General features: G+C 36.5%; 1 protein-coding gene and 1 long non-coding RNA gene across 2 annotated transcripts; one reads left to right on the top strand and one right to left on the bottom strand.

The window, feature by feature from the left end:
- The first annotated feature begins 17,089 nt into the window (after positions 1 to 17,089).
- LOC149777504 (Na(+)/citrate cotransporter-like) lies at positions 17,090 to 64,197 on the top strand. Its single transcript, XM_089942082.1, has 14 exons — positions 17,090 to 17,345; positions 35,709 to 35,858; positions 36,234 to 36,349; positions 37,500 to 37,657; positions 44,054 to 44,114; positions 46,243 to 46,422; positions 48,119 to 48,238; positions 49,333 to 49,419; positions 50,506 to 50,610; positions 50,965 to 51,044; positions 53,074 to 53,189; positions 61,564 to 61,725; positions 62,807 to 62,944; positions 63,346 to 64,197. The coding sequence occupies exons 1-14, from the start codon at positions 17,247 to 17,249 to the stop codon at positions 63,517 to 63,519; spliced, it is 1,746 nt and encodes a 581-aa protein (XP_089798208.1). The 5' UTR covers positions 17,090 to 17,246; the 3' UTR covers positions 63,520 to 64,197.
- Positions 35,691 to 41,755, bottom strand: LOC149777505 (uncharacterized). The gene is made up of 3 exons (XR_016416183.1): positions 41,611 to 41,755; positions 37,459 to 37,605; positions 35,691 to 35,826 (listed from the first exon to the last, which is right to left on the bottom strand). It is a non-coding gene; the product is annotated as an uncharacterized LOC149777505 (long non-coding RNA).
- Positions 64,198 to 72,089: the final 7,892 nt, after the last annotated feature.

Here is a 72,089-nt window from a genome sequence, read left to right as displayed (position 1 = left end):
AGGATTATGCAGGAGGCTACGCTTTGTGGGCTTTCGATTTCACTCCAGACCAAGGCAGCGCCGAGGGACATTTCCACCCTATAAAATCCGGCCAGATTCGTGTGGAAATTCAGTTTAAAGACCGAGACCCTGATGAAACGGTGAACGTCATCCTGTATGCAGAATTCGATAATACCATAGAAATCAACAGTTTGAGAGAAGTCATCCTAGATTACTAGAAACCATGGAAGACTGTTATCCCTCTTTACCTAGTGGAGAAACTTTTAGTGTTGGATTATTGTTAAAAAATGTTAGAGTTGTTGTTGTTTAGTGTGAAGTGATTTTTGAATAAAAAATGTTGTGTTTTGAAAAAATTGTTTGATGTTATATTGTTGGATTATTGTTAAAAATGTTAGAGTTGTTGTTTAGTGTTAAGTGATTTTTGAATAAAAAATGTTGTGTTTTGAAAAAAATGCCTTTGTCTTTTGTTTAGCTATAAGAATGTTGGATTGATGCTCTTTCATTTCTTACTATCCCTCTCATGACACTCACTAAACGTTGCGACTCAAAAACCGTGTGGGGGATGTTTTCCTTCACGTCCGCGCTTTGACTTTAAGAACCGGGTTGTTTCCAGTCTAACCATCCATTGTCGACTCATCCTCCTACGAAGATGTGCTCCAAACTAGCTAAGCTCAACGAAGCCTACGTGAATTTGCATAGGGTCAGACACAGTCTGATACCGAAGCCAGAAGAAACAGAGAATGTGAGAATGTTAAAAATCACTGAAGACCTGATAGAAGAGCTCTTCAGAGAAGAAATGAACAGGGAAAAAGAAGAATGGACAGAGAAGTACAGACTTCAGAGACAGCAGCAACAACAACAACAGCAGCAGCAACCTGAAGCTGACAGACGCTTTGTCGATTGGCGTATCGACACCAAAGAGTTCTTCTTCTCTTTTCGAAGAAGCAGACCTATCGCCAGAAAGTCTATCCTCAGAGGACATCGCATTCTTAGAAACTAAAAAAGAATGCCATAGCAAACAAAAAAACAGCCCTTTTCAGGGCTACCCAATACTCTAGAAAAGAAATAGCAATCCATTTGCCAATGTGTGTAGGTAGAGTAGTGTGAAAATAAACACTAACTCTTTTTTAAAAAAATGTGAGGGTATGTGTTTGTGTGTTTGTGTTTGTAAGTGGTTAAGTAAGTTGGTATGGATAGTAGATTAAAATGATGTCTTTTTTTGGTGTTTGAGGTGTAAATTTGGGGTTAGATTGGATTGCTTTGCGTATGTGGATAGTCTATTGAAGTGATTTATAAAAAAATTTAAAATAGTGATGGGTAGCATAAAAAAGTGAGTGAGTGTTTCTTTTAGGTCCGCGCGTTGTTGTTTTTTTTGGTTATGATCTAGATAAGATCAATTTTATGTTTTTAGGGGATGTTTTCCATCACGTCCGCGCTTTCACTATAAATTGAAACTCGCTGGGCAGTCTAGCTACCCTTGTTGATTGATCAACACAAGAATGAATAGCAGAATAAGCAAACTTCTTGAACTCCAGATACATCTGGAATATGTCAGGCGCCTGTTAAATGAACTGGCCGCGGAGGCTATAGTAGAAGAGGAAAGAATGAAGAACGAAGAGGAGGAGAGAAGACAGAGGGAAGAGGAGGAAAAGATACTAGAAGAGAGGATGTCGTACAATATTCCCGAGACAGAGGATTGGGGTGTTGAAGCGAATCATCCTCCCTCTGCGCTCCCCAGAAGAAAGGTGAAAGGAGACTGGGGAAGAAGATGCGTGTGTGGCGCCAGGCCAGGAAGGTGCAACCATTAGATAGGTGCATCTGGAGTTCAAAAAAAAAAACAGCCCTTTTAAGGGCTACCCAATACTCTAGAAAAGAAATAACTATCGATTTGCCAATGTGTGTGTGTGTGTGTGTGTGTGTGTGTGTGTGTGTGTGTGTGTGTAGGTAGAGTAGTGTGATTATAAACACTAACTCTTTTTTCATAGTGCGAGGGTATGTGTTTGTGTGTTTGTGTTTGTAACTGCTCACGTAAGTTTGTGTGAATGGTAGATTATGGGTTTCTTTATTGTTTCTTAGCGTATGTGAAGAGTATAGTTTGGGCTTTGTAAGCGCTCACGTACGATTGTGTGGATAGTAGATTATGGATTTTGTTTATTGTTTCTTAGCGTATGTGAAGAGTATAGTTTGGGTTTTGTAAGCGCTCACGTACGATTGTGTGGATAGTAGATTATGGATTTTGTTTATTGTTTCTTAGCGTATGTGGAGAGTATAGTTTGGGTTTTGTAAGCGCTCACGTACGATTGTGTGGATAGTAGATTATGCATTTTGTTTTAATGATTTGCGTGTGTAAATAGTAGATTTGGGGTTTGTTTATTGTTGCTTCACTTATGTGGATAGTATATTATATGAAATGAGAAAAGTAGGGATGTTTTCTTTCACGTCTGCACGATGTTAGGTCATGATCTAGGTAATATCAATTTTATGTTTTAAGGGGGATGTTTTCCATCACGTCCGCGCTTTCACTATAAGAACCCACAGTATTCGTCGTTCAAACCATTCTACAAAGAAGATGGCTTCGAACCAAATTGACAAGATGCAAACATTGCAAGACGTTTTAGACAATTTAGGAATGATGGAGCAGATGTTAATAAGACTCGTTGAAGACCACTATTCCTATAGTCCCCATCGTGTAAAGATGGAAATTAATAGCTTGAGAAAGGTAAAAGACAATATAACTTGTGTCATGAAAGAGATAAAGGAGGAGAAGGAGGATGAAGAGGAAAGGATAAGGATGAGAGCATGGAATGAAAAAATTGAAAAAGAAGAAGAAAATGAAAAGAGGAAGAAAGAAGAGGAGGAAGAGAAGAAGAAAGACGAGGAGTAGAAAAAAAAAGAAAGAAAAGAAGAGAAAGAGTGTTGGAGATAAAATAAGAAGTTGGTGGAGAAAAAGAAGAAATTAGAAGCAGAAGAAGAAGAAAACCCAAAGGCCCTTTTCAGGGCCAGCCATATTTCTCGAAAAGAGATAGCCTTTCCATTGCCTACCCATTTTTAATTTAAATTTAAATTTAAATTTAAAAAAACTTTAAAAAAAAAAAAAAATCCCATATTCAATTCCCCTTGTCCCTAGACAAACCCAAACTCTATTCCCATGTTCAATTCCCCTTGTCCCTAGACAAGCCCAAACTCTATGTTAAATTCCCATTGTCCCTAGAGTGACCCACGATTTTTCTCCATGTTAAATTTCCATTGTCCCTAGAGTGGCCCAGGGGTGTTTTTAATGCTAAGTCCCATTGTCCCTAGGGTGGCCCCATTTACTACTAACTTCTGTACTTTTGGATCTCCCAAATTAGACTTTTTTGCTCCAAATTTAATATGACATGTGATTAAAACAGATCTGTTGTAGACTGGTTGCAATTTTTCTCACAGTTCTAGTTTTACAAGGCCTTCGACACTGTTAGCAGAGAGGGCCTGTGGAAGATTATGGCCAAGTACGTATGCCCAAGGAAATTTATCACCACGGTGCAGCAATTCCACGACGGAATGGAAGCTAGAGTCCAAAACAATGGTGAGACATTAGATCCCTTTCCTGTCTCAAACGGAGTGAAGCAGGGCTGTGTACTGGCGCCAACACATTTCAGTCTCATGTTCTCAGCCATGATCACTGATTCCTTCAGAGATGATGACGTGGGAATCAGCATCAGATACCGAACTGGTGACAAACCGTTTAACCTCAGGAGGCTCCAAACGAAAACTAAGGTCACAACAGACATCATCAAAGACTTTCTATTTGCTGATGACTGCGCCTCAACGCTGGCTCTGAAGCTGACATGCAAAGCACCGTCGACAAGTTCTCTGATGCTTGCACAAATTTCGGCCTTACCATCAACACAAAGAAGACTAAACAAATGTATCAGCCAGCCCCAGGAAAACCGTATGCTGAGCCAACAATCACAGTCAATGGTTACAAACTGTGCGCATTGAATAGGGTCACCTATCTTGGCAGCAATCTGTCCCAGAATGTCATAATTGGTGACGAAGTTAATGCCAGGATTGCAAAGGCCGGTGTTGCATTCTGCAGATTGCACGCCAAGGTCTGGAACAGAAGAGGCATTAGTCTTCAGACAAAGTTGAAGGTGTACAGAGCGATAGTACTCCCTGTGTTTTTGTGAGCCTGCGAAACCTGGACAGTGTATCAGCACCATGCAAAGAAGTTGAACCACTTCCACACTACCTGCCTCAGACGAATCCTCAACATCAAGTGGCAAGACAGGATCCCGGAAACTGAGATCCTTGCGTAAGCAAGCCTTCCCATTATCTTCACCATCTTGATGCAATCACAGTTGCAATGGGCAGGCCATGTAACTCGCATGCCAGACCACCGGCTTCCACAAAAGCTCTTTTATTGCTGGCTTGAACAAGGAAAACACAACAAAGGAGGTCAGAGACAACGATACAAGACGTCTGAAGACATCATTGAAGAACTTTGGCATTAGCTAAGACACGTCTGAATAGACTACCCAGGGCAGGGTCGTGTGGCGCTCTTCCATCACTAAAGGTGCTGCAGCTTTCGAGGTCAACAGTACAGCCACGGCAGAACAACAGGGGCAGATCAGGAAATCCCGAGCCAGTAACCCCGCTATCAGCGTTGCTACCATCCCATGTCCACAATGCCACAAAACATTCAGGGCGCACATCGGTCCCATCGGCCACCTCCGCACCCAGGGCCCTGAGTGGCCGAGTGGTATAAAGCGCTCTCAGTTACGGATCAATGCCATCTCACCTCTGTCTGCGTGGGTTCGAGTCTCGGATTCGGCCAATGTGGGTATGTGAGAAAGCTTGCCAGTAGCTTCTCGTGGGTCGGTGGTTCTTTCTGGGGTTTTCCAGGGTTCTTCCTCCACGATTACTACTTGGCCGCCATGTATAGCCTATCGTGTGCTGAAAAATGGCGTTAAACCCTAGAACAACAACAAGCTACAAACACACAGACCATTTGTTCTCGATAAAACACTGGATGACTAAAGTGGTCTTCATCGATTTGATGGACGAACTACTAATTTTACAAAACGTGACTGGTTCTGGAAACATATAAAGCCTGATACCGAAATATTTTCATAATATCATGGTGTCAAAATAAATGTTTCATCGTTTCTTTCCTCCTATTGGAGAAAGACAAAGATTAAGAAAATATTGTCAGTCTATATGCTGTTGTTAATTCCAAACAGAAGCCACCATAGTTTTGTTTCCAAAGTATTTGCGGAATCCAATTTCTAATGTACCCAAGTCACAAATCGCACAAACTCTATCTTCTGGAATATTTATGTTTATGAAAACGTTTACTGATGTCTTGATAACATGACTTTATTATTATTATTATTATTATTATTATTATTATTATTATTATTATTATTATTATTATTATAACTACTGCTACTACTACCACTACTACTACTACTATTATTATTATTATTATTATTATTATTATTATTATTATTATTATTAATTACTATTATTATTATTATTATTATTATTATTATTATTATTATTATTATTAATTACTACTACTACTACTACTATTATTATTATTATTATTATTATTATTATTATTATTATTATTATTTCTGGTTTTGTTTTAAGGAAATATTAATAATATTAAAATAATAACAATATTAAAGATGAAAATCTTTTTTTTCCCGCTATTTTCTCCATTAAAAGTACCTAATTCGTTTTAAGTCCTTCGTGTGAATAGGATAAAATTCGCGACGCTGCGTGGGACGTACTTTGGGCCATCTATCACTGTGCAACACAACTAAATTCATTTTTGTTATCTCCCCTACTTTGTCATGAAGCACCGTATGTAATGCACATCCAGTGCTTCAAGAACGTTTGATTAAATTTACATATTAACAATAATTGTACCTGTAATTAAGTATCATTGTTATAATTGTACCTGTAATTAAGTATCACTGTTATAATTGTACCTGTAATTAAGTATCACTGTTATAATTGTACCTGTAATTAAGTATCATTGTTATAATTGTACCTGTAATTAAGTATCATTGTTATAATTGTACCTGTAATTAAGTATCACTGTTATAATTGTACCTGTAATTAAGTATCACTGTTATAATTGTACCTGTAATTAAGTATCACTGTTATAATTGTACCTGTAATTAAGTATCACTGTTATAATTGTACCTGTAATTAAGTATCACTGTTATAATTGTACCTGTAATTAAGTATCATTGTTATAATTGTACCTGTAATTAAGTATCACTGTTATAATTGTACCTGTAATTAAGTATCATTGTTATAACTGTACCTGTAATTAAGTATCACTGTTATAATTGTACCTGTAATTAAGTATCATTGTTATAATTGTACCTGTAATTAAGTATCATTGTTATAATTGTACCTGTAATTAAGTATCATTGTTATAATTGTACCTGTAATTAAGTATCACTGTTATAATTGTACCTGTAATTAAGTATCACTGTTATAATTGTACCTGTAATTAAGTATCATTGTTATAATTGTACCTGTAATTAAGTATCACTGTTATAATTGTACCTGTAATTAAGTATCACTGTTATAATTGTACCTGTAATTAAGTATCACTGTTATAATTGTACCTGTAATTAAGTATCACTGTTATAATTGTACCTGTAATTAAGTGTCATTGTTATAATTGTACCTGTAATTAAGTATCATTGTTATAATTGTACCATTAATTAAGTATCACTGTTATAATTGTACCTGTAATTAAGTATCATTGTTATAATTGTACCATTAATTAAGTATCACTGTTATAATTGTACCTGTAATTAAGTATCATTGTTATAATTGTACCATTAATTAAGTATCACTGTTATAAGTGTACCTGTAATTAAGTATCATTGTTATAATTGTACCATTAATTAAGTATCACTGTTATAAGTGTACCTGTAATTAAGTATCACTGTTATAATTGTACCTGTAATCAAGTATCATTGTTATAATTGTACCTGTAATTAAGTATCACTGTTATAATTGTACCTGTAATTAAGTATCATTGTTATAATTGTACCTGTAATTAAGTATCACTGTTATAATTGTACCTGTAATTAAGTATCATTGTTATAATTGTACCTGTAATTAAGTATCACTGTTATAATTGTACCTGTAATTAAGTATCATTGTTATAATTGTACCTGTAATTAAGTATCATTGTTATAATTGTACCTGTAATTAAGTATCACTGTTATAATTGTACCATTAATTGAGTATCACTGTTATAATTGTACCTGTAATTAAGTATCATTGTTATAATTGTACCTGTAATTAAGTATCACTGTTATCATTGTACCTGTAATTAAGTATCACTGTTATAATTGTACCTGTAATTAAGTATCATTGTTATGATTGTACCTGTAATTAAGTATCACTGTTATAATTGTACCTGTAATTAAGTATCATTGTTATAATTGTACCTGTAATTAAGTATCATTGTTATAATTGTACCTGTAATTAAGTATCACTGTTATAATTGTACCTGTAATTAAGTATCATTGTTATAATTGTACCTGTAATTAAGTATCACTGTTATAATTGTACCTGTAATTAAGTATCATTGTTATAATTGTACCTGTAATTAAGTATCATTGTTATAATTGTACCTGTAATTAAGTATCACTGTTATAATTGTACCATTAATTGAGTATCACTGTTATAATTGTACCTGTAATTAAGTATCATTGTTATAATTGTACCTGTAATTAAGTATCACTGTTATAATTGTACCTGTAATTAAGTATCACTGTTATAATTGTACCTGTAATTAAGTATCATTGTTATAATTGTACCTGTAATTAAGTATCACTGTTATAATTGTACCTGTAATTAAGTATCATTGTTATAATTGTACCTGTAATTAAGTATCATTGTTATAATTGTACCTGTAATTAAGTATCATTGTTATAATTGTACCTGTAATTAAGTATCACTGTTATAATTGTACCTGTAATTAAGTATCATTGTTGAAAAAATGTCGGTAATTTTTCCCAAATTGACTGAATCAGCTGCAGTTTTGACTGATCTGCAAATTTCGCGAAAACCTTGCAAACATAATCCCACATAATTCAGTTTATTTTTTGGTTAGACTTTTGCCATGAATTCCAAACCAAACGTTTGTAATGTCCTCTCTTAACTGTATTCCGGGTTCCTTCAACGTCTTCCTATTTTTAGTACCTCGATTGACCATAAGCCTCGTGAGTCGACAAATCATTGGTCTGTTTGTATAATTATCAAATCTACACGGCTTATTTACTATAGTAACACACTGTGGTCCGATATTGATGTTTAGTTTACTTCTACAAAACGATAGGAACTCATTCCTATTCTATTCATGAGTGTTATCACTGCTCGTGTCATTTCTCCCGTACATTATAATATTTTCGTTCGTGATATACTGATCCTAGGTCATCTAATCTCGTCTTCGTTGAAACATTCAAAATACCTATGCCTTCATTTTTCTTCCTGATGATGTTATGTCTCTAGCTTATCAACTCTTTCCTAAATAATTATTTGCCATAAACATTTCGCCACCTATTTTTTTTCAAATCATATCGAGGATTCCCAATATTTTAAAAACATGTTCTGTTGGAATTCCACTTTCATCCTTTCAATATAATCCCTTAATTCCATCCTGAGTGACCTATTCTTTTCGCTTTTGGTCTATATATTTTTCTGATGCCACTTTCTCCAGAGCTATGAAAACAACATCCAATTTTGTATCTATCATCTCCTTCATGCCCGGCCCTAGGACATGGCGAACGAGACAACCGCATTGGGCCCCGATCTTTCAGAAAATCGACTCCTCAGTGCAAATTCCTTTGCTTGGGGTCCCGCTCATTGCTTTTGCTGCCTTGGGCCCCGCACATCCCAGGGCTTGGCTTAATTTCCATTCTTGTAGGAACTTGCTTCGTTATCAAGCATAGACTAATCCGAGTCTGGGTTGGTGTTTGCGGAGTAAGGGTTGCGGTAGACAGAGACATTGCTCTCTATGACGTTGATTTTTGGCGACACTGTACTTCCGGTGCATGTTGAATATTTTTCTTTACTTCCATAAAATTATTGAATGAACCTTTAGCAGATATTGTTTTCTTGTATGTAAATTCTCTACTTTGCCTATGAAAATATTGATATATAAGCATCCGCTGTTAGTTTTACATGTATGCTGCGCAGTAATGTTACAACAATGGTTTAACCCAATCCTGACACATGGTCCTGTTCAAATTCAAATAAAAAATATAATAAGCAATATTTGTCGAAGACAATTAAAAAACATAGAAAAACATGTCACACAATAATACAAAACAATGAGCGTAATTTGCACAACTTTACACGACTGCACGTTTCAATGAAGTGTTGTCTGAAAACTTAAAATGTCGCACCATTTTGGTTTGAACGTGAATAACAAAATGGCAACCTAGTTAGTTGTGATGTCCTTGAAAGGAGCAAAAGCGCCATTTATTTTCAGATTAGAAAGTGGTGTAACGGTAAAAGTTATCCGGATAGCTCGTGCCCCTTTCTATTCATGAGAATGTGAGAGTGACAGCAAGAAACCTTTTCCACATGCATATCACTCTTATTTGGTGCGTACTTATCTAATAGCCCATGGACAAAGAAAGATATATCAGGTTGGGGCTGGGACGTGTAATTGTATTATATATAAATATACCTGTACTAAAATGTTGGAAATATATAGAAAAATTAAACCAACATAACACATAAACTACGCCTGTAATTTTTGACATTCACTTAATGAGTCCGTCAATTATTTTAAAATCATTTTTGATGCATTAGGAAAAATGGTCTTGTATATCTTATATAATGATTTTGTTTTGAAAAGCTACCTTGAATTCCATTTATTCTGGTATTATATATATATATATATATATATATATATATATATATATATATATATATATATATATATATATACTGTTAGACTCTATTGATTCCACATTTAGTAACTTGTATTGTCTACTCTGACGAAATTCGTTGATCAATTTCAATAAGTTAGTGTACTCTGGCTTATCTCAAGTTCATTTCTCGAGCACACATGCGCAGTCATTTAGATCAACTGTCTGCGTTAGACAGCGTGTTGTTTCCCTAATAACACGCATACAGATATTTAATTCGCTGTACATGAAATTACTAATAGGTATGCCAACAACGACTTCCCAAAATCAAACAATTAATCACGAAAATCTAAGAAATCCTTAAAATGACGCATACTTTTAATTTATTAAATTGCCTTTTGTTATTTACGGACGTGACGGAACAGCATTCAAATATGTATTGCGAAGTTTACATTGATGCAAATAAAAGATCGAAAATTAAAAAGTATGACGATAAAATGAGTGGCGGTCTCATCATGAACGGAAACCGAGAACAATGAATGCAAGAGTCCATCGATGATGTTGATGTTGCAAAGAAACAGTATGTAGATGGTAAAGCCGCCTCTCAGGAACGACCTGATTTAATTTTTTTTTTATTTGAAAACCTGCCTAGAATGGACCTCTGCTAAATAGTACAATACTGGCTTACGCTGGGAACCTTATGTTGGGGTCGTGGCCATCAACGCTAAATTAGCACGCTAAATTTAGGGGCATCCAGATGGTTTGGTGGACCTTGCTCAGATACGACCAGCACTGGCCTCAGGAATATACGATGTGGGGTCTGCAATAACTCCAATGTTGTTACGGATGATTTTGGTCTGACAATTGATGCTAATATAATTTGATATCATATCTTTATTAAGTGCGCGTCCACCAACATGGGGTCTATTATTACTCAATTACTTGGGAGGAAGGGTGAGGGTGATACAATGATTAGATATTGAGGACGAAGGGATATTAACCGTCCGTGATATTTGCATTGAAGACTAATTTTGTTGTTGTTGTAGGGTTTAACGCCATTTTTCAGCACACGATAGGCTATACATGGAGGCCAGTATTAATGGTGGAGGAAGAACCCGGGAAAACCCCAGAAAAAACCACCGACCCACGAGAAGCAACTGGCAAGCTTTCTCACATACCAACACTGGCTGAATCCGAGACTAGAACCCACACAGACAGAGGTGAGATGGCAGTGATCCATAACGGAGATCACTTTAGACCACTGGGCCACTCGGGGCCCCCTTGAATACTAATAACCTCGTACATCTGGGCGATAACTGAGCAGCAGTAGAATGATGTGTTTGGTCAGTTTGCATGGCATGCTAACATTGACGGCAATTTTGTTCTACTGGTCTGTGAATATATGCATGAGAACATGATTAACAGACGGGCATTCAAATATAAAATCTTGCCGTGTATCTAATAGAACTCGAGACCAACCTGATGTATCAGTATCCACGAGAGGCCACATTGGCATCATTGCATTAGCAAGCGAAAAACGCACAATCGTCAGCTACACTGTCTGACGAGAAACTTCCGAAAATTGCTTCAACAAGTTGAATTCAGGGACAAATTCTCTCTCTACGATGCAATATTTCTGGAACTATATTGAACCAGCACTGCCTCGACTGGCGAAAGAGCAATCCAAACTGATATTTACAAACGAGGCAATTGTCCGTGTAACAGTTCTCCACAAACACGACACATATCGTTGACGACGTTAAATAGGGGCGTAATCAATGTAGCTGTAGACAGACCTAAAAGCGTGCGAACAATCACCTGAGATATAAACATTCACAAGGAAGATATATTCTATAATTGCATGGCAGTTTTACCAGTAAAGAAACATATTTGGATGGAAGTGAGTGTAGGTGTTGCACGCGGCCTTGGTGTATATGGGCAAGATATGAAAAGATTCCAACCACTCCATGCACTAGCGCTAAGGTAGAACGTGATATGCCCGCATAAACCTTGATGGAAAACGCGTTTGCGATTTTGCGGGACCCGTGTTCGCGCCCATTGGGATTCACTCGCGCTTCACTCGCGCATGACATGGAGACAACGTCATGGGGTATAGAATATATGGACTCATCAGTAAGTGCGCTCTAGATATGCCACTTTGAATATAGAAGAAAAGAGTCTAATGCGGACTATGATAAGTTTCCTTTAGTCACGAATCATACATGCAGAAAGAAAGCAATCTATTACTTACCAGTGTGGATTGGCAAAATCATAAGGAAAGTTTACAATAACGAACATGCACAACGTATTGTAAACATTTACACAGCTAAAACATGCATCAAAATATGTTGTATATTCATGCAGACTTGTGCGTGAGGGTTACAAATGAACATACATATTTGTTTTATTGGCAGTTGATTGAATGCTATTTTTAATGTTTTAGCAATTAAGGTAATGCTATGAGAATAATGCTTGTACCTAGAATCTATTTTAATGTTGTCAGGGTACTCTGTGCTCATTTTGGAGTCATAAGGCCAAGATGCACGGTAGAAGTGGAAACCTAAACATCAGTTTCATGCACTGTAAATTGTCTTAACTGAAAGAAACATCGGAAATGGAAACACAGGATTAGAAGGTGTCATACATAGATCTTCTTTACAACTTTCGGGGGACTCACTCAGATGACTCAAAATTAAGCATAGGACTCACGGTACTAATAGTAAACCTATAAAAACACCATAATACCCACACTTCAATAGCTTTTAATTTTTAAACACACATGATGCAATGTATTTCTCGTAGTATAGACTCATTCTTGAGACAAGCTTTAGTGTGGAGGAAAACCATATGAACCCCGGCAGTTATTTTTGTATCTGCATGTACACAAGTTTTCCAATGTAAAATCTGTAAAAGACTGAATATGCATCAATATAATATCATCTCTGTTTTTCAGTTACATAACGGTAAAGCCGTCAAATGGTCACTTAACTAAAGTTTCGCTTTCGGTTAACAACCAGTCATGGCCCTCCAAACCCGTATATACTATATCGAATGCTCATCCATTTATAGGATGCTTCCCGTTTTCCATCTAATTAATATTATACGTCCATTACTGATAAAGGTCTATTTTAGAAATCATGACTATCGCCGTATTCACCACGATGATGGGTGGGTAAAATCATCGTCTCTGTATGGATTCGACGCCTCAGTTGCCGGATAATAGTGCACTGATTCAGCGCACGTGAATATACGGAGTTGAGCGTCAAAAGAGAGTGATTTTATACGACTTACGTGGTTTGGAATATGTGCATCACATAATTGTTCGTCATGGCAATGCCATACAGATCGCCATGCCGATGCTATGGCTCGTTATGGCAATGCTATAAAGTTCATCATATCAATGCTATACGTTCGTCATGCTATACAGTTCGTCAGGGCAATGATATACAGTTCGTCATGCTAAACAGTCCATCATAACAATACTATACAGTTCATCATGACAATGCTATAGAGTTCATCATGGCAATAAAATACATTTTGTCATGTCAATGCTTTACTGTTCCTCATGGCAATACTATACAATTCGTCATTCAGTACATTTCGTCATGACGATACTATACAGTTCGTCATGGCAATGCTACACAGTTCGTCTTTGCAATTCAAAACAGTTCGTCATGCTATACAGTTCTTCGTGCAATGCTATACAGTTCGTCATTAAAATGCTATACAGTTCTTCATGGCTATGCCATGCACAGTTCGTTACGGTAATGTTAAACAGTTCGTCATAGCAATGCTACGCAGTTGTTCATGGCAACGTTATACAATACGGCAGGGCAATGCTATAGAGTTCGCTATGCCAATGATATACAGTTTGTTATGGCAATATTATCCAGTCAGTAATGGCATTACTACACAGTTTGTCATAGCAATGCTATACAGTTCGTCATAGCAATACTATATAGTTCGTCATTGCAATAATATGCAGTTTGCCATGGATATGCTGTACAGATTGTCATTGCAATACCATACAGTTTATCATGGCAAAGCTATACAGTTTGTCATGCCAATGTTATACAATTCGTCATGGCAATACAATACAGTTCGTCATATTAATAATATACAGTTCGTCATGCTATACAGTTCGACATAGCAATACTATACAGTTCGTCATGCTATAACTTCGTGATGCAAATGCAATACAGTTTAACATTGTAGTACTGTACAGATCGTCATGGCAATACTCTACAGTTCGTCTTGGCAATGCTATACAATTCATGTTATATAGTTCGGCATAACAATCAATACTATACAGTTCGACATGCTACAGAGTTCGCCATAGCCATAATATTCAGTTCGTCATGGCAATACTATATCATTCGTCATACTATACAGTTCGTCATGCTATACGGTTGGTCATGGCAATACTCTATAGTTTGGCATGCTATTCAGTTCGTCATGACAATACTAGACAATTAGTCATTGCAATGCTGTGCAGTTTGTGTTCCTATACAGTTCGTTAAATTAATACTATACTGTTCGTAATGATATACTGTTCGTTATGGCAATACTATATAAGTCATCATGGCTACGACATACATTTAGTAAAGGTAATGCAATACAATTCTTCATGGCAATGCTATGCAGTTATTCATGGCAATGCTATACAAGTGGTCAAGGCAATGCTGTACAGTTCGCCATGCCATTGCTGAACAGTTCGTCATGGCCATACTATACAGTTCGTCATAGCAATATTATGCAATTTTTTTACAGATCGACATAACAAACTACACACTTTGTTATTGCAATACTGTATCATTCGTTATACTGTACAGTTCGTCATGGAAATACTATATAGTTCGACATGCTGTTCAGTTTGTCATGGCAATACTAGACAGTTCGTCATGTCAATGCTGTGCAGTTTGTCATGCTATCCAGTTCGTTATAACAGCACTATACAGTACAGTTTGTCATATCAATACTATATAATTCATCTTGGCTATGTTATACAGTTCATCAGGGTAATGTTATAAAGTTCGTCATGGCAATGCTATGCAGTTATTCATGGCAATGCTATACTAGTCAATAAGGAAATGCAGTACAGTTCGCCATGCCAATGCTGTAAAGTTCGTCATGGCGATGCTATACAGTTCGCCATAGCAATACTATACAATTCGTCAAGGCATTACTATACAGTTCGTAATATCAATACCTTTCAATTCGTCATGGCCACTATGCAGTTCGTCATGGAATACTATACAGTTCGTCATGCTATACAGGTCATCATAGCAACGCTATACAGTTCGTCATGGCAATACTTTACAGTTCGTCATGGCAGTACGATACAGTTCGTAACTGCAATACTATGCAGTTCGTCATGGCAATGCTATACAGATCGTCATGGCAATACTATATAGTTCATCATGACAGTTCTATACATTTCGTCATGGCAATGCTACACATTTTGTCATGGCAATGCTATATAGCTCGTCATGGCAATTCTGTATAGTTCGTCACGGCAATACTATACAGTTCGTCAAAGCAATACTAGAGAGTTCGTCATGGTAACACTATACAGTTCGTCCTAGAAATGCTATGCAGTCGTCAAGGCCTTGCTATACATTTTGTCATGGCAATACTATATAGTTCGTCACGGCAATACTATACAGTTCGTCAAAGCAATACTAGACAGTTCGTCATGGTAACACTATACAGTTCGTCCTAGAAATGCTATGCAGTCATCAAGGCCTTGCTATACATTTTGTCATGGCAATACTATATAGTTCGTCATGGCAATACTACACATTTTGTCATGGCAATACTATATAGTTCGTCATGGCAATGCTACACATTTTGTCATGGCAATGCTATACATTTTGTCATGGCAATGCTATATAGCTCGTCATGGCAATTCTGTATAGTTCGTCACGGCAATACTATACAGTTCGTCAAAGCAATACTAGACAGTTCGTCATGGTAACACTATACAGTTCGTCCTAGAAATGCTATGCAGTCGTCAAGGCCTTGCTATACATTTTGTCATGGCAATACTATATAGTTCGTCATGGCAATACTACACAGCTCGCAGATTGAGAAGCATATAATTAACAGTTTTCTTTGCATCATCCTAAATAACCTTTAACTAAATTCTATTAAACGGTCCTGATTTTATTTTAACATATGTACCATAAAGTAGCAATTTAGTTTTGTACAACATTTTAAAGTGACAATATGGGAATCTCTGACATTATTTTTCTACATGTTGATAACAATGCCACGGCCTGAGTGGCATTGGAGGGATCGAATTCTCCTCTGTGTGGTGGGGGAAGGGGGCTTTCTTGATGGTTTCATTCCCCTGCCGCCTCTTTTTCCAAGTGATCCCACCCCGTGGCTGCATGAGTTAATAGACAGATGAATTCATGTCGGTAAGGACAGGGACACAGATTGTTACTCGTAATTAACAGACTGTTCAATAGGTTAAACTTAGCCATTTATCAGCATCCCAAATGAAATTGAAAACAGCAGATTGCCTTGATCAACATATTTTCTACAATACAAATCAAGGGATGTTACAGACGTGTTGTGTGACGACTTGAAAACTTTTATTTAAACTTAACTGATAACAGTTTGATTTTCCGGATTTGTCAAAATATTGTTTTCAACCTTCTTCCGGCAGGTAGCAATCTTTACTTTGAATAGAAATTGAATAGATGGTTTTGCAGTCTTCATAGTAAAATTCCGATTGACATGTATGGCCAATCGATCATGCCGGAAAATTGAAGATTTTTAATAAACTGTTTCCAAACAAACCAAAAACATTTCAGTGATTTCTTAGTTACAATTAAATACTAAACAGTATAGCTTAATACATACACGGTGTGTTCTTGCATTTACTTTCACACTTATGTCTGGTGACAAGTACACATATTTAGGTCAAAAAGGTGATTGTCCTAATCAAGATAGCATTATCTGTCCCGATAAGTACATAAATCGAGAACGACTTTGCATTTATATCTGTACTGAAACGTAGTAAACAAAAATATTATTAATTCTCGTGTACAAGTCGGTTCCAATTGCATACAAAATATAATCGAATCTTCCGTCGCATAATGCACAGGCAAGTCAAGATAAACGGTATGCATGCTATGATGTTTCTAGCAATCCACATAATCGGAAGTTATATTTGGGTCTATGCAGTTTTCAGTTGCACTCGGCTTATACACACCTATATACGGTACATCAACAAAAGTACTGTCATTGATAGTTGGAATTTTCATTCGGGATAACTTAGTTTAACCATTGTGGTCAGTGTGGCTTTGATCACAGATTATCATCGTATACTTGAAAATTATGGGTTTATTGCCATTTTTGTCAAAATATCGGCAGTACATGATTGTACTTATTACGCCGATAATTTTGCTCCCACTGCCGTTGCTGAAAGGAACGAACGTAAGTTTTTTTAAAATATACTTTTTAGTTTAATTTCATTTATGTTTAAATGTTTTTCTAGCAAGGTAAGGAACATTTATTTTGTAGGAATCAACCCCAATGCACATGAATTTTTTTCCCATACAAGGCCTGGAAAATTAATGACTTCAAGATGTTTTTTTTAAGACTTATTTTTGACAAAATAATTCCCAATTCGTTCTCAGAAATTTTTCCTATCTGTACATAAAAGCTTTGAAAAACTAAATCTTTTGCTTTCCAAAGAAACGAATATTAATTTTTTCACGTATCAGCTGTATAAAGTGAACAGTGTCTGTGGAGGTTTAAGTGTAAAGTTATTTTATTCTAATGGGGATTTCAAAATGAAAACGGTAGTAGGAAATAGAATTTGCAAATTTGGTTGCGACTCTCATCTTGGACATGATTTGCAATCTCATAGTCGATGTATGCCGCTTAGATGAAGACACGTGTTCGTCCTTCTAATTTTGAATGTATATGTTCATATATACAAGCCAACTGAAGGAATGAAAAGATGGAAACATCCATTAATATCAATATGGGCAGTGGCGTCGCTATGGGGGTGCGGACCGCACCGGGTGACACCATCCCAGAGGGGTGACACCAAAATGAAAAACTGCAAATTTTACAGAGCACACACTGCTCGGTCTAGTCGGATTTCATAAGCGGATAACCGATCATAGTTAAATACATGACGAGCAGGCACAGCAGTGGCGTCGCTAGGGGGATGCGGGGGGGGGGTGGGGGTGGGGGGGGTGCGGACTGCACCGGGTGGCACCATCAGAGGGGTGACACCAAAATGACATTACTAAGGATTCTGTATGGTCTGTTACAGAAGGAGGACCATGGGAGTGACACCATGAGCTACCGCACTGGGTGACACCAACCCGAGTGACGCCACTGAATATGGGTCACATGGGGGCACAACGAATTAATACTACGACGTCGATTTACATATGGGGCCACATGGGAGCATAACAGAAAATCTTGTGTTAAAAAGGTTTAAGATTTAGGTTACATTGTTACATTATTAGAAGTAGTTGATCTCTAATTGAGCTACATCGCTATCTTATTAAAGTTGACCTCAGTATGGGCGACTTAGAGCCATAATGAAAACTTATACGTTAAACGTTTTAGCTATAGTCCGTTTCCATGTTGACCAATACATATTAATAATAATAATAATAATAATAATAATAATAATAATAATGATAATAATGACTTTGTATAGCGCCTAATCTTTAGAAGCTCTAAGCGCTTTACAACATTAGACAACACCTATAAGATAAAACCATATAATGATATGATTACAAAAACAAACACCATGAAATTAGAAAACATTATAAACATGCTGAGAATATTTAAGTTAGGAAATATTATTAGGTCTTTAAGTTTGTTCTTGCAGTCGGAATCAGCGAGTTTTGAGAGTCCTCTTGAATGTGATCACTGTGTTTTTGTATCTAAGTTCAGTGGGCAATTCATTCCACGTTGCTGGGCCCTGGTATGCAAAAGAACGCTGTCCATATGACTTTGTTTTCATAGTGGGAATAATGAGTATACTATTCTCAGAAGAGGAGCGTAAGTATCTTGCTGGTGTGTACACATGGGTGAGGTATGTTGGACTAGAGTCCGAAAGTGAAACGTAGCACAGAGAACAAATTTTGTGTTTGATTCTGGATCGAATGGATAGCCAGTGTAGGGTACAGAGCAGCGGGGAGGTGTGCTCTGATCGTGGTACTCTAAGCATGATCCGAGCAGCTGTGTTTTGAAATTTTTGATGTTTCTGGAGCAGATATTGAGATGAACCAGACAGAATTGAGTTACAATAGTCGAGTCTTGAAAGTACTAATGAACACACGAGTGTTTTAGTGGCATCAACTGAAAGATATGTGCGAATTGAGCCGATGCGTCTCTACTCAAGATATGCAGCCTTGCATATGTTCATGACATGTTGGTGCAATGTGAGAGTACTGTCCAGAGTAACACCTAGGTTTCGTACTGATTGTGTGAATTTAATGTTGGTGTTGCTGATATTTATTGTTTGAGGTAAAGGATGTGAATAAGAATGTCTTTGTGTTGTGATCAGAATGGCCTCAGTTTTATCATCATTCATCTGCAGCTTGTTACATGTCATCCATGATTTCACATCAGAAATGCACCTCTCTACACCTTGGATGGTAGCATCAACTTCAGTTGGGTGGCTAGATTTGTATATTTGGGTGTCATCAGCATACAATTGGTGAGACACTGGATGATGATCTATGACACTTGAGAGCGACTGCGTGTACATAATGAAGAGAAAAGGCCCAAGAACAGACCCCTGTGGAACACCACAACATAGATCAACTGGGCTGGAGTGTATTCCATTTGCAGATACAATTTGTGTCCTGTTGACCAAGTAGGACTTGAACCACAGTAAAGCTGTATCATGAATGCCAAATAGATGCTGGAGACGGTGAAGTAATATATCATGGTCTATTGTGTCAAATGCTGCAGACAAATCAAGGAGGGTGAGGACTGTAAACTTTCCGCTATCCAACGCACAGAGAATGTCATTAACTACTTTTAGAAGAGTTGTTTCAGTACTGTGGCAAGGGCGATATGCAGATTGTACATTGCTGAAAAGACCGTTTGAATTTAGATTCCATACAAGCTGGGATAGAACAACCTTTTCTAAGATTTTTGATATGAATGAGAGATTAGAAACTGGGCGGTAGTTCTTTAAATCTGTATGGTCTAGTTTTGGTTTCTTCAGCAGATGCTTTACAATGACAGTTTTGAAAAATAATGGGAATTCCCCGGATGAGAGAGAGGTATTAATAACATTAGTTAGTGAAGGCAATACTGGATCTAATCACTCAAGCAGCAGTGATGTTGGAATTGGATCAAGTTCACATGACTTTGGTGCAATCTTCATCAGGATTGTACGTACGAAATCCATATAGACAGGTTCAAATGCTGCCAATGGTTGCAGGTCAAATTCTGTATCCCAACTGTATGGTGACGACGAGTCAATTGAAAGTGTGGTGTCAAGCTTATCTCTAATAGTTTGTACTTTGTCACGGAAGAAATTTGCAAACATGTCCGGAAGGTCGACTGGAGAGAAAGTAGTTGGAAGTGGTGTAGATTTGTTCCTTGACATTAGCTTGTTAGTAATCTCGAAGAGCTCTTTGCAGCGGGAACTTTCCATGATCTTAGTAGTATAGTGGGCTGATTTCGCTGCATGGACTATATTTGTGACATTCTTCTTAGCGACTTCATAGATTTGCTTATGAATAGTGAGTCTGGTGGAATGCCTAAGCCTCTCAGCTTTACGGCGGTCTCTTTTAGCAGTGCGAAGCTGGTCCCTAATACTGCTATATCATGGAGAACTCGTTTGAATTGATAATCTGCACTTGGTAGCTGGGGCATGTTTGCCAAGCAATGAACGCAGACAGTTATCAAGTTGTTCTGCGGTAGGAGGTAAGCAAGTTGTTGGGTTAGCTTGGATGTCGTGCACTAGTTTGGTTCTATTTATCATACGGAGATTTCTCTTAGTAGCAGGTAAAGGTGGAGGGTTAGGGACTGATATGTCAAGATGACATATAATGCAGAGGTGATCTGATGCAAGGTCATGGGATACCAGGGAGGACCGTAGAATGTTATCATCAGGTCTATGAAGAATCCAGTCTAAAATTAGACCATGATTATGGGTGGATTGGTTAACTGATTGTTTGAGGTTGAAAACATTAATGGAATCTATGTGTTTTGATGTATTTGGGTGTCCGGGACAGTCAAAGTGAAAGTTGAAATCTTCAAGAATAATCAGGTTGAAACCTATCGAATTTCCATAGTCCAGGAGATTCGGAAACTGCTTCAAAAAGAGAGAGTCAGCCAGCTTGTTTTTTATACTGTAGAGATCAACGGAAAATGTAATGCTAAAATGTTTAGATACTATCCAGCACACCACATTTTCAAACACTATCCAACACCCTACGTTTGGAAAACTATTTAACATATAAAATTTTGATTACTATCTAAAACACCAATTATTGATTATCTTCTGCTGTCAAAATAAACTATTGTAACACTCCTCTTCTACCAGTTTCTAACAAATGTGAGCTGATAAGATATAGTACACAAGTCATTGACAAAAAGATAACATGTTAATGACAGTACAGCGTTCTTTACAAAAATCGTGTAACACATTTTACGAAATCTCAAATAATCATGAGGGATTGACAGGTTGTAAATCGACGAGCAAATACGGATGCGTTGAGTAGCATCGCCATCTGCATTATTTAGCGAATGTGCTCCAAATTGTCTCTTGAACAACTGAATCTACAATTTACATGTTCGCATTTAAGCAGAGCAACAGAATGCCACATAATTTGATTTAGACTGAAGTTGCGATGAAACTTACTATGCTATAATAAACATTGAATAAAGTAAATAATACGTTCATTCCGTTGATTTTCTTGTCTTGTAAACCAAAGTTTAATTGTTTCTTTCTCTTCTCTTAACATGTCTTCGAAGATGACAGGATATATCTGACTAAAGTCAGATATGATCCCATTGTTTCCCCTTGACTTTATGAGTAACGTGTAAAACAATTACAAATCTTTGGAATATCAGACAGTCGTATGTGTAGGTCGATCGAACAATTTGGATTTGTGTTCGTAAACACTTTTGACAAATTTGAAAACAATTCTGACATATTTGATTTTATCGACATCACTCGGTCCAGCAATAAACATGTGAAAATTTTGGCGAAGATACAGAACCTCCCATCTGACATTTCGTCAGTCACTTTCAGAACGGAGGGTGCATTCCAATAGTGTATATAATACTGAGATTCCGTCAATGACACAAAGCAGTCTGTATATTTAATTTTCACATTCTAACAACTATAGGATCTTAACATTTTAAAATCACAAAGTTCTGGATTTTCTTATCTTCGATAATGGCGCACCCAATAACTTTCTCATAGTCATATTTCCAAGTGTTGAATCCAATACATTGCCGGTCATGTACGTTCTTCCAGTCGTAATCTGATGCTGCAAGCAACTGGCTATACACAATTCTTGGTAATTATGAAGCATTCATAGCGCACGACGAATTCATATCTGTTCAAAACACTTTAATACAATAATGTTTTCTTGCGCAGATAACGTTTTGTGGTCATGACTTTGCATGCACTGTTCATACATTTACCAGAGAGCATCTGCTTATAAACGAAATCCAAGAAATTTTTATTTATGTATATTTAATTTGTATTATTTCTTATCGTTCTTAATGATTGTATGTTATGCATATTTGTAATTTGTTATTCACCTTAGTCCAAAATCAAGCTCGCTGTGTACTTGACTAGGGATTGTGATCTGTAAATAACATAATGCATAGTTAAAATGGTCTCTACAAGTGTGTACTAAATATTCTCATCATTATTAATGTAACCATGTTCATCTTAATATGAGTCTAGGAAAATGGAATCACCCCATGAAAGACCTGGTCATGTTTTTTATTATTATTTTTTGACATATTTTATCTTGTTGACAACTTAGCATTTTCTATAAATTAACCTTTGGCCCTAATCCTGGTTCTACTAATGTGTGATTGTTGTATTTACATAAGTTTGTGTTCTTGAGAAATTACTCATGCTTGCATTAAGATGTTTAGCATTATCAGCCTTATTGCTATGTCCAGTATTTCACTTAGGTGGAATTATTTATTCAAATTATCACCCACTGGAAATACCAAGTGCTCGTCAATAATATTCTTGGACAGAAACACTAATCTTGAATTACAGTGGCTTAAGACATGAACGTTTTTGTATTATAATATTGTGATACATCAAAGGACTTAGCACCTCGCCACAATCCAGTCTATTGGCGTGTTACCACGTTCTAGACATTGGACCTTGTTTGGAATACCATTGGAATTCTATAGATCTAGAATGAAAACCCAGTGTCAGTCTTTCAGCATTACATCTGACTGAATGATAGCCCAGTGTCAGTCTTTCAGCATTACATTTGACTGGAATTATAGCCCAGTGTCAGTCTTTCCGCATTACATCTGACTGAATGATAGCCCAGTGTCAGTCTTTCAGCATTACATTTGACTGGAATTATAGCCCAGTGTCAGTCCTTCCGCATAACATTTGACTGGAATGAAAACACAGTGTCAGTCTTCCCGCATTACATTTGACATGTATTTTTGTCCTGGTACTAATGCTTTTGTCCACCACTAGCAAACATTTTGTCATTGGTTTATTGGTCCAAGTTTTCTACGTGTATGTATGTTTCCATGTCGACCGACATACGTGAATCTATTGGCGTCAAAGCAAAGGTTTCAGTTTTCTAATGATTCCAATGCAGAATACAATTTTAGATGAGTATCGGCTTACACGTACGATACAATGTAGACATTTCCAAACTCGTCGGATAGCTGTGTATCTCGACGATACGTTTTTTTTTTTATATTGGGAGCTTAATTCCAAAATAAAACTTTGTGTTTCCGCTCCCTCTCAGAGTGACTTGTGTGTAAAGTGAAGAGTACATTTTCCCCGCCCATGTTTAAAACATGATCGGACTATTGAATGTGTTGAAGTTTGTTGACAACTTTGAATGTTCTTGAAAGGAAGCTGAATTTATATTAACGATGTTTACTTCAAAATTTATTTTTCTCTCCAACCTGAACATCCGAAGTCGATTCAATCTAATTCTTGTGATTGAGTTCATATGTGAAAAGATTTAATTATTTAAATTATTCACCTAAATTGCAATGCGCTTATTAATACGTATTGGATTGGCCGCTCCGATGGCATAGTGATTAGATCGTCGGCCCCAGATGCGGTAGGTCACGGTTCGAACCCGGGCCGAGTCATACCAAACATTTAGAAAGATAGTACTAACAGATGCTTTGTTAGGCGCTCAACATTAAGAGGTTAGTGTTAGGACTGGTCGGCCTGGTGTCAGGATAATGTGACTGAGCGGTATATGATGCTACATGTCTGCGGCATGATACCCCAGTGCTAGAATCACTAGAAGCTGTAACTCTGCAGACATCGTAGCGATAGGACTGAAACAAATTGAAAGCTACGTTAAAAATCAAAATCACACACACACACACACACACACACTTCATGGATTAAATCATTATTTTGGGATTATTATGAACTCATTCAATGATATTTTTGATTATATCATTGTGATACACCAAGAGTGTGGCACATTATCAAATTCTGGGCTATTGGCGCATCAGCACATTCAATATTGGAATTTATTCGGCTCATCACTACAGCTCATTTGGAATTCTATGCCTTTGAACTTCCTACAGAACTTTTAAGACTATCTGAGATTAATTCACAATGCTGTAAGTTTTATTAAATTTTCCGTTTGTGTTTTATATAACTAAATTCTGTGTTGAATTTTTTAAAAAATAAATTATTTTCGCTCTTTTCTGGTACTTAGTTTAAGACAACCGAATCGTAACAGTATGTATTTATATATGAATGCAAAACAAATTAGTAATTTTGATACTTTACTTGCTTCTTGTCTAGATTAAGTTCATATCCAGAAAGTACATCTAAGGAAATTTGAAAATAACGTAGAAACAAACTGAATAATTGCTTAGGAAAATTTTAACTTTCTTGCAAGAGAAATGGAAGGGAAGTAAATCAGAGTTGAAAAACATAACAAATTCTAATTTAGCTTGTTTTTCGTAATTTCCTTTTTACTTTTCATGCACCTCTTTCGTGGAAGGTATCAACTATAAGAAATGTACCTATCAAATATATTATTCCTAGAATAAGAGAATCTGACAAAGACTTCTTTACCAAAGTTTAATGTTTTCTTGATTTGTTTTTAATCCATTTTATCCCTTTATTATCAGTTAAGCGCTTGCCAGTTATTTCCTTGTATGTCCCGTTAATTATATTAATGTTTAATTCATGTTTGTGGGCTTTTTTTTCATTCTATGTTCATATAAAGCATTGACGTCAACATCTTCTGTTGACAAAATGCCTGCTTATCTACAAGTTCATTTATGTTTTAATTTTAGCGGTGTAAAATGTTGGAAATTGGATATGAATAAATGGATGACAATTTACTCCAGAACCTATCTGGCATCGTCCCGATCGTTACCCAGTGTCTACTCTTCATCCTAAAGCCTCTAAGCAAACACTCAATGAAAGGTAGAAAAGGAAATGTTGACGGATTAGCTTTCTGATGAAGAAGATGTATCAAAAGGATTTTTTACTGTGACGGATCTTGTAAATTCAAAAGTACTAACAATTAAACGACACTTTGACGTGGATGACGGCAATATAAATAAAGTAAACTAAAAGATTATATTATTAAAGAAAAATGTCCGGCTGACAAAGGTATATTAAAACAGATAAAATAAGCTTAACAAAGTGAAACGGCATACATATTTATACATTTAAGAGAAAGAGAAAACTATTATTTAGGAAATGTTTATAACACTGAGTCAGTTTTCAAAGGAACGTTTCGTCAAAGGTTAAAACAGCTGTTCAAAGAAAACAGTACACCACATGTTACTCTGTTGGAAGTATAGCAACAACTCTTGTCCTAACCGTTCTAAATTTTGTCAAAGGATTAATAAGCGGTAACGGTAGTGACAACAGCGGTAGATAGGATTCGTTTCGATTAACGAAAGAAAGGTATGGCAAATATTGCTCAGTATCTGTCTTACGTAGATTAAAAGGCATCTGACGCTGTATTGTCTGCTATAATTAATAGCTTAATACAATAAACGTTTGCATCAGCAGAAAAAATAATGCATTAATCATCTTGTTTTCCACTAAACGTTGTTTATTGCGTAGTAACAAAACGATTAGCACATTTATCTGCTTCAGATAGCCAACTAAGTTATTTCCTGAAGGCCCAGGCATAGTAACTTCTTTCTTTGTTTAATTATCTACCCTGTTAGATAATGTAGGCTTCAATGCATGCACTGTTATTATCAGTATGCTCTGTCTTCTGGCGAATCATTGTAGACTATTTATCAACCTCTGTTGATGTAACCTTTCTCATGTTGTCATTTGCAGCAGAATTTACTCCTTGTTTAAAAGAAGCCTGTGAGTTTAGTACCCTATCACCGGATATTTAAAACACGCCTGCACCGCCAGATCCATACTGTACCCTAACTTTTAAATCTGAAATGTCTTGTTGGAATCTCATCGTTTGACTGAATCATAAGGAAATTCAAATAAATTTAAATAATGAAATAACTTCTTTATGGTGATTTGAACATTAAGAACAGTCTGTGTGATGTTTATCATATTATTCACTTCAACAGCTAAAATATAATTACATGTGATGTAATATTTTGAGTTAGACGCGCTGTTTCTTCATTTGTTAGTCCGTTGTATATAAAAGAAAGAAATAGGTCCATCTTTGTTACGAGTCTATGCTTTTAAAATAAGTAACAGACAAAAGTGAAGATTAACAAGTTTTGCAAAATTCAACCAATAATTTATTTCCTTAGAATACAATGTGAAAATATGAAAAGAACTTCCAGTATTGCGAATTAAATGCCAAAATAATCTTGGAATTACAGGCACATGTTCTAATAATTTAAAGTCCTGAATAAACTTTAGTAGAAATCCAAATTAAGTCCAACACTGAAGGTGACGAAGTGCCTGTGGCGGCCTGTATTGCATTGTTTTATCAACAGTCCAGTAATATAATTTCAGGTTTGAATTCACTATAAATCCTAGTCAATGTCTCTAAGAATATTGTTTTTTTTTTTATTAACACTCTGTATTTCCAAAGAAATTTCACTTGAATTTAACAATTTAAAGGAATAAATTTCAGCCCAAGTAAACTTTTGGATACAACAATAATACAAAATACTAGATATTAAGCATAAATGATTAATCTTTCCAGTGACAAGATGATATACTCCTCTGCTTGACCTCAGGTCAAATTACCATTTTCTAATAAAAACCATAACCTAATGGAAAATAACCTTCTAGAAAAGTATTAATGTTTACAAAATAAAATGTTGATTACTATTAGAAAGTCTGATACTAAATTTATAATATATAACCTGGATAATGTCAGGTACACCAGGTAGGGGAATTCCAATAATCTAGACCTAGACCGAAATAAACACTACTTCCATTAATAATGATCGTGATATTAAACCCATTCACGTAGAGAATATTTTAGCCTTGTATTAGTTATTTTTGTTATTGTGATTTGGATTTTTAATGTAGCTTTAACAATTTTTCAGCCATATCGCTACGATGTCGGCAATGTGGCAGTTTATAGTGATGTCTATCACTGGGGCATCATGCCGCAGACATGTAGCATGATGTCCCACCCAGTCACATTTTCCTGACACCAGGCCGACCAGCCCTAACACTAACCTCTTAATGCTGAACGCCAAGCGAGGCAGCTGTTAGCACCATTTTTATAAGTCTTTGGTATGACTCGGCCGGGGATAGAACCCACGCCCTCCCGCATCCAAGGCGGACGCTCAAACCAATAGGCCACCCGAGCGGTCTATGTATTAGTTGTTTACGGAATAAAATACAATCAATTATTCAGGTTAAGGAGAAAATAAACTTGATTTTGGGTAAGTTTAAGTCCAACATTAATTGCTACATTACAATAACATATAATAAAAATACTAACAAACAATGCAAATTAAATATCCATAAATATCCTTCTTCTTCTTTTCTTTCTTTTCTATTGTTTGAGAGTTGTGTAGCTTCTATCTGTATCTTATCCACCCTCCACGATTCTACTATTTGTCCAGTTCATATTTTTACTGTCCATTTATCCACTCATCAGCCATACCGCTATCTTATCTGTAATAGGTTCTAGGCCAGTAATCAAGATTCAAATTCTTCCCTCTTAAATATACAAAATCGTGATATGATTAAATTTTAAAGTTATTACAAGATAATTCAAATTTAATTTGATTTATATTACGCTTTATTAATATGACCGTATAATTGAGTAATTGTACAGCATTTTCTTTATCTAACGGTATACGTGATGTATACTCACTGAGTTCACTACGTGTGTTATACTGCCATCTGTTAAATGATCAATCCCGGTGTTGCGCTACACACTGTCCAGTTTAAATGATTTTAGCAAAATATCTTATCACATTGTGTCCTGCATGTATTTATAGATTACTGCATTTGTATGGGAAAATGTAAATGCGTTTGTGTTAGCTACTCATTCTTTACAGTTGACGAATCAACAATGTGTAGCCAGACTGTCGGCCGGTCGGTCGATTGGATTAAGACCGTTTTCGCCCTTACGAGCATGTACGACCGGTTTATTTCCCATTTGGAAATAATAGATTATTGCGAGGGGAAAGAATAGTCCCACTTCTCCCAAAGCATTAATGCACTCATTCGAATGCTGATTGATTAGCTGACAGGTCGTGGGACAATAGGTCCCTTTCGACCTGTATGTAAGGCTATCTCGAGTGGGATTGGACCCAGCACGCACTCAAGTTAAACAAGTAAATGTCTCTGTTAGAAGGTATAACAGGATAAGACGTCTCACAGGACTGGGCACTGATTCTTATGACATCACCCCGGTTCCGTGCTTACACGATCATCGGGGCACCAGATTATGGACGATTGGGAATCGGCCCACACACTGGTCTTTAAATGTCCGAGCAGGCAGGGAGGAAAGGGACTAGGAGGAGAGGTCCAAACGTCGCCGGAACGTACCTGAAACGCCACATCTAATATTGCCAAATTCAACCCAGTTACTTATATAAAGGCATTCCCTATTACTAATTCTGTGTTAGCCACAATCTAAATTAGAGTTTCGAATTTAAGTATAAAATTTTCCTAAGTTAATTCGAAATGCACAAAATGTGCATTCATTCTTTAAATCAAAAGAAATTTAGGTCTAAGAGACCAAATGATACTATTTGAATGTCAAACTAGGTATTGTGATTTTGATTTAGAACGGTGGTCAAATGATCATTTTACGTATCATAGTATTATCAAGTCGAGATTTCAAGCCAAATTGAAATCTCTAAAATAAAATGGCAAATTTTTATAGCCCTGAGAAGGACTGAGGGTTACCCCTCGGAAAATGGATACAGGAACGGCTGGATCTTTGATGGAGGGTTGAAGCTTTACCTCCTACGTCCTGTGTATCCATCTAAACTGCAAAGGTCCCCCAGGACCAGGAGTTTCTATTGATGGTGTCTTTTGATTGGCTTGGACTGTACTCCATGGAACATCAGAAGCTCGTTTATCAGCATCGCCAAGATTGGTATTGGGCAGTCATAAAATTATTTGCCGATGGTGCTGATATCTATAATGGCTTCCTTTGCATCTTCAAATGTTTTGAGGTTTTTTCTTTCCTAGTGCTCCATCATAATAGATCTTTTGATGGACTTCAAGTACAGTCCGGAGTGCGTCAGTGAAATAAATGGCTGAGTTGTTGTTTTGAAGTAGGCAGGAAAGGCCCCATGCATCAAATTGGTCAGCCACATAGTTGTGTACGTTTATTTGAATTGTGGCTTGGTCAGTCTTGGTTGGGTCTTTTATCGCAGCTTGTAGTAGTCCTTTTTTACTATTTTCTGGTGGTGTACAAGTTTATGGTATGGCAAGAGTGATTGCTGACTTGTTTGTAGTTGATGTTGATATTGCTTCAGTTGGAAGTGTAGTGGGGCTGTTGTTTCTTGGTACGCTCACTAGTTTTGGTTGTTGTTGTTGTTGATATGAGTTTCCCACGATCGGTAGTTTTGCTTTCAGCAATTTTCCCGCTAGATGATTGAGGGGGTACTGCAGTAGGAGATGTCAGTGAGTCTGCTACTCGAGTTGTTGAAGTTGTTGTTATTACAGTTATTGGTTTAGCAACAGTAGTTGTTGGTTTTGATGTAGATGTAGTTGCTTCAAGTGGAATTAAGATTGGTTGTTGTTTCTTCATGAGCTCTCTAATTAGTGATGTCGGAGATGTCAGTGAATCTGATACTGAAGTTATTGAAGTTGTTGTTGCTGTTGTTATTAAACCCGTGTCCATTTGCTGGGCTAAGAGTGGTAATGTGGCTGCTACAGATCTTCTCAGTTTGTTGTGATCCTTAATTTCGTGTGGCGGTACTGGGATAGTAAAAGTAATTGTTTAATTTTTTCTTCTCCTTTAAGGTACCCTCAATTGCCATTGACTCCTTTCCACTAGTTAAATGACTTGATTTCACCTCTGTGCCTCTCTTCTGGACCTCTTTTCCATTTCTGGTAGAGATTTTAACTGTTCTTGTTACCAGCTGAATATAAGGAGGTGATTTAACAGTTGTTGACATAATTCTGAGGGTAGGAGTCGTTAAGTTGCCGACACTGGGAGTCACTTGCAGCTGGGTGTATAAATTCTGCTGTTGTAAGTTGTGCTCCCCCGCGGTGCCTCATTTTTTCTTCTTTGTCTCGGTCTTCTTGGGGGCGCATTTTTCCAATTTCTTCTATTGGCACCTCTCCAATTGTATCTGCTATCTTCTTTCCATATCAGCAAAAGTGTGGTTCATTTTGCTTGAGCACGAAGTCTCCATCCTGTGGCAACTTGGAGGCTTAATCCCCTTATCGAGTTCAAGGCTTGATTAGGGAAATTGGCTCCCATCACTCACTTAATAAATATCGTGCTTCTTGCTGCTTCGTTAGTCGACGAATTTATATGGATCAAGCACGGACGTGAAGGAAAACATCCCCTGTCACCAAAACTTTCATTGCCCATATTATTACTCCAATAAACATGGATCGCGCGGACTTAAGAGAAACACTCAATTTTACTTACAAAACCTAACTACTATCAAAAACTCACTGATTATTTGACAAGCTACTTAAAACGAATTGCTTATAGACACATTTAGAACAAACTCAAACAAACGAAGTGCTTATAGACACACTTCTATTTTTCTAACTTGCTAACATACCATTGACAATTAAATTGTTATTTCTTTTCTAGAGCATTGGGTAGTAAATATCCCAGGTATCCATTTTTGTGTTGTTTTCCTTCACAGGTAATGATAACTGATCAATTCAATCTTGACTTACTGTTTGAAAATATCTGACAAGTAACTGTTTCTTCGCTTCGTCTCCGCACTATGATCCAAGAGAGCTTCGATGTGATGGATCTCTAGAGTCATCAGTGGAGAAGAGGAATGATCACGCAAGTCTTTATACCACTGACGCAACACGGCTTCTTCTGAGATGAGACTCCAAGCTTCGTCCATATACTCGTCCAATTTCTTTTCTTGACTCAGCACCAGACATTTGTCGTGTTGAATTTGACTGGGATAATCATTTTGATATCCAACACAATCTTCCTTGATCGATTCCGTAATTTGTTCTGCCAAGTGTTTGGCAAAACAGGAGACTAAATGTTGTTTTTGTTCTGGCCATCTGGACTCCATCACTAAGTCCTTTTCGTCTTTGTCTTGGGGTTCTTCTTCCACGGTATCATCCCATTCCATTTCCATAGTTTCTCCACCATTCAAAGAGGGATTACAGTCTTCCATTGCTTTCTTCTTTCTATAAACCCATATTTTTGGATTTTTTGTTGGATCCACTTCGGTTTCGTCAAAATGGTCTAGCGTGTCAGGTTTCCATACTACGCAAACATTCAGATGGGTGTTCTTGTCTTCTTTTCCAGGTAGGCTCCGTAAGGGTAAGTGTTCATGCTACTACTGACAAGTTTGTTATTCAAGTACAAATCCACTTTACTGAACAAGGAATGCGTGAAATTGTTGATGGGAGCTACTGCCTCATCGTCTATAGAATCTTCAACCGAATCGCCAACTTTGACTTTCAAGTACAAGTAACTGCTATTCAGATCGATGTAATCTTCGGGCTGTCATTTGATTTCAAACTCGTTGGGAGCTGAATCCGTCAAAACGGAAATGGTATGAAACTTGACCCATTGGGATTCTTGCATGGTCATCATGGTGAGTGGCATGACAAACAGATTCAGTTCCGACTTGACACAGCCGCAAGAGTCTCCGTGCTTCATTTTCCTTCTGTCTCTATGTGATTTTATTTTAATAATCAAACACGTCTAAATCTCAAACAGTTCTTTTTTCTCTTTCTAGCCTTATGAATATGAAGGTTTCTGAAGGGGTGTTTTCTTTGTCGTCTCTTTCTTCCTTGTCCTTGCCGTGGCGTAAGGGAGCAGAAATCCCTGATTCGTCAGCGTTTAGGGCATTTCTATGCGTTTCTCGTCGATATAAAATGACTTTGCTTGTTTGCAGCAAGACATTTTTGCCTGCTCTTAAGAAAGCTTCTTTTGGGTTTTGCTTGTCGATGACATTTTGGAGACATTCTTTGCCTTGCGTCAATGCATCATCTTTTAAGGCATGCATTCTTCGTGCCACCATCGGTTTCAACACGGGGGCTATCAAACGAAAGGCCGATTTCAACATATCTCTTAAACCATGTCGTCGCTGTCGAGCGATGCTTCGGTACACTGGATACATGACTTACAATTCGTTAGAGAATCGTGTTCGAAAATGGAGTTTCACCGTGAATGAAATATTTTGACCCAGATCTCCTTTTATAGCAATGTTGACCGTGTCAAAATACGACTTGCTAACGGGTAAATAGTGAGGATGTACAAATTCGTGGTGAACGTGATAGGTGTTTCCACCTTCCTTGTCAGCGTTAGTGGCAGAATCAACTTTGAAAGGAATGACACGCAGTAACGGCACGGATGTGTATCCCAACACGTTGTAATCCGCCACATCGGAATACACCAAGATCAAATTGAGTCCTTGGTTGACTTCTACAGGAGAACGAAATAACTTGACAAAAGAATCGTTGTCGGAAATGATAGCTAATTCGCCTTTTACCTCTACTTTCTTCCTCATCTCCATGTCCCCACCCAAAATGTCAAACAATTCATGACAAATGGAAATGGGCAACACTTTGCTCCCCTCAGGAAATGTCATCAGTAGCCGATGAGACACTTTATGGTACTCAATAGTGACACTTTTCCCGGCACTCTCGAAAGCTTTAAGAAACATGGCATTAAATTAATCCAATAATTTTGCACTTGCTTGAATTTGGACCGTAAAAAATTGATTTGGAAGGATATTCAAGACTTGTGTCGGGTGAATGATTTCCACCAAAGCCACTTCCAAGTGGGCCTCCTGATCTAATTGAATGACTTGAGGTAATTTGGTCGTTTAACAACACAAAGTGTTATTGGGAAACACCTCCATGGAATTGTCACTGGGTAACGTTAAGTAAAATTGATAGTTGTTATTCATACTTCCAGAGTTATGCGGCTGTCCGAGGGGTCACTCGAAGTCAGAGGAGTGTCTCCGTTCAAAATATTGTTGTTGTTGGGGTGGTGACTGATGTTGTGCACAAGGTTCCCGTTGTTCCCGTTCGAGGAGTATTTAAGGGAAGGATTGAGAAGAAGGTAACAGATGCAACTGATCAGTAAAATAGTCCACAATTGTTTGTCTCCTTGTTGAAATCTCTAATTGGCAGTGGCAGCACCGATGACACAATGCACCACAAGGATTTGGAAGAAAACGAAGATTTGCGTTTTAGGTACACATTCTCCACATCACAACCACAAAGGTTGTTTTTGTAGATCTAGCGGAGAAGAAATGGGTGAAGGAGTGGTCACTGCGGTGGTATCGGTAGCTGAGTCTGTGTGAAAGGGCATGCTGATCACTTCTTTTTATAGTCGATGACTTGCGAAGCGTCGATCCAAGAATAAAAACTGGGAGGATATCTTTCCCAACGCACTTTGACTTCTTTGACACGTCGTTTTCCCTCTTTCGATGTCGTACACGTCGTCTTCTTTTCTGGTGACACGTTGTAACTCGGGCAAGTAAAACAAGTAAGATTGGTTGTACGCTTGAACCAGGTGCAGTACGATGTTGATGTACTTGAGAGTGTGGTGATGAGTAAAATATTTCCACATGCGTTCTTCCAAGGTGTGCTGAAAACGTTCCACGATGCTGGTTTTGGTTTCGGGATTCTCGGTGGTGAAAAATCAATGTCACGTTTCTTTAATTCTTTTTAGAAAGATTGGTTCAAAAATTCGGTGCCTTTGCCCGTTTGTCATCGAAGAGGGTGATGACCGCTTTCTTTCAACACCAGTTGGAGGGCTCGCACTAATTCACTGCTCGATTTTCAAGTCAAAGACACGACCCAAGCAAATTTGGAAAAGATGTCGAAGACACAAAATAAATATTTGTAGCCACGATTGTAGGTGGCCAAATGAGAGACATCGGCTAAATTGGCTTGCCATTGACGATCGATGCCCTCCACTCGGGTGCGACTTCTGGAAAATTTTCCTCGAATGGGCTTATGTAAAGTGTAGGTGGCTTGTTCTTGTAATCATCGTTGCACTTGAGGTAAACGGAGACTTTTCAGACGGGTTTTGGCAGCCCGATACAATTTCTGAACTCCTCCGTAACCTGCAGGATTGAATGGATCGTAGTAAACGCTGGCTAACACCTTCACCATTTTTTAAATAAGTCATCCACTCTTCGCTGATGCCACTTTAGATGGGGTGAAAGGGTGGTTCGGAAACGGCTTTACGTGTTCGATGGGCCACGGGAGTAGAAGTCGAAGGTAGTGGTGGAGGTGCTAATGGAATCCCTTGGTTCTTCTTTTCTTTTTTTCACTTCTGGTTTCCCTTCTTTCTTTTTCACTTCTGTCGAAGGAGGAGTGGACATCATCTTTTTTCAGTTCTTCTCGTTGGGGTGTGGGGAAGGGGTCAACAAGGACGCTGTAATCTTACTAGGAATGGGAGCTGCTAACGGTGTTTGAAGGACTTATCGTACCTCTTCTTCCTCAGGCTGTCGTGGGGTTGCGTATGTCTTGACCACTGCTGGTGGTGGTGGTGGTAGTGGTGGTGGACTTTTCATCATGGTCTTAAAATCTTTCAGAGTGGGTAGAGCTGTTTCGTCTAAAGCGTTCTGGTGAAAAAGTTGTAGTCGTTGCAAGAGTTGCCCGTACTTTTGCGATTTTTCTGTTTCGGACAAATCGTTGCGATCCATCAACGTCTGCAGTTCGTGTCGTAACTGGGTAGGACATCATGCTACATGTCTGTGGTATGATGCCTCAGTATTAGACATAACTATAAACTGCCACACTGCAGACATCGTAGAGATATGACTTAAAATTCCAAATCACACACACACACACACACACACACACTCGTATATTTATGTATGTATGAATATGTCAAGATTTACTTATTCAAAATGCAAACTAATTTTCTCTTTTACTGATATTTAGATTAAGGAATCCCAAATAGAAATTATGTATTTCTATACGTTTGTCTCTAAGTATGCATGTATGACAATTTATTTAGCAGATACATAATATTTCCGTGTATTGATATTTCCAAAAAGGAATCCAAAGGAGCCTACGGACTTCTGTTGATAGGTACATACTGGATCACTGAGGCCTTTCCAATCGCTGTCACAGCCATGATGCCAATTGTTCTCTTCCCATTGATGGGTGTAGCTACTGAAAAGAGATTAGCAACCTCTTATTTCAGCGTAAGTAAACTCAGTCTGATAATGATGATTGTAATGCTAGTGACTATTTTATGAATTTTCTTAACACTAAAGACGTCGAGGATAATGACAAAAGATTATTACAAGTATGAACTTGAAATTCAAGTAATGACGACAATAACAACAATAGTACTGATGCTGTCTTTACTAATGATGCAGACTATTACAATTCATTATATCGTTGTTTTTATTATTATTATTATTATTATTATTATTATTATTATTTATTAAATCGTTATGAATGTAAATCATAAAGCGTTAAAATGTGAACAAATTACACAACTATCAGTTTTGATACACAGGCAGTTGAAGAAAACGCTCGAAGGAGACATATTTATTTTCTATATGAATTTTCAGAGTGCGAATTTTATTCTTATTGGTGGAATGGGGTGTGCAATAGCAATTGAAACGTGGAACCTTCACAGAAGATTTGCCTTGAAAGTGTTATTATTGATAGGCTCAGATGTACGAAGGTGAGGTTTCATACTAAACAAATACTGAAATATTCCATTATACATTTAAACCTTTTTGCACAGAAGTTGACATATCTCTTATGGCATCGTAAATGGTAAGAAACCTAAAGGTTTTGCAAGGTACAATATTAAGTAGCCGTAAATAGAAAAAATAAATAAGCTGAAGCAAACAAACAAAACAAACAACAACAAAAAGCCTACAAATAAACAAACACCCCCCACCCCACCCCACCCCCACAAAACAAGTTGAAAAAGTGACAATTAGACAAAGGTAAGAAATGGCGTACGTTTGATAAGGAAATTTTACTAAACCGCATGACCTTGGGGAATGCAGTTTATTCCAGTTGCATCGGCATGAAATAGCCAACTTGTTGTTATGTCGCAAAAACACCAGCCAAACCCGTTACGCAAACAATGCGCTGTTGTTGTGTCGCAAAAACACCAGCCAAACCCGTTACACAAGCAAGGCGTTAAATCGTTACAAAGCATATTGCAAAATCCGTGACTGCATGTTTTCAAAATGAAAAGGAATTTTAGTATAAACTAAAATCATGAAGTTACACTAAAATTGTGTCTTAAGTCCTGTGAAAGTATAAGCTACATGCAGTGTATAAAACTTCTAGTGTAGTCACCCAGTTATGATTAAAAAAGTATCAGTCATAAAAATACATCCATTTAAAATTCCCCTACAACAATAGATTTCATGTAGAATGTTATATACATTATCAGGTACAAAGAAAGGTACGGCATTACTGGCATAAAATATTCAACTTTATGGTGTTGATTAAGTTTAGGGGGATTAATGTTTGCTACCGGTTGTAAACAAATTATTGCCTATTACTGATTATAGAACATATTTTCATGTGAGCTAATTATTTTATATTTGTTAAAAGAATTGTTATAATGGTGAATACAAAAGAATCATTCACAAGTTTTTTTTTTTTTTTTTTTTTAAATCAGAATAAAGGACGAACTTTTTTTCTTCTGGCCGAACAAGTATCGAGTTATGGTTTATGACGCTATTACTGGTTAAAATTGTATTTACTTATTGATTCTTAATTTTCGGCTCATGATTGACATGGAGAATAAAGGGTTCTCTCTACGTTTACATAATATTTCTCTTGTGGACTGGTTCCCTATCCTTTTCCAGACTGATGTTGGGATTTATGATGGCGACCGGTGGGATTTCCATGTGGATCAGTAACACAGCTTCCGCAGCCATGATGATTCCGATCGCCCAGGCAGTTCTTGTTCAACTAATCAAAATCAGAAAGAGAGACAAGTCATTACGTGCACAAGAAAGTCAAGGTCAGTTAGTCATTTTCTGTACTGAGTATAACAGCAAAGTCTCCAGTTCTTTCGATGATGGTCAATTAGTTATCTGAAAGTTTTCAATCCAGAGATCAGAGAGTTCATTTCGAATCAGAATCAGAATCAATAATGGTACAATTATGATTCTATGGTCTTAAAATAAGTAATAAAAAGAGTGAGAAGCAACATCCTTTGTAAATTTCAACAAATAATTTATTTCCCTAGAATACAAAAGTGAAAATGTCCACAAAAGAATAAACTTATGGCATTGTGAATTAAATTCGAAATAATCATAGAATTACAGACACGAGTGATAATGATTAAAGTTCTGAATGATATTTTAGTGGAAATCCAAATTAAATCTAATGCTAGAAGTGTTGATGTGCCTGTTTTGGCCCGTGTAGTGGCGATGTGCTAACAGCTCTATGATGGATCACAATAAAACAATCCAAAACTATATCCTTATTTGAAATTGCACTATAAATTCAAGTCTCTTTCCAAGAATGTTATTTGTTATGAGCACTTTGTATTTCCAGGGAATAAATAATCGGAATAAATAAATTCCAGCTCAAGTGAATTGCTGGATACAACAATGATGCAACTGATCATGCTTGGGTTTTAAAGAATGAATGAATAATTTCTAGAAAAACTAGATTATATAGCTCTCTAAATGACCCCATGTCACAATTAGCATTTTCTATAAAAGAAAAAGTTACCTAGTGGAAAATAACCTTCTAGAAGGCTAATAATGTTTACAAGAAACAAAACAGCTATAGTTAGAAGTCTCTTATTATATTACTAAAATGTATAATATCAAATGTAGTAAATAACAGTGAGGCCCGGTATTTCATGCAGCATTTCCACTTTTCTATAATCAGATTGTAATAAACATGCTGTTTACGAAACCATAATCAATGATTCAGGTCAAGTAGAAAATGATGTTGATTTTCAACAAGGTCAAGTCAAAATTACAATTATTCATTACCGATATGATATGATGAAATATATTAAAAAAATACTTAACTGACAAACAATGCAAATTATATATATATATATATATATATATATATATATATATATATATATATATATATATATATATATATATATATATATATATATATATATATATATATATATATATCAGTACAAACATTTAAGTAACATGTGTTTCATGCCGGCAATGGTACAAAATATAAGTACACGTGGTATCTATTGCTGAACGATTGATATGTCCTTCGAGTTAGTCAAGACAGATTGGTTTGCATGTGTGTGTGTGTGTGTGTGTGTGTGTGTGTGTTAATCTTTAACAATAAAATAAATATAAATAATGTAAAACGAATGCATCTGTTACATTAATTATCTAAGCTTCTTCTGGTACAGTGAGTGACTAATTAATGATTGATTTATCATTGTGCAAACTTCGTGTCAAGCTTCTGAGCTGCATTGAAAGATGTTTCATACTGGTATTATAATATTGTTTCATTTGTCAACAGGAAAGCACCCTAATCATGAAAATGATCACTACAGGGAATGTTAGCTTTTCCGAGCAAATTACCTCATTTAATTCATTAATAAGAAATCCAATTAATTCATTAGACTTGTGTAATCAATTTTGATTGCTATGCCATACAAGCACTTTAAAGTTGTATATAAGAAATACTCCGTCCTGACTCATAATCCATCTTAGTATTCACTATCCTGACCTGACAAAGAAATGGAAAGATTCACAATGGAAACTTAATCCCGGCCATTTAACATTTTGGATAATCTGATTTAAGCTTGTAGACAACAAATTGTGCAGAGATCTGGAAAATGGCGCCCACAAAAATTAAAAGATACGGCACCGGCAAGCAACGTATTGATATGAGAGAGAGAGAGGGAGAGAGAGAGAGAGCGACATATAGACAGACAGACAGACAGACAGACAGAGAGAAGGATAGACAGACGACATAAAGACATATGACAGTTTATTGATTTTACATCCTCTTTTTATTTTTCATGAATATGGATAAAGCAGAGATTTTTCACGTGAATTTTTATTAGTGTCTTCGCTTTGAGTTAGGTCAAGTGCTTATTATATGAGTGAATAATCTAAATATTTCCTCATCATAAAGAGGTTAGTGCTAGGACTGGTCGGACAGGTTTGAGGATAATGTGACTGGGTGGGATAGCATGCTACATGATTGCGGCATGATGCCCCAGTGTTAGACAATACTATAAACTGCCACACTGCAAATATCGTAACGATATGACTAAAACAGTTACAGCTACTATAAAACTACACACAGGCACACACACCTTAAATTTATTAACGATTTCGAAAACATTGAAACTTAGCTAGAGTGTGCGTGTTAAAGAATATCAGAACTTTTCTAACGATATTATATTTGTTGGACCGTCATTCACAAGGAGGAGTAGCTGCATTCTAATTAGTTATGAAAAGTAATCATTATTCTACATTGCCTTTTACAGTATAATACAGATAGTTAAATCTCGATTACATTCATAAAAGCCAAATAGTTTAAAATTCAATAGTCGCGATTAATGCAACAATTGTTTTGAAGAAATGTATTTTACTAAATTTAAAATAGAATATTTATTTAGAATGGGTTAATAAAACATTATTCTTTATTACTTAAAAAATATTTTATTTCCAAATTAAATCTAAACATGAAGTTGGTAGTGAATTAGTCTTTCCAATAATAAATACCATAAATACGAATGAATATAACTTCTTTTAAACAATTAAACATTCATTACATTATAATATAAAATAGAAAGAACTCACAAAATTGTTGCAAAAATATCGAGTCTAGATTGAACTTTACCGTGAAAATCTCAAACATTAAAAAGTTCCTATACTTTAAAAAGTCTAAGAACACAGACAATGTTTACCTGTCTTCTGATTTCGATGAACGAAATGATTTTGCGCAGGTACTTGTGTTCGTTCATTTTGAATCAGAACGTGGCTCTCGTCTTAGCGTACTGATGTTGTTTTGCGTCTGTGTGCGTCATCAGATAGACAATTATACTGCGCCAGCATATTCGTTTCAAGAAACTTGTGAATCTTCTAGTTTACTCATCCAAAAGGAATTTAGAAATTTTCCTGTTCGGCAACTTACAACCGAGTCTAAAATTTTCTGACTTTTGAATACAAGAGAAATGTTTTTATATTACAAAGGGGCTTTGCACTTGCTCGTAAAAGCGCAATCTTTATTAAAATAGTTTACAGCTGTAGTACATAAATAAAATATATTTTAGTGGAAAATTACTTTCAACATAATTTAATGAAAAATTACTTTTAATACAATTTAGAGAAAATTTCAATCTTAATACTTCTGCACAAAAGTTCTCTCCATATATAGCTACAGAGCGCCGATCGCAAGTTAAGATCTCAAAGAGATAAGAAGACAGTTTAGGACAATAAACCTTTCCAGATAAATGCACGGCTGATTGGATGGAAGAAAGCCATCATAACGGCATTCATCACAATTCTCTGTAAAGTGGGACAATTCTTGTATGCGGAGACGGTCAGTGTATCACGGTCCTAGATATGACTGTCCTTCAGTATTTAGAGGTTAAACAGAGCAGATGGCGATGTGATAACATTTGAAATAAAGGTCAAAGATTACAAGTAAATAAAGTGTCAGATGGTTAGTTATGTCCATTTGAAATTAAAGCCTGCTTTCGTACGTTTGACCAGCCGAGGAGAATGAAAGAGCTAAATAGTTCAATGCCACGAGTATTGAAATTTATGTATACACTCCAGGGTTTTTAAAGCACGAAAGATTATCTTTTTTGATGGAAGACATGGATTAATTAATGTTGTAACCTTTGCTTTTGATTTCAAAACATATATGTTACATCATATTTTTGTACTTGGCCTGGAAAACGAGAATAATTTTAGCACACAGTACCTCTCTGACCATGATCTGTTTACACCCTACCTCTCTGACTATGATCTGTGTGCACCGTACATCTCTGATCAGGATCTGTGTGCACCGTACCTCTCTGACTATGATTTGAGAGTACCGTACCTCTCTGATTATGATTTGAGTGCGCCCTACCTCTCTGGCCATGATCTGAATGCACCCTAGCTTTCTGACTATGATTTGAATGCACATTATCCTAGAAAATTCTCGGTAAGACTTTGTACTCAACAAAGACAACACGTCATATAGGCGAGGAGGTGGCAAACAATTGACTCTTTGTAGTAACACTTTTTTCCTTGTGGCAATATTTATTTAATTGTGGCACTTTATGTCATATTTGTCACATAGGAACACTTGTTGATAAATAGAGTGGCGTGCCGTTTCACTTTTGTGACAAACGCATTAACATTTTCACGTAATTTCGTCTGTGGCGTACGTGTTTATTTAAAATTCGCAGCTGCAAGTTGATACAAATGACTTCATCTATCTTTTCCTTAACTACTCTGGTGGCCTAGTGGTTAGATCGTCCGCCTTAGATGCGGAAGGCCGTGGGTTAGATCCCCGGCCGAGTCATACCAAAGACTAAAAAAGATGATACTAACAGCTGCCTCGCTTGGCGCTCAGCATTAGGAGGTTAGTGTTAAGACTGGTCGGCCTGGTGTCAGGATAATGTGACTGGGTGAGACATCATGGTACATATCTGCGGCATGATGCTCCTGTGCTAGACATCACTATAAACTGCCACACTGTAGACGTTGTAGCGATATGTCTGAAAAATTGTTAAACCTAAGTTATAAATCCAAATCACACACACACACAGACACACACACACACACGTTTCCTTACACGATTTTACAGAAGGACGATTTCGATTCCAAACAGGTTGTGTCCGTATTTTTGGATAAATATTATTGCCGATATAACACAGTCATTTCCTTGCCATCCCATCAAAACAAATGTACTGATAAATATCGTGCGTATTGTCCCTGAGTACGAGCACGTGCTACTAACAATGTATTTATCGGCAATGAAGTCACCAAGTAAGAGAATAAATACTTTTTATTTGACTGTATGTATCCAGGCTTGTGAAATGCCCATAATGTATATAACAGCCTTTGTTCTTACATTAAAAATACAATAATAAGAGTTTAAAAGACTCCATATGACCGCTAACCGAATTAAAAAAATCCTTACTGTTTTCATGAATGATTCATGTAGGCTTTTTTGCCAGTTTAGATGTATACATTTTATCAGATATTTTGGGTTGTTCCCGGTGATTTAAAGCTGCATGCTGTGCTTTTGTTGACATTTATACAGTGATTACCTTGGATCATCGATATGACGCATTTATTGCTAAACTTACGACTCAACGAATGACAGTCTATCCCTTTAGAAATATTTTCAAGCTTATTTAAATTAAGTCAGGTTTTGAAGTAATGAGCCAGGTCGATGTAATGCATATGATCTTTTGAGGTCAACTGCTCTGAAATCTAATCACAGTTGATATACGTTTGTTCTTTGATAGCTGTGTCAGAGAGAGACACTTTAAATATACCTTTGTAAACCATAGGGATATCTAATTTAACAAATTCGATATTTACTGATAAATCATCGTGTGCTTTAAGCAGGTTTTAGAACAGTATTAGACTTTAAGATTGCATACTTTCTTTTATTAGAGTTCAATAAAATATGTCCATGTTCATGAATAATGGCATACGTTTTATACCAGTTTGTACAATATTACGTTGTTGAAGAATATCTCAGTGATATATTTTAGCTATTTGGTGGGGGGGGGGGGGGGGCGGGATTCACAAAATACTATTAACACCTACTTTCGATATGCCCGATAACGTTTCTTGTTTTAGTATTTCATGAATAGTGAATTTATTCATTTTATTGTTTTTTGGTTTCCAATTTCAATGTGTGTTTTATTCAGCACTCAGTTATAATACAAGTTGTTGTTTCATATATACATTGCAATAGTTTATCCCTAGTAACCATTATGCAGACTAGAATGTGAAGATATAACATTATTGACCCAAAATACCTTCTCAAGAGGTATCTTTCCCGGCGTTATTGGCCTTGAAATTTGATGATACCACAATTTCATCTGTTTATCAGAGGAGCCAAGATATTGCATGTATAATTTAGCACTTGTGATTATTTGGATAGCATATTAATCAAATTAAAAAGTATTCTAATAGCTTAAGAGAATGCTAGGAACCAGTATTTGTTTTATTACTTGAATTGGTCAATGGAAATTCTAAACTAGTATGTAGTAGTTACAATTATAATATTTCTGGGAAACGCTGAAAGTTGTATATGTTTGTCGGCAGATGTTGATCATGGTTTTAAAACCCACATTTTTTGGCTCATTAATGTGTGTTTAAAATACGAAAACAATGTATGTTTTATATTTTTCAACATATGTTGATTGAAGAAATATTGATCGTTGTAGAATCTGAACTTGAGATAATCGCTAACGAGAAAGAACATGGCGACCCAGAGGACGAGAAAAGGTAACCCTAAATAAAGTCCAAATGTAAAATCGAATGAATTTAAAGCATAATTCAGCAATGTTTCGATAGTTTTAAAGATAATATATATCGGTACCGTGTGGAGAGGATCAAGTGATATGTTCCTTCAACGAACAGTTGTTCAATAGCATTCATTAACTTTTCTTTCCTGTAACTTTAAGTTTCCAGTAGTTTAGTGCCCTGTACTACTACATCGTCTGTACAAGTTGCCAGAAACAGAGGATACATTTTAAAGTATTTGCATCAATACTTAAATGCGCCAACTAGGGAACTCAGAATACACCACCATCACGAAATAGCTGCACGTCATGAAGAAAAATAAGCCATGGCTTTATATGCAACAGTTTCATTATCTCCCATTCAGTCGTAAATTATGTTTGAAATGAAAGGTAATCGAAATACAGAAGGCCAAAACATTATATTATACAATGGGTGTAACTCTTTAAAGAATGACGGCTGGTGATTGATAGTATTTGATTTTGTGAAATATTAATAGTTTTTTCAAGTGTCCCAGAAATCTCAAATCACGTACTATTTATTGACAGAGTTAGCGTGTATCTCATCGTACTTTGATGACGTTATCACTTTCCTACACTTGTATCGTGGTGTTTTCCAATGTCGAGCAACCGTATGAAATATATATGTCTCGAATCAGCTGACTGCTGATTTTTATCACATGACTATTCACTGAGCATCCAATACACAGAAAATTTTTATTTTCATGATTACTTGGGCATTCTTTCAAACGCATTGCCTGGAGCATATTTACATGCTACTGTGCGTGCGGTCCCTGCTAATCAGTTAATCTTAGTGTCCCACAAATATGACGGTTTATAATCTTCGGCGTAGCTACATATAAAGTTTATGAAATTAGGTCTCGAGTATTTATTAAATTGTTATGTTTTTAACTGAAAAATTTATTCATGTTGTTTTTTAATGTGAAAGGAAAATTTATTTTCGATGCAACGTGTATAGAAGATATCTATTATTTTGACTGTATCATAAAATCATAGGGACTAAAACAATAATTATTTTCATTTGTATCATTGCACAAGCCATATTTTGCAGAGAGTTTGTGCACCTTGTATTGTTATTGGCAGGACGGACTCAATACTCTCGTTTCAACATGTAAAGTCTACACCGAACATTTCAGTTTCGTTGCAAATCTAACTGTTATTGATTTATGTTATTTTGAGGAAATATGTAATGGGCATTGTATCAATATTCACAATAAGACATTTGAATTCGACCTTCATTTCGCACGAGACAAATAACCATTTAGTATGAAGTGGCTTTGCTGTGTGTCGGACGCTAATTCGGACCCTGCGATGAACTTTCTTATCCTACATCGACACAGTCACATATGAAGAATATATTTACCAAGAAAAGGCAATCGAACACAACACGTATGAGAAAAGTGAAGTAATTATGTGTCCGTAAAATAATAGCTGGAGGAATATTTACCAATTCATCAAATGTTATACATTCTAAAGATACTATCTTAGGCTCATTGGAATTAATGGAAAACTATCAAATACATATAAAGGGGAATTTCGCTCAGTGATTTAAAAATAATGTAGTTTAGTTATTGATAAAAATCGGCTTTTTCCAACGTTTAATATATGCGACGATTTATGGTAGGTCGTATATCATGAAAGAATTCGAAAAGTTTCTTATACTATTCATTGATTTCATACTTTTTTCACATGCCTCTTATTGTGATAGAGTAATTTCATTAGCATGTGTCTTTTACATATTTAATAAGAGACACGTCATTTTAATGTTCGATCTGTCCCAGAGTTCATAGCGCTACTATAATCAATAATAAAAGACTGACGTTATATCGATGACGTAATCATGTAATGCAAGCGTTATTTGGAGTTGCGCAATCTTCGTTCCTTTTACAGAAGTAGACCACTTTAAATGCATTCAAGTACATTTTTCATCCCTTACGTATGAATTTAAAAACCTGATAATGCGAAATATTTCTTGTAAAGTTTCTACATTTAGTATGTTGTTTAGGTTATTTGTCCTTGTAAAACCTAAAGAACATATTTTAGCGTTAGTCAAGAAATGTTTAATTTCGAATTTGTGTTTGTTTGTTTGCTAGTGCCCTACAAGGTGTAAAAGAAGACGTTGGTGATAGGTTCAATTTCAATGAACTTGATTTGGAATCGAAAAAACTGTGCAAAATGACATGCCTGTGTATATGTTATGCAGCCAGTTGCGGAGGAATCGCGACATTAACAGGATCCGGCACAAATCTGGTTATGAAGGGACACATCGATAGGTAAGAGGAAAAATGTACGATTGCACGAGCGATTTGAAGCATGTCGGGTTTTCTAATCGTAGAGGATATCTGAGATTTTATCGTGTACTGGGTACTTTTTCACAAACATTTAACCATTGCCTTATAGTGTTTTCAGCTAATTTTGTTTCACAAAATCAAAGCCTGCTAGCAATTGTGCCACGTGTAGAACACACGATCAGGTTATCGACAGCTAAAACAAAGACTGTTTATTTGCAATAAAATATGTGAATCTTTATCATCAGCCAACTTAAAAACAAAGAATAAAACCAACTATAAAAATGTCAAATATAAACCATTTACTCTTTCCAAACAAATGAAAACACGTTTGGAGTTTTCTATAGTACAAGCCACACGGGTCCTGCAGTCATTCAACACCTACTATTTCAGTAATGTGTGTCATCTTTAAGAATTTGATTCTACGTACCTTTAAGTGGAAGTTATTCACTTGATTTGGATTCGTATACATCCCTATTCCTGTGGAAGGTCATTATTTAGACACGACAAAATCAATGTTAAAGTATGTATACATTTTTGAACGAAATGAACATATAGGTGTGATCCATTACAATCCTGATCGATTCTCGCTCGCTGTGATGTCACAATGTAAGCAACGTATATTGATAAATAAAATCGCACAACCCTCGATTGTGACGATTTCACTCGACGCGCTCTAATTATGACCCAAGTTAAATATATGGCCACCATTGTAAAAGATCGTAGAGATCAATAACTTTCGTCGGGAAGTTTCTTGATGACAGTTAAGGTGCAGATCAGTAAAAAATCAGGATTGAACATACTTTGGATAAAGAAAAATAGTGTTTAATTTTAAAAGAACAATTTATATTTAATTTGAAATGAGTACATGCGTATGCATGACCAATGTGACATGTACTAAAGAGTACTTATGTGGTAAACTTGTGAGTACTGTGTGAAGAGTTTTAAACAAAACAGCAACACCTAACTAGGCAACATATATCATTGAAAGGAAATAACACTTACTAGTTATTTTTTGAAAGAATGTAAAACGAGTGAAATACATAATATACATTCAAAATAAACGACCCAAACTGTTAGCCGAATCGTGATCTTGTTTTATTGAAATGCGACACATATAGCTTCGTTTTGTATGCCTATTTGATAAATATAATAACTCCACCATGAGGAGGTTCGGTACTAGATATTCTGTCATGTCGATAGCTATTGTAACTCGCGAATACTTGTCTTTGCATCATCCTGGGTTCGTATCTTTGAATGGAGAGCTCCATAGAAACTGAAATAAGCGAATGAAGTCTTTCGGATCATGTTGCGATGAAAATTTAAAATTGTTGTATAATCGTTCGTCTCAACATACATGTTGCCCCGTAGATCATTTAGCGGTAGGGTTTAAAAAGACACTAGATTTTTATATATTGTTTTGTATCCTACTCATTTAATAGCCGTGTAACAAACATGTATCACCACCAATATCACAGTCTGATTTCACCTATGAAACGATTATTTATTCTTGAATGATCACAGCATTGTTTAATCTGTATCCATAACTTTTGTGAATGGATTTTCTTTTGAAGACTTTTGTTAAAGTGATATGTTGAGGTCTACTGACTATAAATATATGGTCAACTCGAAATATTGAAGTCACATTATGAAAGTGATAACGCTGTTTATCCCTTTTTAGGATTTCAGATGGTCAGTCAGGTCTAACATTCAGCTCTTGGTTTGTGTTTGGATTCCCTGTAGCATTAGCATCACTGCTGTCTGCCTGGCTGATACTTCAAGTGCACTTTCTCGGATTCAGGTACCCAAAGATTGCAAAGAGTTATGTCAAGATTTTTTTTACAAATTTGTTTAGATGCCAAATTATCTAAATTTAGAATTGCAGCATCAATTCCTAATCTACACTAGAATCCTACCGAGCTGATTATGCAGAATGGTATTATTGTGTATCTTACTGCTAAATATCTTTAGTAAATAAATAAATAAATAAAATAATAATAATAAATTAGCATAAAGCGATTTCAAAGATGTTGCCTGGAGACCAGAAAATTTTTGTGTTTTTTGTTTAATGATGTATAAGATGTTTCAGCAGATAATGTGGAAGAATAACATGTCTGCCTTCTTTATGTGGATGAGGCTCGAATTTTTTTTCTGCATTCCATTATCTTGCCAATCCATATATTGTGAGTAAACATTTTATACAATTCTATCTTATTACCGCCATTATCCATACAAGTTAGGATATTAAGATTTGTTGGTAGATAGAGACAGCAATTAGTAAAGGTCATTGAACTAATCTCTGTTTAGTCATTTCTAATAATACTCCGTATAATGTTCAAAACATTTTCATACAAGTTAATGCTTTATGATGAAAATGATTCATGGGAAAGTGGGTAGAAATTGTATAAATCTGTTATAAAATCTAATTAAAGTAAATACTAGGAAGTACACATACACACTCGCACACACACATACTCAAGGAAATATTATTTTAGATACGTCATTACTCAAGTTATGTCACATATACACTCGCACACGTACATAATCAAAGAAACCTCGTTCGTATACGTCATTATTCAAGTTAGGACAATACACACTCGCACAAGTAGATCCTTTAGATACGTCATTATTCAAGTTAGGACACATACAAATTCGCACACGTACAGAATCAAAGAAACATCATTTGGATACCGCGTTATTCAAGTTGACTCCGTTTACAAGGATTAAACAAAATTTGAAATAATTACAATTGACATTTTAAAATGAATTATGAATCTATGTAGAATAAGCAATGCTTACACAAACGCGCGCACACACACGCATACATACAATACACAAGGATCACATTATCAATTTTAGCATTAATATAATATCTTCTATCTGTTGGCTAATTAGACAGACCTTTAGCTGCAAGAAAGAATCTGTTTCTGGCGATGTGAATATAATTCTGCTAGAAGAATACCAACGTCTAGGACCGATTAGGTAACACATTTGTACGTGCGTGCGTGACCGTGTGTGTGTGTGTATGTTTTATTTAGGACCCGAACAACAGATTTATCGTTACCATACATAAGATACAAAAGATATCTTGTTGGAACAATTTTCTTAAATTTAACTTTTTACTTTAAACCTTACATGAAAGAACATCAACTCAATGAAGTAATGAAGGTGACATAACGTAATTCTTCAGGTAACGGAGTTAGTACAATATTCATGATATGATTAACTGATTAACTACACTTATCGTATTTATAGCTCTTTTAACACGAATCAAAGCTTTTATAAATGTTGATGTTCTCACTTAGTTTTAGGAAAAATCTATGCTGATTCAATTATTTTTACAGTATGCAAAGATCTCTACGCATGTTTTGTCGGGTGTATTATGTGTATTACAGGCGTATTAAATGTGTTACCCAGTGTATAAAATGTGTTACCCATGTATTATATGTATTATCCGGTGCATTATATGTGTGATCTGGTGTATTATAGAATTAAAGTGAGAAAGATAATCGGGGACAAAATGTTATAAGAACTAAATTGGACGCCATAACTAATAAGGTTTATATCTGTGATTGATAATGATTTCTAAAACAAATCACTTAGTAGATGATTCTAAATCTTTCTTTTTGATTTGTATTTCAACCATTATACACCCCAATACCAGCAATATTTAGTGGTTGGACGGATTCTTTTATTGGTTGACGGGTTCTTTGACTAATTAATTGAATCTTACCTCGATGTTTTGAATAATTCACGAAAACTGAACTTTTAGCTTTCATTTATTATTAGTCAGAAGTTAAACGTGGTATCATTTTCTTAGACTTTTTTTAACAGAAAGCAAGAACGTCTAAAACCAGTTAAAATTAGAATATTGGCACGGGTTTCTGTCTTGAAAATATTATTTCGAAGTTGTTTCTTTTTTCACTCTAAATTCCAATAGGTCATACTAGCTTATATAATATACTCTGCAGAACTAATGCCCCCAAAAACAAGAATATATGAGTATGCCTACCATTCAATGTAATCACCTCGGTCTATCTAACGTTTATTGCGTTTTGTTTTCTATAGTTTTGCTGAAAAGGGAACTATTGGCCATTTTGTATTGCTGCTTCTGTTATGGTTCTTTCAAGAGCCAGAAGTGTTCACTGGATGGTCCTCTATATTTCCAAAGGGGTAAACACAAACCGCTCCAACTTTATTTGCAATCATTTATATTCATAAAATATATTTTATACCTTGCAATATTTCATAAAGGAAATTCACTCAAAGTCCCTTTTGATCGTAACAATATTTTATAAATATGAAATGAACACTGCATTAGAAATGTCAAAAATTCACAATTAAAACATGACATGTATAGCTAGCAGAGCCTATTACCAAGAATGATGAAAATCAATATTATTCTTTCAATATACCAGTAAGATTGATTCTATCTCATGTGCAGATTATACGCAATATGTAGATAATATAAGGTGTGCTTTACTTAAATATGTCATACTTCCTACATCATAACATTTTGTTTTTCAGGTATATTGGTAATGGTGTTCCAAGTATTTTCATATTGTGCAGTTTATTTATTTTTCCAAATGGCATCTCGAAAACTTCAGGTACAAAGTACATAGCAACAGTAATGTAAATTTGTTTATTTATTGTACTTCTTTAAAAAATGGAAGATAATTTGGTTATTTGTGCATGTATCTATCCATATAGTTCACATTCGCCATTATTAAATACTCGCGGTAAGTGAATGGTTGCGCGTTCAATGTTCAAGAAGTTAACCATTTTGTATTGGTAGTGATCTATTTTCTCCATTTAAACCATCGTTCATGTTTAAATCATAAGTTATATATCTATCGAGATAAATAGATGGATGGATGGATATCATCTGTGTGTTCATATTTATGTGATGCAAGTTAGTCGTAGAAACCATTCAACTAATAACTTATATGTGTATGTAGGGAAGTTAAAGAGCAACGTAAGTCATCATTTCCTTCAATCAGTAGCATATCAATAAATATTAAATATACTATTTTTTAATACAACACTCGTTTAGAATCGAACTGTGTATTTTAAAAGGATTTCTTCCATCATGAACGGAAATAGAATCAGTCACATGCGTTGATCTGTGGCATGCGCGTTATTCCACAAATGCTATCTAAAAATAATCTTCTGAAAATATTTTCACTTGGAATTATCGTTACCGTTCAAATGAAAGCTTTTGAAAGACTTGTTATGCATTATATATATATATATATATATATATATATATATATATATATATATATATATATATATATATATATATATATATATATATATATATATATATACTTGGCATATAAAATCCCCCCTATGGCGCATTAAGACGCCTGCATATACATTGCTTGAACTTTCTCTATCGCATCCATACGCTCTAGATCAGTGATTAATTTCTTTTGATTAATAATTAGCGACATAAGAAAAAAACCGAAAAATAATATTGAGAATCCACCTTTCCTAAATGAATTAAATATTATAGATAACTTATCAATATCTTTTCTTATCTTTCTGTCTGTCTGTCTGTCTGTCTGTCTCTCTCTCTCTCGTAAGGGATAATATAAGTGCAACAGTCTGTGGAGTGAGAGACCAAAAAAAAATAATGGGCTTGATGAAACCCTTTAACGTGAGTCTACACCAAATTACCTACAAGAACCTTGGTCATTATAACATAATTTGTACGCGTTCCATGGAATCTCTCTCTCCTTACTATCGTAGCTCGATACGGGCCAAAATCACTAAAAGCATTAGCGTAGTGGATTTTTTGCCTCCCGTGAATTACGAATGATGGTAAAATTTACTCACAAGCCGACCAAGGGATATATAAATGAACGACAAAATGAATCTTATGGGTTATTAAATGCATTTAATTTTTTAAATAAGCTCATGTTGGTTCTTCTTCTTGCTCAGTTCATATTTTCCACTCGTCTTTGCATACTCGCTGGTAAGTGAATGGCTGCGCGTTCATTGTACAAAGCTAACCTTGTTGTGTTTGTAGTGCTCTATTTTCTTCATTTAAACCATCGTGCATATTTTAATCATAAATGTATGTATTACATCTTCATGTGTGTGTGTGTGTGTGTGACTTGGATTTTTAACGTAGCTTTAGCAATTTTTCAGTCACGTCTGCAGTGTGGCAGGTTATAGAGATGTCTAGCACTGGGGCATCATGCAGCAGACATGTAGCATGATGTCTCACCCAGTCACATTATCTTGATACCTCTTAATGCTGAGCGCCAAGCGAAGCAGCTGTTAGTACAATTTTTGTAAGTCTTTGGTATGACTCGGCCGGGTATCGAACCCACAACCTCCCGCATCCGAGGCGGACGCTCTAGCCACTAGGCCAACGGATGCGTGTGTGCGTGTGTATATGTGTGTGTATATTTGTGTGACCACGAGATTTATAAAAATTTTCAGCCTCGTTTACTTTAAAAGCAAATGAATAAGTCATACAGTGTAATATCAGATATACAGAGTACACACACACACACACACACACACACACACACACATATATATATATATATATATATATATATATAAGTATGTGTGTGTGTGTGTGTGTAAGGTTTCATCACTAATTGTTGTCCATTTATACAGATGACTTCATGAAATATGGTCCCGCTCTCTTGAACTGGAACATAACTTCAGCCAAGATGCCTTGGGGAACTATATTGCTTCTTGGTGGCGGCTTCGCACTGGCCTCTGTTTGTGAAGTAATGTCTCATGCCTCATTCAAATTTCTTATTTTGACTTAATTTCCTAAATGTTCATTTTCTTCCTAATGGCCATAATCGGCATCCGTTAAATATATATGTCCGGTAGATATTTTTGTCTAATTTTGTTTTGATCATAATCATCATCACAATTACATCATTATTTATGTTATTTACTTGTTAAGGCTGATTCGAATTACTATCGCTTGCAAATTGTGAAGTTTAACTCCTTTTTTCTGGTTGATGTTAAAAAGAAAACCATTTTCTTTAATGAATTTCTTGTTTAGGTAAAGTCAGATCACGATTGACAAACAAAGGATTCGTATAAGTATGTCTAAAAATGATAAATTCTCACTAAATTTTGAGGAAGAAAAAAATATTAGAAGAAGAAAGAAATCCGTAATGCATATATCTGCAAAGTATATAGATTCGAGAAAAAAATTTGGTTGTGGGGGATGTCACAAAAATTTCTCCACTATTCTAGAGCAATTTATATGTAATCTTATGAAAGGAAATATTGCGGTCATGCATATTAGGACAATTCATACACATTGATGTCTAGCAGCAAGGAAGGTGTAGAGTCCATTTGACTCGGATGCGCGTGGTGGACGCTAGAGTTGGTCAAGATGTTCGCGGTAACTCTTCCTTTTACGGTTGCCAGTGATTACCTTCGGTTTAACAACTGCCAGCAGCAACACAGATACAGAAATGTTCGAAAAAGATGCTCATCTCATGGAGGACCACTCGAAAGATAGATGGACCGGTGTAGTAGTAAACCTAAACGTACATTTTCCCTTTGATTTAGTATTATTTTGCGTTTGATCAAGCGAATATATATTTTTCTTAATTATTTATTCTTTTCGTTTTATTAAAGAATGAACTCGCTGTACCCCTGATTATACTGTAAACCATTCTCGCCTCAGCCCTGCATGCAGTTTTTTCTTTTATTTTACTCACCTTGATTATTGAACCATATTGTTATCTTTCATAAAAATCGATACTTAAATGGAAAATTAAGGGAACAAATATACATTTCAAGGCCGACAGAGCCTCACCTCAGGGCCGGCTCTAACGGGGATTTTACTGTCGTTGCGCTTATAGCTATAAATATTACATCAAACTGCTTAGTCCTGATATAAATGCAGTATTTTTCTTGTCCTACAAACACGAAACGGACATAACATTGACCGAATTTACCTTACTTACACGTTCTTTAAATACCCAGTGTCACGAAAGTTGTGAAATATCACAGCAATATTTTGCACTATCGTGAAATATATTAACATCGGGGTTGTTAAACACTATGAATGCTAGCACTGTATAGTGCAATAAGTAACCAGAAAGGACTATTTACATGGCTCAATGTTAAGGCAGCGTTAGTAAATCGGTCTTTTTAATGAGCAACCTCATCGTATGCTCAAGGTGCGCTCGTAATAGGCCTTGAGGTTTACAGATCCGACGGTAGAGACAGGCGAGAGGACAACACAGAGTTGATGATGAATTCTCAGAGAGATTTTTCATGATCTGCTCCAGGGTTTTAACTAATCGGCGAGCTATTAACTCGTGTTTTGACACATTTTTCATTATAACCGAAGTGCGATGATGCCTGTATTTCCATTTTCATGGTTGTGCATCAGCTGACTTCGTCGGGGATAAACTTGAACCCATCATCGGAAATTATTCGTTATAATTATTTGGTCTACGACTGTATTCAGCTCTGTTTCGGTAAAGACGCAGATTTCATCGTTCTTTTTTACTTCATGGATAGTAACCGGATAATGAAAAACTGCCATCATCAGAAACGAGACCATGTTTGAAAGCTGTGTACCAAAGGCAATCGCAAGGATGACAGCAATGATTATCGTCAACATTGTTGACAATATTTCAGTCCCCTACACTATAGTGACCGGAGATACATCCGTCAGTGTGGTGTCAGTCTCATCCACCGTGTTTACTGTGCGCTTGTACATCTTGCGCTGCTTTTTTGCCTCTGTCTATAAGTAAGTTTCAGCCACGCAGTTAGATTTCCTTTTAGGGCCGAAACCGTGTGGGTCTTAGATGTTTGGATACATCGACTGTATAATTATTCTAAAAGTAGCATGATATGAAAGTTTAATTGATCCAGATGGAGTGGTAATTAGTTTTCCTGCGAACACGCACTTGCATCCTGTCGCCGTGGTGTACAGATAAGACGGCATTATGTCAAAGAAGGTGTCAGTATGCCTGATATCACCTGTTTGGGAAATAAAAGAGTATTCAACACAACGTTCATCAAGCTTATCAAGAATTACGAATATCATTCGCTCTGTTAGCAGATTCACCGACTGCTTGTTTTTCAAGCCAATTATTGTGATGCGGCAGCTCACATCTTTGCGAATATAACTGAGGTTTCTTTTTGTCTTGGTGTGTCGAGTTATAGCCTTTCGTATTCCTAAGTAAAGGTCATCCCTAGGCATTCGCCAAATACCATGCTGTCATTGCAGTTGCTATCGCGTTGGAGAGTAAACGAGAGCAGTGAGTTTGGCTGTTGTTCCGACAGTGAACTGGCAATTAACCCTAGCTGTTCGCAGGCTGGCTTAACATACTCCAGGTGTCCCCAGTGCTTGATGTCTTACTTTATATGCATCCTCATTCCACCCCTAGATAGATGAGCCGGTACGTGTCAAGCACATTGAGGCTTTCGCTTGTAGTGGCTTGTCGAATCGTGTGGCCGAGGGTTGTAGCGTCTGCCTGACCTTATGGGGCGACATTAAACGAGGTCGAGGGTCCAAAGACGCATGCAGACTCATGTTGTGCTGATCGTTAAATGTTACAGAGGCCATTAGTGCTGGTTTCTTAATTTAATCGGTGACAATGTATGCTAGCATATTAACTGGGGATTGATTTTTATCTAAAATACGTATCAATAGCTCCCGAATGACGCCTACGCGTCTTCTGCAATATTGAGTGTAGTGACTTTCTGTACGAGACAGTGCGGGTCTTCTATCAGGACTCACCACCAGCAGGAATATGTAGCAAGGAACTACTTTTCCCAGTTGTTTGTATTTGAACGAAGTGGACATAAAGCCCGGGGATATTGATAATCGCTGGGCAATTTGGTTCCGTGATTATGCCATCTCCGAAGATCACTTGCAGTGTGAGTCCAAAGACTGGAGCGAACATTTTGGAAGAGATACTATCGTTAGAGTAAGTAAGCGTGATTGTGATCCATCCTGTCGCCGCGTATTAGTTCGCAGTCATTCCAGGAATGGCAGACTAATTTGCTTTTCAAGCGTATCTATGATGTAATACCAATCGGGAATGGCGAAGGCCGTCACCATGTCTGACGCAAACGATGTCACGTCAAAGATGTGGCTGCCACGCGTCTCACAAATGCTGTACCTGTTCTAGACCTACCGATCCAAGAAAAGGATTCGGCAATACGACATACGTTATCAGAAAGTGATATTATCAAAGTCATTTTACTTTAATAGCGACGTGAAATATCCGGTTGGCTGTGTTTTTAGCTTCACTGGTGAGGAAAGAACACAAATACAAGAACTGTTCATTAAATCAAGTGTTTCTTTGAAGGAGAACGCTTCGTTTCAAGCAAGATTTATCGCGTAACCGATATGTAATCGCTTTCTGATGTTAGGCATGCATATGTAAAAGGCATATTCTATAGCAGCCGCATTGGGGTATTGGCAAAATCATATGAACTTTCTATTCTGTTGTGCAACAACAGATTATGGTGTTACCTTTTATGATCATCTGTTTGTCACGGATTCAATATAATGCGGCATTTACACATGATATGTTTACTTCAAGGTAATGTTTCTACTCATCCAGCAGTGCAACTCAGTCATTTTCAAATCCATTTCATAAAAACATTGACATGGAGGTTTACGATTGGATATGGTCATACAAATTCTAACTGGGGTCAAAATTAAATTCCCCAAAACGGGTTTGAAATGATGTATTACTATTCTCCAGTCCACCCCCCCCTCCCAAAAAAAAAAAAAAAAAACCACACAAACCCATCTCGGTTTTAAACCTGAAATAATAAGTCGATACGAGTTGGCATTTGATGAGCACTTATTGCGGCGGGGGGGGGGACTTGTTCATTAAATGGACGGGCACCATTCATGTTAGATAATTCAAAAAGGCTTTACACCAGCTGTTTAGCGCGCCTCGGTCTAAACGCTTGGGAAATGTGTGCTATCCTAGACTCACAGGGTCAAATAAATGCCTTGATAATAACACTGTGATTGCTCAGGAAGAAGGCGCGAGCAAGTCCAAATAAAAGTACAGAAACGTGCTCCACTATGATACTAGCAAGGTATAATCCGTAATGGGGTATTATCGACATTTAATACCAAAGTAATGGATGTTAATGTTGGTACCTACGAAGGATATAATCTAGCCACCCAACTAAAGTTGATGCTACCATCCAAGGTGTAGAGAGGTGCATTTCTGATGTGAAATCATGGATGACATGTAACAAGCTGCAGGTGAATGCTGATAAGACTGAGGCCATTCGGATCACAACACAAATACTTTCTCTTTCACATCCTTTACCTCAAACAATAAATATCAGCAACACCAACATTAAATTCACACAGTCAGTACGAAACCCAGGAGTTACTCTGGACAGTACTATATCATTGCACCAACATGTCATGAACATATGCAAGGCTGCATATCTTGAGCTGAGACGCATCAGCTCCATTCGCAAATATCTTTCAGTTGATGCCACTAGAACACTTGTGTGTTCATTAGTACTTTCAAGACTGGACTATTGTAACTCAGTTCTGTCTGGTTCATCTCAATATCTACTCCAGAAACTTCAAAAAGTTCAAAACACAGCTGTTCGGATCATACTTAGAGTACCACGATCAGAGTACACCTCCCCGCTGCTCTGTATCCTACACTGGCTATCCATTCGATCCAGAATCAAACACGAAATTTGTTCTACGTTTCACTGACGGACTTCTGTCCAACATACCTATCCGACCTCACCCATGTGTACACACCAGCACGATACTTACGCTCATTTTCTGACAATCGTATACTCATTATTCCTACTATGAAAACGAAGTCATATGGACAACGTTCTTTTGCATACCAGGGCCCAGCAACATGGAATGAATTGCCCACTGAACATAGACACAAAGACACATATACCATTCAAGAGTGCTCTTAAAACTCATTTATTTCGACTGCAAGAACAAACTTAAAGACCTAGTAATGTTTCCTACCTTAAATATTTTCAGCATGTTTTTTATGTTTTCTAATTTCAAGGCGTTTGTTTTTTGTAATCATATAATTGTCTATGTTTTGTATGTTATACTTAGGTATTGTCTAATGTTGTAAAGCGCTTAGAGCTTCTAACGATTAGGCGCTATACAAAGTCCTTATTATTATTATTATTATTATTATTATAACAATGAAGTTGTTGCGTGAGACTTCAGCAAAGCGCACTTTAAACTAGACACCATTATCAGTTCCATAACGGTCGAAAATGGATCGAGAACCAATATAACAACCTCAACCAGAAAAGTACGACCAAATCGACGGTGACACCGTCCGTTCAGTGCATGTCAGTGTCAGAAGCACGAACACAAGCGTCCGCATAAAGATATTGCAAACTATGAATTCATTAGTAAATATATCTGCAAAAGTATACGCAGACCAGTCTCCTACTTGTTCCAACTTTATGGCGTAGAAAAGACCTACGCCGTATCCAAGCCAACACTTGAAGAATAAATGTCTCCTTCGCTTTGGGTGTCTCTGCTTGGATCGTACAGAGCAGTTGTAATCCGCTATTTTTTAATTGTGGAAGTCTTGCAAGTGGCTAGAAAAATGATCCAGCCTTCCAAACCTCTTTGCCTGAGATCAGCAGACACCTTTACTTTAAGTGCGGTACCGTACCATTGCCAAATTCAGCTGCTATGCTTATCTATTATATTAATTTTTATAGAAGAAACAACTTACAAGCATAATGGATCCACAAGTCACCAAAGTTAAACTTCAAGGTAGAGTTGCTGCTAGTTAAATACTTGCCGAGATAATGGAACAATGCCAATCTGTAAAAACAAGCGCAGACATAGGAACGCAGCAAGTGCAAGAACAGAAGACGACACCATTTTATGTTCTCTGTGGAGGTCTAGTTTTTGAAGCTGGCAATCTTTATATTTCATATCGTATTTTTGGTATATGTATAACAATGGGCCTACGGGAGGAATTGTGGGCGTTCATCTACAGAATAAGTTTCAACAGCCAACGTGAGAGCTTGCGCGACCCTAACGGTGGAGCCGAATGAAAGTTGTATAAAACACACTGGCACTTGCTTGACATCATCACGTGATGATGGTGTGTGAACTTAAAAATCTTGGATGTGCACAGCTGCTTACCCGTCGTTCTAACAACAAACTACAGATAATTATGGATATTAAGCATGCGGCGATATACTACAACCCTTAGTTACAAAACTGAGAAAAGTCCATAAAGGTATAGAGGCTAGAGCATGCCTTTGTTAAGGTCAACTTCTCTGTACTGTAATATCTGCTTAGCATTGGTGATGTACGATCTAAGGTTGTTTCTGCGCATTACGAGCTGCAAGTTGTTCCCGATAACACACAGGTATCACCGGCTCAGATCCTTGGTCAACATAGACGTCACTGCAGTCAAAGCCAGCTGCCTCCAGTTCCGACTCGTCCTCAGGATATGGCACTCGCACTTGTGCTAGCAATATTTCACGCTGACAAAGCAGGCAATCGCTTATTTTCGGTTGCAGGTCAAATTCAAACCGCAGAAATTAACACAGCGCCAGCATAATTTTCTTTCCTAAGGCATGCAAGTAAAGTCTCTCAGGCACAGGCCTTGCAAAATGCGTATCGTGCCTTATCACGAATACCACATTCAGTACAAGGATAAATTCCACCACAGAGGTGAGGCAAGCAATGTATTGACGAATACTTTTCGGTACACGCTTTCCTTTATAGGATTCATTTATACAACTCTTGCCTCGCCTCTCTTTACTTTCCAATGTAATCCATGCCCACGCTCTTTTACCCCAACATATATTAATTGGGATACGTAGCTGGTTTGATTATCTCTAAACGGTCAAGTGTGAAGTATCTATAGAGACCCATGCCGGTGTGGGGTGGGGTGTTTAGAGAGGTTACCCAATAAAAAAGCACCTTTCTCAAACATGTATGTATATGTGTTGCTGTTGATGATCGCGGCAGGACGTTTCACAATCTAAGGCTACCACTGTCACCCACAGGTAAAAACAAACAAAACACGCTTATCCACTCTTCTGCGCCCACGTTCCTCTGAGTCGAGTAGTCTGGCCACATAGAATACACAGTGCCACGGTAGTTACATTTTAACAGCTATAAGTCTTTCCTACTTCCTTTCGCATTTCTTCCTAATCTACTCCATTTTACTTGTCGTAACTGTTATGCAATATTTAATCCGTTCAAGTCAGTCCGGTATCAATACCATTGCATCCTCACAAATACTGGATAACTATTATTCATTTTAAATACACGGCAATAGGATGCATACTGGAAGATATTTTCGCGTTTTAATCTTTTGTAGAACTTTTCTCTTATTTACATCTTGACAGACATAAGCTTTATCGACACATCACGTATCATGTCGCTACCATAGCTGGCGACGTTCAAATGCGTTTGGGATTTCTATTTGTAGTGGGTTTTCGATTGTTCATGATGGTTTTCTTTGACACGATTCATCCTGTCATTTATTTTTTATTTACCTTTCTCTTTTTTCTCAGATGATTTCTTGTTTTGTCGTAACTATTCATTAGCATGTACACGCTTGCTAAGAAATTTGCTAAATTTCAAAACCTTAGACTTTTCGTGGTCAGATATTCACTTTTGAGATTCTACTTGTTTAATCTATACTATGGTGCAACCTTCTGAATGTGAACACTTGCCACTCTGAATTCTGGTCAAATCACAAAGAAAAATAATCCTGTAACTGGCATTTTTGTTATCGTAAATCTATTTAATCTGAGTCTTCTTCTGTCCTAAACACATCTGATAGCTGTGACCGTATTCGAAGTCGTTAGAATTCAAGATAAATATACAATACAAACATAAATAATGGTTCAGTTTGCTACCTACCGACATATCTATTGAAATTTATTGTTAGTTATTTCATATAATCATGTCTTGAGTTCAATGAAACACATTAGTTCAACATATTTAGTACGAACACAGATACACTAAATTAATAGTTAGTTTCAGGTGAAATTGCATATTGCATGAAACTCGATCTTTCCATTGTAAAAATATATTACAATATTGACGCAAAGACAGAGTTTTGATTGTCCCTAGATTATAGTTATAAACGCTTTTTATTGCAGACTTCAGGCCTATCACTATGGTTAGCAACACAGATGTCAGTGCTTAGCACGCTGCCAATTTGGCTGATGACCTTGCTCGTCAGCCTCATCGCCTCTCTTGCGACTGAGGTTACCAGTAATGTTGCTATAACAACCATCTTGATGCCCATCCTAACAGACTTGGTAAGTAGGTCTATAAATGAAGCATGAACATGAGCGTGACTACGATACAGTTCATGACTGGTCTTACGCCAGAGCAGACATTAGTAACCGTACTTGTTAGCATAGCACATGATATAAAATCTAACCTTTTATATTGGCAATCACTTCTTTATCAATTAGCTTTAACTCTGAGTATGTATGGAGTGCTTTATGAAAAATCGTTGAGAAGGAATTATGTTTATGACTAAGATATTTTAACTTGCATATGAGATATAGTGAGGTCGCTTAGATATCAGAGAATTACCCGTAAAAGGCGTGAAGAGCTTTGTGTGTGCTTCTGATCACTTACGAATATATCTCAATTTAACAAAAGATACCATCGGCCAGCAATCCGTTTGTCTTGACACGTAAGACGCATTGATTTACGTGTGCCAAATTGTCGGTTATAAATAAATGTGGTTTTCAGTTTAAAAATGGATATCAGAAAAGGATTTAATTATGAATAGGTTAATTAATCATGTGATTGGCGTTATTTAGACGTCGAGGTTTCTTGCTGCTACATCAGTTACCCCAGCACCAATTTTTCATATCTCATGAATTTAGTCAAACAAATGAAATAACAAAATATTTTAGAAGACCCCAAAATATATCAATTCGATAAAAAATTCAAGTTGTAAGATCTCACCATATCTGTCAGTTAATAATAATATTCTTGACATGTGAATCACCCAATTCATTTTGATTTGATATTTCAACATATGAAAACCTTTCATGTTTAATCCTGTTAGATTTGAAATTATGTTATTTATTGTTATTTTTTTCCTGTAGTTGTTGGCATTATAAATTGACCTCTTCCTTGCGTTAATCTCATTTTCCTATAAAGGGTCCGCTCAATAATATTTCTGATTGCTATGTGCTAACAAAGTTTGTTCTATCACATAACTGTCGCTATAGTAAACATTAACATTGCTTGACTTCGCAAGAGATGTATGATTGGTTATGTATTATCTAGTTTTCAATGGAGAAATAAGTTAAATACGACGAAAGCTGAAGATTTTTTTATTTTTTATTTTTTGTAGCGGAAGCTTACGTTTAATTTCAGGCAATCGGAATCCATGTACATCCTGTGCATCTTCTCCTGCCGGCTTGTATATCCACGTCCTTCGCTTTCATGCTGCCTGTAGCAACACCGCCTAATACAATCGTCTTCTCTTACGGCTATCTGAAAGTCTTCGATATGGTATTCTGATATGTTGCTGTCTCATCTTACATAACATTTTAGCATGTAAATTTATTTAGCATTGTATATTTTCTGTTATATTATTTTATATGGCATTCTAGCATCTGATTTGAGTTAACTTTACATTCTAACATGATACGGTGGTTTCCCACTCAACACCAATTATCCTATTGTAAAATAATTTCATGTGACAAGAGGCATGTGGAAAATAGATGAAATGCTGTCTTCACTTTAAACAATGTATAAGATACATGATATGTACTAACGCAAGATCGTCAGTGTCTGACTTCATACTTTCAAAAAAGCGCAAACTCTTTAGAAGAGATATTAAATTTCTCGAAAGTAAATGTAGAAATTCAGACAGTTTCAGCGTGTTTTACTTTTCATGTTTTTATTCTTAGGTTCGTGTGGGCTTTGTATTGAATCTAATCTGTGTATTCATCGTAACCATGGCTATCAGTACGTACGGAAGGATATACTTCAACTTGGACGAATTTCCACAGTGGGCAATCAAGACCACAGGAATCCTAAACACGACTCTAGTCATTAACGAAACTTCAACTATCAGACAATAGGACATAGAAATTACATTCTGTACATAGTCAAGTACTTCCTGAAACCAATCTAAAATAATGAAAAATGTCTGTGTTAGTGGTGTTTTCCACTCCATTTTAGGAGTTACAATTTGGAGGCCAGCCTTCCATTTAAGAATAAACTTATCACAGTTATCAAGGCAGGATCAGATCAAGTGTTGACGGGGTTGTTGCAAAATTTCAAAAGATCCTGATTTTCCTCCAAAGGACGCAAAAGCAAACGTCTATGTGTATATTTACTCAAAGTGTGCATAATACCTAATAAACGTGCGCAAGAATAAAACGATGGTAAAATTTCAAGTGAATGTCCGTTTGTGTGTACGTGAAGACTGGTCCGAAAACCCTGGAAGCCCCTTTTAGGTCCCGCTCATCACCTTCTTGTTAGCCACAGAAGCATTTTAATATTATATACATTACATACTTTTGCATGGATTCTCCTCGCGATCACACTTGTATATTACTATATTTGTGAAAAATTAATATAAATAGTTGCCAAGATGCCGTAATGTCAAGTGAAATTTGTACAGGGTTGAAGGTACCGTGTCTGAGCTCCTGTGCTTGTGTGTGTCTGCGTGTGTGTGTAAGAACAAAAGAAACATACACCGGTCATCGAATTTACTTGTTAGGCTATCTGAGTGAAATGTATATTTACTATCTTCATTTGCGTTTCTTCTTTTTAAAGTTGTAGTCCACTATAAGCAGTGAAGAATGTAAGAACCTCCGAAATTGACCTTTAAAATACCAATTGTCTCTAAAGATTGCTAATCAGTTGAAATTTTTATAGGAAGAACGTTTCTGGAATATGTTCATGAAATACTTGTATGTGAAATATTTTATCGTGCTTCTTTCTGTTACTGTATCGGCAATGATTTGTGGGTGAAATTTAAAAGCTGAAGCCATGGATAAGCTTAACTCTTAATGTACTGTGCATGCAGGAACGACGATGATCTTTATTTGCTTATCAAATGAATACTAATTTGTTTGATGAAAATCGACACATAAGGTATCTTAACGAAATCTTCATGTTAATGTAAAATGTTTCAAATATTGACTTGTCGGGTTATCTAACATTAATAGGCATGTCTATCCGTCATATTGTCGAACTCTGGTAGAATTTATATTACACGGGAGTATACCATTTCAACACTCGAGTTGTACATATTGCAAAATTCTCGCCAATGCATGACCTTGCAACTTGACCTTTGGTCCATCAAGTTTTGGCAGACGGACTAGGCAGAAAATTAGGAGCACGGAGATGAATAGTCTAACTTTACAGACCAAATTTTTTAAGACACTTAAAGACGAAGACCTTAATTAATACAGTACAGGTATTAGGCGAAGAATGCGTTTTATCTATATTTGCTTGATTTCACTCTAATAAAAAAATACAGTGCCGACCGCAGTTATTTATGCAATATATACGCTGAATGATAAACCCATCGTTCATAATCTAAAACCAATGAAATGTTCGAAAAAAATTGTTTAGCCGAGCGAGTAATGAAACATTTTACAAAGGCTATACGTGTAAATGGTTTAACGGATCTAAGACGTAAAAGAATGAACGATTGGGCTGAATAAGTCAAGGAAAAAGGAGTTAAAATAAAGGGTGTTGCTGCATTAGAAAAGAAAGTAAAATTCCCAAACACAGTAAGAACAATAACCGAAGAGATTTGGCATGAATCGAAATATCAATCGAAAGGAGCTTCGATAAATAGTATTTATCATAGTGAGCATGCGTGGACAAATGCTATAACAATATTTTCAGGAAATTGAACTGATAAATTATACAAACGGTGATATATTTGATTTTATTAATCAGAATAGTAAAAGTGATCCTGTATCTGTAAGGTTTTTTCAAAACTCTGCCGACGATAGTAATCTGATAAAGGCCTAATGGAAGTATCTGTATCGAAGGAAAAAGCAGATTTGATTAGTGTGTAAGACCTAATGGTGAGATTTATCGAACATAATTTCTTCATTAAAAAAAAAAAATCTTGCGTCAAATGAGTCAAAATATACTGATGACAATGTTATACATGAAAAGTTGCTCAGTAATTGTTTTATGATTCCATCAGTCGCGGTCCATTTTCCTAGATAGAAAAATTTGTGGAAGCGTACGATATTTGATTTTCTCAATGATATGATATCGAGTTGTGTCGAATACGGACACTGTGGATTATGGAATACCAGATACTATTATAAAGATGTTACCTCAGTTGATATGGCTGCATGTCATCCCGAAAGTTTTCTTGGAATAGGAGAATGTTCTAAGTATTCTGAGAGATTTGGACATCCAATACACGAGATGACCAGAGTATCGACAAATGGACAATTACCAGATTTCGACCTGACTGGATTCGCTTGTATCGAATCATATAAGTTTGCCGAAGATCTTCATCCGATGTGTTATGTCTGGTTTGGCAAATAATTTTCAGACAAAATGTGGGCGCCAACAGTATTGTTACGGCATATACTTGATTTAAAAATACTGATATCATTGATTTTACGTGAAGCAATTATATCATAGTGTCCGCAAAAAGCAAGCTTGGTTACCAAGTTTTAAAAAAATATTCTGGTGATGAAAATCCTGATATGACTGATTTTGATAATGAAATCGCAAACAATCTAGGCAGAAAAATAATCGGCAAATTTACCCAAGAAGGATCTCATGATCATAAACGACATTGTACAAGATTAGTTATAACTTATAATTACCGATACAACGAATATAAACATATTTATAAGTCGAGAAACAGTTTTCCTGCCAAATGGAACTAAGATAGGTACAATTGTGTTATACTGATGGTGAGTCACTGCAGTTTCCTCATTTAAGCTCTTCAATGCTCGCGTACGTTTCGATAAATCTATTATCTATGGTAAGTAGAGTTTCTGAGTTTGCTGTCAGAGTCGCTACGTATTCATTTTATATCAATAAAAAGAATACAGGGTTACTAGAACAGCTACATATCAGCACTTGTGCATCATGTGGTGAACAGAGAATAAAGCAAGAAATATATACTTAATTATTCTGAATCCGCCAACGTTGAAATTAAAGACATTTATTACAAAAATAATCAGATATCAAAAATGTCATGAGCGCCATCGATATATGATCCTGTCGCCAGATATAAGACAGTTTATCTCAATGGGCCGGCAGGTTCTGGTATAACAACACGTATGATTGAGTTATTTCGTCAGAATTCATCCGATTCAGTTGATATGGTTGTTTTAACACCTAAAAACAGACTCGCAAGAGAAATGAACTAGCGAGGAGTGAAATCTCATACTTATCATAGCTTCTTTCGGTGGAAGGGTGTTACATGGACGATTGAACGAATAGTTGAGAAATATATTCCAAAGATTTTTATTTGGGATGAAATATGGACAGTGCCTTAGAACCACAACAAAATATTTCTTGATCGGTTATCGACAAAAAAATACTGCTGTGATAATGTGTGGCGATCATGGTCAACCACCAAATTTTGATGGACTGTCTTCACATAAAAGGCTGAAAAAACTTGTGGATTATTATGAAGAAATAACTGATGATCATAAAGCGCTTGATCCAGAATTAAGAGAGTTTAAGAAACTAATCAGACTACAACGATTACACTGGACAACAAATTTTTACAAAAGTCATGTTACTGAAATAAAATTAGTCAATTCTTATCAATTTTTATGTGCTGAACACGAATATGACAGTCAAATTGCAAAATTGGCTCTAGTTTTTTTGTAATCTGCAAGAAATTAATGTTTACATAACGAAATGCATTCCAATAGTAAAAGGTCAGCTGTAATAGCCTACCTATAAAAAATCAAGTCATTGACTACATCTTAGATTTCTTGGCCTGTCTCTTGTACAGCTGTTCGGGAGCATCTCTGAGGAGTGTCCAGCAGTAGTCAGCCAGCATTGTAGTGGACCATTTTCCCTGGTATCTTTGTTCCATTGTTGCGATATCTTGATGAAAACGTTCGCCGTGTTCATCACTAACAATACCACAGTTGCTAGGAAAGAAATCCAAATGGGAATGAAGGAAGTGAATCTTTAGAGACATATTGCAGCCAAGTTTCTTATACTTCATCAACATGTCTTCTACTAGTTCCTTATAGTTTTCTGCCCTAACATTTCCGAGGAAGTTTGTAGAAACTAGGCGAAAAGCATTCCATGCTTGTTTCGCGTCACCTTCCAGCAAGTTGTTGAACCGGTCATCTTTGAAAAGCTCTCGAATCTGAGGACCCACAAAAACTCCCTCTTTAATCTTTGCTTCGCTGAGTCGAGGGAATTTTTCATGCAGGTATCGGAATGCTGGCAAAGTCCGGTCAATGGCTTTCACGAAGTTCTTCATCAAACCTAGTTTGATGTGAAGGGGTGGTAGCAAGATTTTCTGAGCCTCAACCAGAGCTGGGTGTTGGATATTCTTCTCTCCAATGGCTACATTCTGCCTGTGAGTCCATTCCTTCCTCATGTAGTGCATTTCCCTTGCTCGGCTATCCCACTCGCATAAGAAACACATGTATTTTGTATATCCTTGCTGCAGTCCCATTAAAAGGGCAACTACCTTCAAATCACCACAGAGGTGCCAGCTGTACTTGTTATACTCAATGGAATTCAGTAGCTGCCTTAAGTTATCGTATGTCTCTTTCATGTGGACAGCATACGCTACTGGAATAGATGGAAGAATGTTTCCATTGTGCAAAAGCACAGCCTTGAGACTCAGTTTCGAAGAGTCCACAAATAGTCTCCATTCTTGTGGGTCATGAGTGATTTTTAAAGCATTCATGAGGCCCTCAATATCGGAACAGAATATCAGATTACTTTCCTTTCTGAAGAAAGGCTCCAATTGCTGGTGGCGCTTTCGATATGCAGTAATTGTGACATCTTCTTCTAGAAGATTCCATTGTTGGAGTCTTGATCCTAGCAATTCTGCCTTGTTCTTTGATAAGTCCAAATCACGAATCAGGTCATTTAGTTCTTCCTGTGTTATTCTGTGTGGGGTTGATGATGCACCACAGTGAAAATCTGGATCACTGCATGCTGATGGACCAGGAGAAGAACAGGTCGACTCACCTTTGTCTTCGTCAGATGAATCAAGAGAATATTCTGCTGGAGGTTCTGGAATAGGAAGTCCCTCACCATGTGGAACTGGTCTCAATGCAGACGGAATGTTTGGGTAGACTATTCTCGACTTCTTTCGCTTCGTTATTCCGCCGGAAAGAGGAGGAACCAAGCAGAAGTAACAGTCATTTAGGTGGTTGCTTGGCTCTCTCCACACCATTGGGACTGCAAACGGCATTGATGACCTTTTGCAATTCAACCACTGTGAAAGCTGTGTTGTACATGTAGCACAGCATATATGCGGAGCCCAAGGCTTGTCTTGGTCACCAACCTTGCATCCGAAGTAAAGATGATATGCCTTCTTCACTTGAGAATTGATACTTTTCTTCTGGTTGGCAAATGTCACTTCCCCACAAATATAGCAAAAATTGTCCGCGGTATTAACACACTTTCGAGGCATTACTGTTCTTTATTGTACGTAAATGGATAAAATAATAAGTTTTATGTAACAGTAGCTTGAACTGTCTCGCACAACGTCTAAAATATTTTAAATGCTGAACCTATCTGATTGGGCTTTATATAGTACACTGCTTACGTCAGCTTCAGCAGCCGCCTGGCATTAGTATAATAGGCCTACACATGTATAGTACACTGCTGACGTCAACTTACTTCAGCAGCCGCATGGCATTAGTATTGCATTACATCAGAAAATGATGCAATCAACTGTGGATGATGTGAGCATGATGGTATTATGCAATGTTACATCATTATTCCGGATGTTGCTGCAGTCCTACTGGAGAAATTTACACAGTGAAACATAGAAAATGAGGTATATGAATATCTTCAAAACGAGAGCCAATACAAATTTTTCACGGTTATATTCGTGTTCGGCACACCAAAATACTACAGATTAGGGCCTTTTCAAGTCAGTAATGATTTCACTGTTGACCAGTGTTAACGTTCAGTGGGAAATAATGCGATAGATAATTTCAGAAGCTCCTATAAACAACTTTTGGAATTTATGGAGACCAAATGATTTGATAGTTGCAAGTAGAAAGATAGTGATACACTTCAACAACAATTATTTATGTTACATAAAGAATTTTTTTCAAATCTATCCATACTATTGTGCTATCGACCAGCAAATACGCGACGACAAAATATCAACGTTGATATACCAGGATTGTCAGAGAAACAAAATCTTGCATTAAATATATTGTTTTGGTTCCTCTCAATGTTGTTGAGAGTGTGTTAACGCCTGATGGAGTCAGGGACAAAACTCCTTGGACTCTAAGATACGCAATGACAATTCATTCATTACAAGGATTAACCATCTCAGATACAAATGTTTAGCTTATCGATGATCGTATCAAATAGTCAAACTTAATGTATCTCGCAGTGTCTCGCGTCAGAAGAATAACTCAGCTGCGGAGGGTTATCATAGACTTAACAGAAAATAATAATCAAATTCAGGAAACTAACGATGATATAGTAAGAAAAAATTATTTATAAACAGAGTAACAAACAATAAGCGCGACTTTGATTTCGATACTAAATTAATCATGACATTAAAACAACAACAGAATAATAAATGTGCGAGCTGTAACACAGTAATGTTGTGGCAATATTCAAATAATAATCCTAGACAATTTACCGTAGATAGAAACAATAATAATTTTGGTCACACACCAAAATGTGATGCTGACCTGTTTTGAATGGAATCGACGTCGAGGTGCTAGTTTACAAAAGTGAATGCGGTGGTAATTGTGTGTCTTCAGGAATTACTTGTAATTGTTAGCTGAGGAGCAGTTGAATCTAATCTGTAGATTGCGGGTCTACCCGTGGATCTTACAACGCTGAAAATTGCATGTTTCGTAATACTCCTAAATAGGATCAGTCGCTCTTTTTTAACATCTCCAAGTCATCGGATTCATATAAATATCTGAAGGTCACATTACCTAGTACTGGCTGCTTTGAATAGGATTCATGTCCTAGTACTGGTATATATTGTTTTTTTTTTTGTGTAATTGCATTAATGGGTTTCATAGAATTTGAACCAGTGATTTCATTATTTAACGCAGCTATCACACTTGGTAATCTTTCAACCCATTCGCGAGATCTCAAATCTTTCTGAATTATTTCCTTGGCATACTGATATCCAAAATACCGCTCAGCAAGTGTTCAGTTAGATCGTTCAACAATTGCCTGATAATGATGAATTGCAGTATGTCCTCGTCTAATTTTGACGTTATGTTTTTTCACGAGAGATGATACTGCACCAAGGAATTCCGTGCCAAAATCAATTTGTAGTAACTGGCTATCGCAAAGGTCCTCGTTGATACATTCGCTCCAACGCAGATGCAACCTCAGCTGCTGTTTTATTTGATAGTGGTTCTGTTTCATTATATCTACTTGCAAGGTCAACGACAGTCAACGCATATTTGTATGTGCGCGATTGACGTCTAACAATTTTAATAGTATCGTTTGGTAAAAGCAAAATATCTGCTTGATGAACTTCATTAGGAGTGCTGACATCAAAATGTGGAAGCTGAATTGTTTTAGGTGGTGGTAGATAATTCTTCCATATTGCCCTTCGTGCTAACCATTTTGCAGCAACAGAACGTGTAGCATTTGCTGCATCAACGAGTTTACTAATCGCTGCTCCGACCCTCCAATATCATCTTGGGCTATAATAAATCGATTCCATTACTTTATTAATCGGTTGATTAATTACCGGCTCGTAATACTACTTTACCTTTCATCGCAGATCTTATCGACCAATTAGCTAATGAATCTCTGAAAGATTTATTTTTTATGGAATTTAACGAGTGAATCAACTTCGCGTCTGCAATATGTCGTTGTTGTAAAAAAAAATTATTTGCTACATCATGAACGTGACATTCTTGATCATTCGCATATACTGGATACTCTCCAGGTCTTGGCTGATCTCGTTCGTCAAGTCGGATATCAAGTCGAGTACCAGGACAACAATAATTAAACCCGGCAAGATATTTTTCTCTTGAGTATTTGACCGCTCCGGTGGCCTAGTGGTTAGAATGTCCGCCTCGGATTCGATCCCCTACCGAGTCATACCAAAGACGTACAAAAATGGTACTAACAGCTGCCTCCCTTGGCTCTCAGCATTAAGGGGTTAGTGTTAAGACTGGTCGGCCTGGTGTCAGGATAATGTGTCTGGGTGGGACAGCATGCTACATGTCTGCGGCATGATGCCCCAGCGCTAGACAACACTATAAAACTGTCACGCTGCAGACATCATAGCAATATGACTGAAAAATTGTTACAGTTACGTTTAAAAAAAAAAAAACAGAACCAGAAACACTCATACAAGGATCTGACTAAATGCACACACAGTATTACAAGGGTAAAAAGAAAATGGATTTAGATAATTATTATCAAGATTACAAAATTTAAAAACAAACGCCTGCCAGTGATGATGGAAAAGGTATCTTCTTGGGGGATTATGAAGTGTCAAGCG

Source organism: Sinohyriopsis cumingii, chromosome 18, assembly GCF_028554795.1.
Source record: "Sinohyriopsis cumingii isolate HCF-2022 chromosome 18, ASM2855479v2, whole genome shotgun sequence".
Classification (NCBI taxonomy): domain Eukaryota; kingdom Metazoa; phylum Mollusca; class Bivalvia; order Unionida; family Unionidae; genus Sinohyriopsis; species Sinohyriopsis cumingii.
The sequence above is the reverse complement of the archived record's forward strand: the minus strand, read 5'-3'. Positions and strand labels throughout refer to the sequence as shown.

What these genes read in the sequence shown, in the direction of transcription:
- LOC149777504 (XM_089942082.1), top strand. Translation starts at nt 17,247, where the DNA reads ATGGGTTTATTGCCATTTTTGTCAAAATATCGGCAGTACATGATTGTA. An exon ending in ATGAAGGGACACATCGATAG is followed by an intron (nt 46,423 to 48,118) that starts GTAAGAGGAAAA and finishes ATCCCTTTTTAG; the next exon opens with GATTTCAGATGGTCAGTCAG. An exon ending in TCCTCTATATTTCCAAAGGG is followed by an intron (nt 50,611 to 50,964) that starts GTAAACACAAAC and finishes TTTGTTTTTCAG; the next exon opens with GTATATTGGTAATGGTGTTC.